This window comes from Balaenoptera acutorostrata, chromosome 10 (assembly GCF_949987535.1).
Source record: "Balaenoptera acutorostrata chromosome 10, mBalAcu1.1, whole genome shotgun sequence".
Classification (NCBI taxonomy): domain Eukaryota; kingdom Metazoa; phylum Chordata; class Mammalia; order Artiodactyla; family Balaenopteridae; genus Balaenoptera; species Balaenoptera acutorostrata.
Genome location: NC_080073.1, coordinates 94,886,238 through 94,958,326, shown reverse-complemented (window position 1 = coordinate 94,958,326; position 72,089 = coordinate 94,886,238). Strand labels below are relative to the sequence as shown.

Genomic DNA, 72,089 nt, shown 5'->3' with positions numbered 1-72,089 from the left:
GGTCTATGGACCCCACTTTGAGTAAATAGCAAGAGTGTCCAAACTGAATCATCAATTCCCAGCCTTGATTCCACATTGAAATCACAGGGGTAGCTTTAAAACACAGTGATGCCTGGATATCATTGTCTGTCAGAGATTGTGATTAATTGGACTGGGGTGTGGTCCAGGCGTTGGAAAGTTTAGAGACTCCCAAGACTGAGAGGCTCTGCCTTAAACAAAGACCTCGAGTGATTATAAATTTGATGTGTTAACTTGGCTGGATCACAGGATGCCCAGATATCTGGTTAAACATTATTTCTTAATGTGCCCATGGGGGTGTTTCAGAAGAGATTAGCATTTGAATTTGTAGAATGAGTAAAGCATGTTGACCACCCCCGCCTCTGCCCCAAGGTGAGTGGCCCTCATCCCAATCTGTTGGGGGCCTGCATAGAACAAAAAGGTGGAGGAAGGCAGGATCTGCTCTCCTTCTGCCTGACTGTGGAGCTGGAACATCAATTGTCTCCTGCCCACAGCGCTCCTGGTTCTCAGGCCTTTGAACTAAACCACCAGCCTCCCTGGGTCTCCAGCTTGCAGATGGTAGACCATGGGGCTTCTCAGCCTCCATAATCACATGAGTCAATATCTTATAATAAATCTCTTTCCAGATATAAATATGCACCTCCTGGTTCTGTTTCTGTGGAGAACCCTGACTAATACGCCTAGGCAACCTGCTGACGCTGACTGTTCCCCTGGGCTCTGGTGCTGGGGATCTGCTCAGACGGCAGCCTCCTGCCCCGCCTCATCCTCGTTCCCACTCTAAAGCCCCTGCAGGCTCAGCAGCTCCCTTATTGCTGTTTTCTCTGGCTCTTGCACCAGGTAATGTTTTCCTCCCACGTGGGGACCGTGGGACCTTTGAGATGAGCCGCAGCCCCATCCCTCATTTGGAAGACGCCAGCATCTTGGGATGGCCAGTAGCCACTCACCCCGTCCCTCACCGTCCTGCAGCCAAGGACTCTGGGGCTTCTCAGGGGACCTGTGGGGGAGGGGACTTTTCTACTCTCACATCCCCCAAACTTCACATGGGAGCATCTCCTGGAACCTTTTCCTATGCTCTCAGACTTCCTCCTGGCAGGACGTGGACACCCCTCTAAGCTTTCTTGATTTCTCCCCCAACACTCCCCTCCTCTTCAGCTGAGAGAGAGCTTCTTTATCTCTAGGAGCGGGTATAAGCAAGGAAAATCTTTTCTCCCTGTTCACATCTCCTTTGATGTCTGCTTTGTCTTACAGTATCAAGGTGCCTTTTAAACTTAAAAGCAAAGAAGTTGGTACCAAGACACAGAGAATGCGTGTAACTTAGCCAAGGACACCGAGGCAGCAGGTGAAGAGTCAGGAACCAGGCGGCTGACACTCATCACCAGCACATCCAGTGCTGTCACACCAGCCTGCCTGTCACCATGCCGTGTGTTTAAAGGAACATCTGGTACCTTTAAGCTACACAGAGATTCTCCGCATGTAGCTCAAAGGGCTTCTGAAAGCTGTAGCTGGAGAAGAAGATGAATTCAATGGCCAAAAGAAAAAAAACATTCTGTCTTCCTTCCTTTTCACCTCAAGCAACCCATGCATGTATGAGGAGCACAGAAGGCATTACTCCCCAGAATCTTCTAGCTGTGTATGCAGTGAACTAAAAAAAAGGAAAAAAAATTAACCATATTTTCAAAAGATTAATGAGTTAATCATGACCTAAAGACAAAAGCTCAGCTTTCAAAACAAAACCACTGTTAAAACCTCCATTCTGACAGTAAGTGTTCCTGATGCTATATTATATGTGAAAACTACAACATAAAATGTGGATGTATTAATAAAGATTAGAGGGGATAAAGTTTTGTGGTCACATTAAAAGTAACTAACATTACAGATTCTTATTCCTTTTTCAGTCATCTTAGATTGTCAGGCTCTAATCAACAATGATGTGAATTCAGCTGTGAGTCAAAGATACTTTTACAATTCATGTTCTTATATATATTCTGGTTTACTTAAGGCAAAGAATGATGTCGGATAATTCCAGCTGTGTCTACACGAGGCAGATGTTTCAGGCTGAACAATACGGTATGACTGGGAAAACTGTGTTTTTAAAAAATTTTTCATCTGCCACGAATCCTGAGTACATGGAAAGACGCAATATGAAAATATTTTGAAGCAGATAAAATTCACATCATTATGAAATCTCTCGGGAGTCAAAATTCAAGTCAGTAAAAACAGCACTTCTGGAACAAGTCTTTTCAGAACCAAAAATATTTGTTGCAGGAAGCTTTGTTATCCTTACTTCTTGCCCCAAAACTCTGGGAAGTTATGGCAGGTAGGGTGAGAAGCGATCTGATAATAAAGCTCTTGTCGGCTAGAGACTCACATATTGAGAGCAATCAAGGAATTAATGAAGTCCCCTGAGTTCATGAAGGGTTCACCTCATAACCAGAGAGATGGAGATTGTTTTCTATGTTTGCATGACATCGGAGAAATAATTTCGTCATAAGCCTTTCCTTATTACAATGCATAAAGTGTTTTTCAAAAAACATTCAATATGAGTATGTAATGTTCTCACTGTAATCACTGTATATGTATCCATGTGCCTAAGTCTATGTCTTTTCAGTAGTTTTGATATGTAGTATCTCTCATGTGTGCCATGATCAAGAATTATTAACAAGTGCTTGTGAAAAGTATTCTTTATGTTTATGAAGATTTTAGAAGTTCAAAGCATGTTTCTTCTATCTGCACACAGCCCCTTAAACATATACATATATTTCCTGCTTAAGACAATTTCTTAGCAGGAATTAAAGAACTTCAGAGTGAAATGATAATCTATGTGCCCATGAGACCATGAGAAGTGATAGGTATTTGGATTCTATTGCTGAATTTAGGACCAAAATGTGACTCGGGAGAGAGTGATGGGACAGCACAGGGGCAGAGGGACTGACTACGTATATTGGAGTCCAGTAGATTTTCCACTGGCCTCTGGCCTCCTCCCCCATCACAATAACTGGAGGGAAATGGGAATTGATTGGTGTTACAGTGGGTGAACCTTCCCTAGGCACTATTGAATCAATTTCTCCTCATCTGATACTTCTGATGCCCCAAATACCCAGCATCTCTCAATTTAAGGCCTATCTGCTCAGTCACAATAGTTCAACCAGAGCTGACATGCTCTTCCTGAACCCTCTGCTTACACTTATCGTGATGGATGGTAATTATCGAGTTACACTTTGGTCTATTCTGCTAGAATATGAGCTCAGGAATTCCTTGAGCTCAGGACTTGTGTCTAATTTGTTGTTGTATCCTTAATACTTAGAACTGAGCCAGGTACACAATAGATGCTCTGAAAATCTTTGCTGAATGAGTAGATTGCCATAACGGGAAGACGGGATGTGGGGAATCTATCCCTTAGGATGCTTTCAGCTAAGTAACAGGAAGCCTCACTCAAAGTAGCATCAGAGTTCCCAGCAGTTCTATGGTAACATCAAGGTCCCGAGTCCTTTCTATCTCTCCCTCTGCCCTCCGTAGTATTGGCTTTATGCTGGTTCTCTTCAAGTTTGCAGGGTGGCTTCCTGGAGGAAATAAGGCTGCACGATTCTCTGTTTGTGTTTGGAGCTAGAGAGTGCCGACAGCCCTTCCCTTTAGCCGGATTGGGCCTCATCAGGCCACATACCCAGCCCTTAACCACCAGCTGACACCTGGGGCCTGGGTTCCTGAATCAGTAAGTAGCCAGGGGAGTGGGATTACTGTAATTGATGTAAACTGATCACGGTCTTCTCTGAAACAGACATCAATTCTCCAAACCTCATTGCTCTTCTACAATGAATGAGGGCTGGGATGGAGTTGAGGAATGACCCACAATGTCCACCATAGGGGTGCAGGTGCCAGTAGAGATTTAGGTACACCATTAATTTCTAAGTAAAGTGATTGCTGTTGTCACATTTTCCCAATCAGTGCTAGTCTTTTTACAAACACCAAAAAGTCTGTGTCAGATGTCTATGCTGCATCTTTGCAATGCCACACAACAGATGAACAAGCCCAGGGTTTGAAGTTTGGTTACTATTGCTTTTGTGGCTGGGGATCCAGAAATTAAGTTCTACTTTATCAATAGATGTAGAAGAGCTCAGACCCAAGACAAGTCTCCTGGAGATTTGAAAGCACATTCAAGTATGAGAAGAACTTGCTTAGAAGGGATGGCACCTTGTCTGGGGTATTGAACTACTGGAGATCAGGAAGCAGGAGACCCAAGGGCAGAGTGTACTGCAAGGATAATGTGTGGGGAGACCTGGGGATTAGGGGATAACAAGATGCTTTTCCGGTAGTCAGTGATGGGAATTAGACAGTGTCACGGCCCAGACTGAGGTCTCATATAATAGCATCTACCTCTGTGTCCAGGACACTTCCATGATGTCTAGACTAATAAAGCATCCATGGGAGATAGCTCTTGACATATTTTTGTTGGTTCAAGGTTGGCCTGTTACTTACTCAGAGCTACTCCAGTTTTCACCTTTGCTCATGCAAAGTGTATTACCATGATTGGAAAAAGCCCTGGCAAACTGCCTGGTAAACTCCAGGCAACAGCTAAGGAGATTCTTACATTTTCTCTTTCATCTCTTATATGAAAGGAGAAGCAAGAGTATTTCCTTCCACAGAAGTGATAACAATTAAGACCTGACTTTACCGTTTCCCAAAGCAAGCGGAGTACGCTTATGTCTCTTTTCAAGAAAACAAAAGTTATCCCAGAGTGCAAAGTGTACAAAGCTTAATACTCAGCATAGAAATGAAGTCTTCCAAGAAAATTGGATTTTAATCATTGCCCTGTTGTAATGCTGGCAGAGCAATCTGTGGTCAGGGAGGGGCCACGGTGCACCAGAGAACCAAAGGCTACAGAGAGTTATCATTTCTGCTCAAATACCTTCTGTGAATTCACACAACAAATTATGTTTCATTTTTATGCTTCACAAAAACTTCCAGAAAAGACAGATTTCTAAAAAACCAAAATCTCCTCCTCCATAAAAAACTCTTTCACAAAAGCAAAGCTTTTATTTCAGCTTTTACAATGCTCTTTGCCATTTTGTGCTTTGTCCTGAAATCTTATAAAACCAAGATTTGGCTCTTTTATAATTCATGGCATGTTATGTTTTCAGCCCTTGAATTTTCTTTAGACAAGGAAAGTGATTATACAGTTCAGTTCTATTGCATGGGGCAGAGGGTCTTTATTTTTCTATGAAAGCTGAGGATTTAGACTTTTACTGATAAAGTCAGGTACCTATACGCTGCTGTCTCAGAGCAAAGTCTAGCAAAAAATATAATTGTGTCACATTTTTTAAAACTAATTGGATGAGAAAGCAAACTAAATCAATAAAAAGTTTGAGTTACAGAAATAAAATTTTATTTGCTTTCAAGCACAGATAAACTCGTCAGGTTAATCAAGTAGTGTCTGATAAAGGTCCTTTGAGGACTTGTTTTAGCAAATAAACAAGGATGAAGTATAATTATCACAATTCATTGACTGATTAGTTTCTTAAATACCACTGGTTTATGATTAGCTCACCAATACTCCTGGTTTATTTTTATTTTACTACCATCTTGCTTGTGTAGGTGCAAACTTCTCAAGTTTATTTACTTAAGTAATTAAAATAATCTCTATTTGATCTTTTTTGCAGTGTTAATTTGCTTAATAAAGCATGATTTCAACCATACCACTTTGTAGTCAAGGTTTAGAGGGAATGTAAGTGTTAGAGGGGTCTGCAGCTAAATGATCTTTAACTCTGATTTGTTGGTGCCCTTCAGTGAAGTGTGGTTTAGTGGAGGAAAAAATGAAAAGACCCGGGTTGGAGACAAATTATTAACCCTCTCTGATTTTATTTGTTCATCTGTTTGAGGTTGATCCATACCTCCAAAGATTGTATTAAGATGAAATAGCTTTTAAGTATGCTATAGCTTTTAAAATTGCTCTTTAAACAGGAAAGCACTATTCAAATGTTGGGTAGTATTACTATTTCAAAATCTGGATTGCTGAAGCTCAACCTAATGAGAGTTTTTTTTTTTTTTTTTTTGCATGTATGAAAAGAACTTGTTCACTCAGCTTTTTCCCAGGGTGAATCACTCCTTCTAAGTAAGGTAGCTTATTGGGAACTCATCTACCTTTCCCAGGAGTCCAGAGGGCTACCCTGTTTGCAAAGTGTTATCCAGGGGTTCAGAAAAACAAACTCACCTCTCCTGGAGCAGCCAGACTAAGGTCTGTCTTATCCAAAAAGCCTGCTGTGATGACTTCATCTCAGTTACCTCTCTGCCTCTTCTGTGATTAGATTAAATTCAACAATTACTGAAAACCCTCCAGGGAAAAGACCACTTTGCTGGGTGCTGAGGTAGGGGGTGAGAGGGTGGTAGGACCTGAGATGGAAAGAGGGCTCAAGGGCACAGCCAACAGTCCACTGGCCCAGTCCTCAGGAATTCGCGGTCTGCAGAAGGACACTTGTTGGACGTTCACACCCTATCAAGCAAGTAGGGGTAAGTGCAAAATAGAGATATAAAATGTGTATAGAAAGGGGAGATTAATTTGGACTGGGAATGTCTAGGAAGGCTTCTTAGAGGAGATGGGATTCTAGCCACATCTTGAAAAATGTATGGGATCTGGAGAAGACAACTGCCTTCTCACTGTGTCCTCACACGACCTTTCCTCAGTGCATGGACTTCGAGCAAGAGAGGTCTCCTGTTTCTTCCTTTTCTTATGAGGGCACTAATCCCAACACGAGGGTCTCACCCTCATGACCATATCTAAATCTAATCACCTCCCAAGGCCCCACTTCTGAATACCATCACATTAGGGGTTGGACTTCAACATATTAATTTTTGGAGGGGGTGGATATAAATGTTCAGTCCATATCAATAATGTGTGCAATAAACTCAGGTCCATGCAAATGGCAGGACTGCTGTTGGCTCTGTACCAGAAGGAAGAGTTAGGGCCCAGCTCCTTGTTTGAAACAGGGGTGGAAGACTGGAAATACAGAGAATAAAACTCAAGGCAATAATATCTCAGAAAAGAAAGCAGTCACGTATTTTATAGCTTTTCTCATATGGCTGTATTTTGCTTTATTTTGATCGATTTTTCAACCCCACCATATTGTATGTACCTTAAGGCCAATAAATAGGTTTTACATCTGTTTATCCTCTGTGGCACTTAGGCGAATTATATGATCAGGGAAAGCATACACACACACACACACACACTCACACACACACCCACCCCTCAAAGGACAGAAATAAACAAGGACTTCAAAGTCACAAGAGTTTCTTATTTTGTAAGCTGTTTCCTTTTAATGTTAGGTGATGGAGAAATTCATACTTATTATCACTGTAAAAGGTTTTAATTTGCTGAGTGACCTTCACACAGGAAACTTACCCAATAGAAAAGTTATCAGATACTGCAAAAAGACCATGGTCCCTTGAAGCCACATTTCTAAAGGTTGCAGTGGTTGGGAGACAGGGGGATTAGTAAATTGAATGTCTTTATTACCATTATAACCAAGCAAAGCTAAAGGATCCCCTTCTCTCTCACACAGGCACACACAGAAATATAGATACATACATAAGCTGACTAGAATCCTAAATAGAGGGTGTATGGGATTCCTACGGCTACTATAACGAAGTACCACAATCTTGGTGGCTTGTAAAAATAGAACTGTATTCTCTCATGCTTTTGGAGGCCAGAAGTCTGAAATTAGTATCATTGGGCTAAAATCAAGGGTCAACAGGGCTCTCTCCTTCCAGAGGCTGTAGGTTCTAAAATGCCTTCCTGGACTCTTTTAGGTTTTAGTGGCTCTGGCATTCCTTGGCTTGTGTCTGCCTCACTCCAATCCTCAAGGTCAACATCCTCAAATCTCTCTGCTCTGTCTTCACATCACCTTCTCCTCTGTGTGTTAAATCTCCTTCTGCCTCCCTCTTATAAGGATATGTGTGACTGCATTTAGGGCCTACCTGGATAATCCAGGATAATCTCCCCATCTAAAGATCCTTAATTTAATCACATCTGCAAAACATTTTTTTTCCTTATAAGGTAACATTCACAGGTCCCATTGATTAGGACATGGATATCTTGCAGGGGCCACTTTTCAGCCTACCATAGAGACATTCTTATGACCAACCCCAGGGACCCCATATTATAATTATTAATGGGATGATTATCCAGTGTGTAGGCTATTTGGGCTTTTGCTTTTCTTCTCCATTTCTCTTTTTTCTGCCCCATTACCCTAGGAGTTGGGAGACGAAACTCAAAGAAGTCAATTTAACAATTATCCACTCTGGTCAAAGGTTGATGAAGAGCTTCATTAGTTGACTAAAATGAAAATCATATTACCTGGGATTTATTTATTTCTTGCCTAATTGAGTTCAGCTAATCAAGAATCAATGATATATGTGCAGTAGAGAACGCAGAGGTAGGTCAAATAAATCCTTTATTTTCTTTCTGTATATTCTTTAGGCTTTTATATTGCTAGTTTAGCAAATTGCACATTAATGAACCATGGAGAAGTGGATTGTGAAATTCTGACCTAAGAGGCAGGTTCCGTTTCTATTTACTCTGCATTTACTCTGACCAGTCACTTCACTTCATTGTGGGAAGTTTGAAAAATGAAAAGAATGGTTATATTTATTTTCTGTATATTGTATTAGGATTCTTTAAAGATAGCAGGTGTAATGGATTCAGATTCATTTTGTACAAAAGCTTTAGAAAATAAAGCATTCTAAGTGTGCTTCTGTGTTTCTAATGAAATATTTAAAACTGTGGTTTTAAATTTTTGTAAATTCATTCATTCATTTATCTGTTTATTCAGCAGATATTTACCCAGTGCCAACAATGTGTCTGTCACTGTTCTGGGTGCTGGGTACTTTAAAAGCTTGAATGTGCCTTGTAGTACTCTAAAAGCATGGCTTAAATATTGAAAGAATCTAGTTTAATTAACATATGTTGGTTTGCACTCCTAAGAAGAAGGGTGTTAGAGAAATCTGAGTTATGGGCCTTCACTTGCTCCTTTGAGTTTCAGGCAGCACTAGCAATGGTGAGTGGAAGATAGAAGTACCTCTTTCTAATTCCTCCCAGCCTGGCTGCATCGGAAAATAGCCTTCAGCCAACTAGGATGGAGACTGGAAGGCATGCCTTTGGAGGGTTTAAATTTATGTTTCAGCAGTCCCATGTGAAATAAAGGTCTGGTCGATTAACCAGTTGATTGAATCAATGAAAAGAGCTAGTCAAAATAATCCTAACTCTGGAAAGGATTTTTTTAATCTAAATAACCCACTGTAAAAGCCTAATACATCAATCAACTGAATAGTGATCATTATCAAGATATTGGTTTAACAAAGCTTATATGATTTTAGTGCTACGTAGACACAAACTCAAATTTTGCATAGATGTAGCCTCCCTTTCTTCTGTACCTCCTTCATGACCTGACTTTGTATGCTTATAATTTTTATTATTAAATAAATATCTATTCTAACGATAAACTCATTTCTTTTTTTATTAAGACTATTTACAATTCAGTCTATATTAGGATGGTTGACTTTCTTAATTGCTTGGTATGCACTAAAACCAAGAAGCAAATGAATGTAACTTAAGGAAAAAATAGAGCTAGCAGTTGAGAGGAGGATTAGGAAGGACATTGCACCATCCTGGTACTGAGAGTGTGTCTGACCCAGAAAACAGACATTCTCTCCTGTTTGGAATGACTAGGCTATTGTTTGGCAGGGAAAACTGCCTACTAATTCATCGATTTCTTCTCCTCCTAGAATGTGAATATAACATTTACTTCAAGGATAATTTCTGAGTGTCAAAGACAAAAATACTAAGGTATCTGCTTGACATTTGCATACACCAAACATCCTATCTACTTTTTTACCAAGAATTTGATAGTATCAAAAGTGGGTGGCTGGGTTTTACCTATTTGCTCACGTGTGTTTTAAGAAAATCATTGAGTACGAATAAGTATTCACTGGGACTCAATAGTCAGTTCCCAGCCTTCCATTGTCTTGTCCTTCCCTACACCCCACAACTTCTTTTTCAGAATTATTGATCAGGTGATAGTTTTATTACTTAGCTTGAATGTATTGGATCTAGGCTGTCCAGATGACCTGGCATGGCTGGGAAGGATTATACCTTGCACTGATGTGACAGTAGGGGGACAGAGGGGAGGATGCCAAGGGCTCTAGGTGGAGCAGAAAGGAGCAGACTCTGGTTCTGCCCATTGCTAGCTACCTGATGAGGGCCAACAGATCTACCCTTTCTGAACTGCCAATTTCTCCACTATAAAATGTAGGCAGTGATAAGCCCAGTGATCGCTGAGTTGATGTACTGAGTCAAATGAGAGTGTTTATTTACCTAATGTGCACAGTAAGTGCTGACTTGATAGGGCTTATCTATATCCTGTTCCTTCAGTCCCAACCAGCCCTCCACACCTTGCCATGAGGAGAATTAAGTAGAAGAGAGCTTTTTGTTTGACAGGCACCCTTTCTCTATCAAGCCTATACTTTGTCTCTGGTGAGTGGGTTTAACTAGTGCAGGTTTTACCTTTCCCTCTTGACTGTGAATTCCTTAACGGTACAGATTTTGTCATACTCATCTTTGTATGGCCACCATCTTGCAATGTATAGCTGTTTGTTTCACACGTGTATGCTAAAATGAAATGAAAAATAGATGTAGAACCCACCAGAAGGTTGTTTCTCTTCAAATATGAGTATAGATGAATTTATGCATTCATGCGTGCATCAAATTGTATTGAGTACTTTTTATGTGAAAGATCCCCAAGCTCCTCTTATCAGCTGTAACACACTTCAAATATATAGAAACCCATGAAGGAAAAAAGTTGAACCCATGAAGGAAAATAAGCATAGCATTTTTAATGACTTATCTGAGGTAATTCAGCTATTTGAATGCCATTTCACTGCAAAACACTACTATCCATCTATGTATGTACCTTTTCTTACCAGGATCCTCTCATGTACTGAAGCCCCAGTCAGCTTCAGTTGAAATTTTCACTGTTTTGAAGAACTCATTCCTCATTTTCTTTGCCTTGAGGAACTCAGAACACTCCACATACCTTTACTGTCTTCTCTGCAATCTTGCCTGTTCTCTCTCAACAATCTGTTAACTCCAGACGGTCTTTGCATTGCGTCATCTGAGAGAGTAACTCACTTGCTAGTGAAACTGCCTTTGTCCCAAATGATAAATAGTACTAGTAATAATAACAATAACAAGAATATGGCTAATACTTGCACAACACTTACTCTGTACTAGGTGTTATTCTAACTGCTTTACACTTAACTCACATTCACCCTCTTAGGTAGGTATTACTATCCCCATTTTGCAGATGAGAAACCTGAAGTTAAGTAACTTGCTCAAAGCCCTATATCTGGGAAGCAGTGGAGCTGGAATTTGAACCCAGGCAGCCTATCAGAATCAGTGCCTATACCCACCAGGCTCTACTGTCATAGGGTTCAACGAACAACTGCAGGTCAGCTACATTCAGAGCTTAATCTATACACAGACAGGGGCTGCATTATGCAGGGGAATTTGTAGGGAAGGACCTTGGAATTTGACAGGGGCTGCATTATGTGGGGAAGTCCTTTGAACACTCCCAGGACTCTGGGAGTATCATCTAGTTAATCTGTAGACCTAGAGAGAGTCCATGTTTCTGCTGTATGGCCATCGTACCTAGCATGAGCACTGTATTCAGGTGCAGCCCAAGATAGGGCTGTAGTCTGTAGTAGATGCTCAGAAGGTACTAGCAAAATACAAAGCCATTATTAGATACAAAAGGGAGAGAGCGTCAACCTTCACGGCTGTAGCCAGTAGACCTCCCTCTTACGAGATAAGGAATTATAATGTCAATGTTGTTTTTCTGTATATCCTTGTACTCAGCATAATATGGTGATGTTCTCAAACTGAGTACAAGTGTTTGCTGCACCAAGCGTATTACTCATGGCCACTTTATTTACACTGGATTATTGTAATTTAAGTTGGCTGCCGTTATAGTTTGATGTTCAGCAGCTTGCAAACTTGTTTAGCCAATAGAAACGAAGAAGTTTGGAGTCAAAGAGGAGATTCTGGTTTCCAATATGTATGCAGTATAGTGATTTGGTGTAGGGGTGTCAATCTGATTACTTCAATATCTGTTACCTGAATAGCTCAAAAAGAAAGAGAGTCTGTTTCAGTCTTATCTTGTAGACTGTTATAAAACCAAATGAAATCATGTCTGTACACTGTCTTGAGCTTTTTGGTGGAAAATACATTATAACCAGTGTGTCTTCTTGTTATACATAATAACTTGTTGCTGGTAACGAGCTCAAAATTACTTTACATGGAATGTGATCTGGAAGTTAATGTCAGTCTCCTTTGCACTTATTTTTGGAAATGGCAAGTTTTCTAAAATAAGAAATGGAAATTTCCAGGGGCAAGTGTAGAAGATTATAATAAAGTTTTCCTTTATTTTAAAATTCTTCCCCAAAGTAAAGAAACAAAACCAACTCTGTGTGTTGGGGGAGGGGGTATAATTCTCATGAATAAACTGGGTGCATTGATTTCAGGAACTATTCAATCCCTATATGATTGGGGAAGGGGAGGGTTGCTGCTCTTCTCTTTGTGTGGTTTCTATTTCTGAACTACTTACTCTGCTATATTCTTATCATACACATTGATACATACCCTGAGGTTCTTTCTACATTTGCAAAATGGACTGAGGAGCAAGCCACTACTGAAGATGATCTGAGTGACAGTAATGTGACAAAGGTGTTACAACTTTGTGACCGTATCAGATCTTGGCACAGTGGGAATAGGCAGAGGCCAGTTCTGGGCCTCTGGCTCAGTCACTGGGATCCAAGGTCATCTGCGGCCATGGAGGCAATGTCATGAGCAGAAGCCTAATCGCCACGACTGATCAGGCAAGGCAGGCACGGGTAGCCCGACCAGAGCTCTTTGACAGGCCACAGTCCAGGTGTGAGGCTGGGATGGGAAATGGAAGAGTGACCAAGGACCTGGCATAGAGAGGCCTGTGTGGATTTAGCAGAACCTTCTGTGGCCATTTTAACTGACTTCTATGCCTACAGGCTCAGGCAGAGGCTTTCACTGTGAGGCAACTCACAAGCACCTGATGAACTCTGGCCAGATATTTTGGGCAAACAAAAGCAATCGTACAGATTTGTATAGGAATTGTTCACTTTTTATGGCTGAATAAAGCCTGGGACCAGAACTTTGTTCAATAGAAATAAGATATTCCTTCCAGGATTTTCTTAATTTGTGTCTCAATCAATTTCATTAAAACAGAGCAAAGTCACTCAACAGGACAGATATGAGAAGTAACTGATATGAATGGAAAATCACCCAGAGTGCTGTCTGATGGATGTTGATAACACCAATCCAAGGTAGGCCAAAGGTCTGTGTGTCCAGGCGAGGTGAGGTCAGGTGCTCAACACAAGGTCAGAGGAGTGCAGGGCTTAGGGGAGCCTGGCCAGCCGGAAGGATCATTACTGTCCATTTCACAATTCGACCTTGGATCTAAAGGGTCTGGTGTGGATGGCCCTGAAGAAGTTTGCATTTCCTCTGCTTTTGGCCAAAGGTGGACTCCCTCATTTGAATCCTGAGATTGGAAAGAAAAATAAAAGACCTTAACAATGCAGTTCAAAATATTTCACCTTGTAGAATAAATGAATTTGATTGAACCATGTGAAATTGTCATCTGTGACCTTAACAAATTCATATTGCTCAAACTAATATTACTGTTAAGTGTTCTTTAATCATATTGGCATTGTTGATTTATTTATTGCATCAATGAAAGAAACAGAAACTAGTAAATGTAAACACATCAGTTAGAGGATGTTTCTGACTCAAGGGATTTATTAGTAGAATGACCTTAGAAGTTGTCATTTCAAGTCAGACAAAGCTGTATAAAGAATCCAAAATTCAATCGAATATAATGTTAAGTATTTTAAAGTGCTGTATGGTCCTAAAACAGAAGAATGAGAGAATCCATCAAGTTACAACATTTTTAAAATGGCATTTCTTGTGATCCCATCAAGTTCAAGGTGTAGAGTTAGAAGGAGAACGACACTTATTTGTCTTAAGGATTTACCAACTTGAGTGAGAGCTGCGGGCTCCTAGTAGTTGACAGAAGAACAGTTCATATGCTTAACTTGAATCCAGGGGAGGGGCAGGTGATCACTCCCCTCTTGAATTTAAGGTACCCTTGACAAAACATCTGTAAATAGGTTAAGCACCCCCCCTTGGAGTCACAAGAGAATCCAAGCAGCTTCCCACCTAAATCTCTATAGTAGATATCATCAGTTGCAACAAAACTGGCCACTAGCAGCCTGAGGCCCTTCTGCGTATAATGACCAGATGAGGGCTACATTTCAGAGGACTCTGGAGCTCAGCAGGAGGTTTCCATTCTCTTTCAGCTACTGTCTTCCAACACCTGGAGGGCACTTGCTGTCATCGTCGGTGACCACTTCTCTTCCGTGACTTTTCTATGCAAAAGGCCAACAATGGACCCTCACCAACATAGCCATACCGGCCAGGAGACAAGGCTACAAAGATGATTCTGGAAAAAGTCTGCCTTGGCCCCAACGAACTGAACCCTGTGAAATTCTCTCGACCATCCTCAAAGACACAAGCATTTCACTGTGAGCTGGCCCTATGTCACTTCCAAAGACACTTGGATAACAAACCACAACCACATCCGATTTACCATTCAAACTACATGAGGCTAGTATCCCATAATATTCAAAAAACCAAACAATCTGGTCTTTGGTATAAATAGACTTATTTATTAGTCTTCAGCTGGGGAGGTAAACCCACCCACGTGCCACCATTAAGGGGCTGACAAACTCAATTAAAAATGTGATATATACTTAGAACATTTCTCAGTAATCTGTGAGGTCCATACCAAATGGATCTAGAGTGTCCTGCACTTCAGATATTGACATTGAAATAGATGAAAAATAACTTTGTTAAGGATTTTTTCATTGTTCCCATAAGAAAAAAAAAGAGGGCTTCCCTGGTGGCGCAGTGGTTGGGAGTCTGCCTGCTAATGCAGGGGACGCGGGTTCGAGCCCTGGCCTGGGAGGATCCCACATGCCGCGGAGCGGCTGGGCCCGTGGGCCACAACTGCTGAGCCTGCGCGTCTGGAGCCTGTGCTCCGCAACGAGAGAGGCCCGCGCATCGCGATGAAGGGTGGCCCCCGCTTGCCGCAACTGGAGAAAGCCCTCGCACAGAAACGAAGACCCAACACAGCCAAAATCAATCAATCAATCAATCAATCAAAACATACGCATCTGATTCAAGATCCTCATTAAAAAAAAAAAAAAAAAAGATGAGGCGGATTCGTGCAAATTTTGGAGACAATTTAAGACCTCAGAAAAGTCCTAGAGGACCTTCCACAGCCTTGTGGCAGCTTCAGACTAAGAGGTAAATGATTTAACCAAGACCACAACCAAGTTTTGAAGAACTGGATAAGGAGGCAGAAGACACAATCTCAGGGCTATTAGCATGAACCAGAAAATCACCAGGCTAATACCAATTGTAGGGTGCACAAGTTTTGCTTGCAGCTGTAGTTTGCTGTTCCCTGAGTAGAAGATCCTTCTTCCTTCTTCTCATCTTGACCATTTCCCTCAAGTGTCTCTTACACTGATTATGAATAATCATAATCCTTGGAAAGGTATGGTCATAGCTTCATGACTATACAGATTTAAGTGTGGATTCGTACACCCAGGAGCAGGTTGACAAGGGAGACCAGCCCCTCCATCATCAAAATAACTTGATAACACATATCATATATTCTAAATGTTTAAAACATAGCTAACAAAAACATTCCTGATTTTTCACTCCCTCAAGGTCATAGTCCTTTTGTTCTTCAATAAATACTGTGACTCCCTTTCTTTTAAAATGGATACCTGAATCTCTCTTCAGATATATACCACACTTTGTTTATTACCCTTGCTTTCAAAATGTACGCTTGGATCTGGTTTCAAAACATGGGCTATGGGACTTCCCTGGTGGCGCAGTGGTTGAGAATCCGCCTGCCAATGCAGGGGACACTGGTTTGAGCCCTGGTCCGGAAAGATCCCACATACTACAGAGCAACTAAGCCCGTGAGCCACAGCTACTGAGCCTGCGTGCCACAACTACTGAAGCCTGCGCGCCTAGAGCCCGAGCTCTGCAACAAGAGAAGCCACCACAATGAGAAGCCTGCGCACCGCAATGAAGAGTAGCCCCCGCTCGCAGCAACTAGAGAAAGCCCGCGTCCAGCAACGAAGACCCAATGCAGCCAAAAATAAATAAATAAATTTATTTTTAAAAAACCAAAAGCACAGGCTAGAGTTTATATTATATGTTTGGTAACTTGTGAGTACAAAGACCTAACTAACTTCCCTTGTGGACTGCAGAACAGTTTCCAGAAAGGTGGTGAGGAGGGAGGCTTAGGTTATAGTCAAAACAGAACATTTTTAAAAACAATGTGTTAAGAATTCAGATGAGGTCGTAACCTGACTCCTAACTGGTGGATGCTCCTTCATTTCTTCTTGCATGCAGATTTTTTTAGGCAAAAGCCTTTTTTAAAAAAAAATTCACTAGTAGAGGGAGCATTTGCTAACATAGATCTTTAAAAGACTTTAAAAGATTATTTAATGTGTTCATAAATTTGAAGCATGAAAGTGTGAACAAAAGTGTCATGGAGACCTGATTCCAGGTACTGTTATATTTTCATCTCTTGTGTTAACAATAGCCATCTGTGTTGTATTCATATTACAAATTGGAAGAAAGTTGGTATCAGACAGGCTGAAACAGTTTTTAAATAGCAAGAGTGAGGGCAAAGGGCAAAGCCACTTAATGAATCAAGTTATGTTTTACAGCACTCATTCACTCATGCACTCAGCATTTATAGATTGCCTTCTGTGGGCCAGACCCCATGCCCAGCACCATAGTTATAAAGCTTAGTAGGGTGAGATAAAGGATAAAAGTACTAAATGACAAGCAGAACAGTGGAAAGATTGACAAGTTATAAGAGTAGGGCAGAGAAACGAGTGCTTAATTCTACTTGGGAGAAATCTCTTAGAGAAGATCTCTGGGTACTTGAACTGATTTGAAAGAATGAGAAATTTTTTCCATTGGGTTTTAGAGGGAAGGAAGGAAGAGATTCTAGGAGAGACAAGCACATGTTCAAGTGCATGATTCAGCATGGCACGTGTATGAAATTTCAACTATTTAATATTATTGGAGCAAAGTATGCAAAGGACAGAGCAGCAGTAGATAAGGCTGAATTTTAGTTAATATCCAATCTTAAGTCACTACTGTTCTCTGTGTCCTCTTTATTCTTTTTCCCAATTCAACAACTAGTTTCCTTTATTAACTTTCCATTTTCTCTGCAATTCCCTAAAAAAGGGAGTCAAGGCAAATGTTTTTAAGGGTCATTGAATTAAATTCCAGATATGCAAGGAAAGTGTTGCCACCTGCTACACTCAGAAACCACCTCCTTGTGCGTCTGTGTGCCGTGCCCTCAAATATTCCAGTAGGATTGCTAAGGTGATGGCAGTCTTCTTCGGGGAAGCAGTCAGAGTCCCTATCCCAGCTTCTCCCTCTGTGAGCTCTGTGCCCTGAGTAAATTACTGTAGCTGAACCCCAGTTTCCTCTTCTGTGAGATCTGGGCAGCTTCACAGGGTTGCTGTCTTAAATACCATGCAAAGCCCTCAGACAGAGCCGGGCATGGAGCAAGCACTCTGAAAGGTGGCTGTAGCATTGGGGTGGGGATTCATGCCCACACAGGCTTCAGAGCCCAAGCCCCACTCTGCAATCTTTAAGCAGCAAAGCAACACTGCTGCTCCCGTGGGAGAGAAGGGAGAAAGCTGAACGTGGTCCCTCCCTTGTTGTTTGGCAGGGTGTATTCATTTCCTGTGGCCTCTGTAACAAAACCCCACAAACTGAGCGGCATAAAACAACAGAAATTTATTCTCTCGCCGTTCTGGAAGCTAGAAGTCTGAAATCGAGGTATTGCCAGGTTGGCTCCTACTAGAGGCTCTGAGAGAGAATCTGTTTCATGCTTCTCTCCTACCTTCTGGTGGCGGCTGACGTCCCTTGGTTTGTAGGTGCATCAATCCAATCTCTGTCTCCATCTTCACATGGCGTTCTCCCCTGTGTGTGCCTGTATCTGTTTTCTCTTCTTTTAAGGACACCAGTCATTGGATTAGGGCTCACCCCAATCCAGTATAAACTCAGTCTTTTTCCAAATAAGGTCACATTCACAGGTGCTGGGGATTAGGACTTCAATGTATCTTTTGGGGGACACCATTCAAACCATAATATAGGGTGGAAAAGAAACAACATTGTTTCTGTTTAGTGTTCCACTTCCTTCAGTGCCCTGGAATACCTTGTACCCTTTGTCTTGGCAAAGGGACAGCAGGGAGGAGAGAGCTTTTCCCACAGAAAACCTAAAATCATTCAATCTACACCAAACAACACTTGGACAAGTCCATGGGAAAGCAGAGCAGTGCCTGGCAGGATTTTGGATGAGAGCTTATTTCTCTTTCTCGTTGATAGTTTCAGAGAGGAGGACCTAGGGTTGTCCACTGACCATTTCTACATCTTCTTCCCTTGAGCCTCTGTCTTGACTGACAGCATGAAAATAAAACAGCATGTTGAAATCCCTCCTGAGCTGAAGGATAGTGCAATGGACCCATAGAAGATTGTCCCTGTGAAATATGCTATCTCCTTCCAACTCCACCCCATTCAGGTAAGAAGAGGTTCAAAGTGTTCATCATATGGTATCTTTATTAAAACCTTCTCAACTATCTGAGTTAACACTCTAGCTTTAGATCAGAATGGGTGAGACTTTTTGGTTATGCTTGTCAACACCCAAAGGTTGGTACAGGCATATCTTGTTTTATTGTACTTCACAGATACTGTGTTATTTATTTATTTATTTTTTTACGAAGTGAAGGTTTGTGTTAACCCCACATCCAGCAAGTCAATTGGCACCTTTTTTCCAACAGCATTTGCTCACTTCATGTCTCTGGGTCACATTTTAGTAATTCTCGAAATATTTCAAAATTTTTCATTACCATTATATTTTTTATGGTGATCGGTGATCTGTGATGTTTAATGTTACCATTGCAAAAAGATTACGACTCACTGAAGGCTTAGATGATGGTTAGCATTTTGTAGCAATAAAGTATTTTTGAATTAAGGTATGTACATTTTTTTTAGACATAATGCTATTGCACACTTAACAGACTACAGTATAGTATAAACATAACTTCTATATGCACTGGGAAACCAAAAACATTCATGTGACTCGCTTTATTGCAATATTCGCTTTATTTCAGTGGTCTGGAACCGAACCTGAAGTATCTCCGAGGCACGCCTGTAATTCATTACCACACCTCAATTATTTTATTTTCTTCTTGGTCTGTTAAACTTTTCTATGTCTGTCATGAGAAATAACATTTGGAAAGAAAGACATACAGGGCATTAAAAATATCAAATTATTTGCATGCATGATTAAAACTTTTAAAAAATCATTTAAGATAACAGAATTGCTTTGAAAAAAAGGTTTCAATCCTGAACTGTGAGTGCATTTCAAGATTTTGGGATGAAGACCAGGTGCCTGTAGCAGCTGTCTGAATTTTGTCATGATCAGCAATGACCCAAAATCCTGTAGTAGTAACCCTTGCTGACATGTCTTAAAATATATGACAGTTAAGGGGACTCCTCCCCAAATTCATCTTGGGCACTATTTTAATTATTGTTAAATTGATTTTACCTTACAGATAATCAAAAAAAGTAGACCATGGAGTCTGCATTATTGGCTTATTGAATATAATTGTTCAGCCTTTCTTTGTAGTTATAAAAGAAGAATGAAAGGCATACAGCACAGAATTCTTTGGAAGCAGCAGTGCACTTCTATTTCCCATGTGTATCTTATCGGGTCCTTTTAAATTGTTCCGAACCCTCAAGAGGGGCCACGTGCACATCAAATCACTTTGACCAAACGAAGGTGTAATTAATACTAATCTTTCAGCCCAGTTTGACAACAGTATCTGATCTAAAGTACAAGTGTGAAGTCAGCCTACAAAGGATTAAAGCTGCTACATGGTATAGTGGCAGGTCAATCTTGCTTCAAAGATGAGACAAAGTCCAACAAAAGACCAACAGGTGTTTAAAGCCTGGTAAGTTAAAGGTGTTACAGTAAATATAGTATTGAAAAAGTCATAGCCAAAGCTTTGGTTGAGACTTGTTCATTATGACAATAAGAGGAAAGAGTTGAGTTTTGATGTTGCTGTACTGTCTTAGCCTGTTCAGGGTGCTATAAGAAAAATACCATAGACTAGGTGGCTTATAAACTCAGAAATTTATTTCTCCCACTTCTGGAGGGTGGGAAGTCCAAGACCAAGGTGCTGGCAGATTCAGTGTCTGGTGAGGAGGGCCCACATCCTGATTCGTGGGCATCTTTTCACTGTATCCTCACGTGGCAGAAGGCACAGGGATATCTCTGGGGTCTCTTTTATAGACATTAATCCCATTCATGAGGGTTCCAACCTCATGACCTAAACAACTCCGAAAGGCCCCACCTCCTAATATCAACACATTGGGGGTTAAGATTTCAAAATATGAATTTTGAGGGCACACAAACATTCAGCCCATAACATGTCCCAGGCATATTCCAAGAATTCCCTTAACTTAGTTTTTTCTAATGCTCAGAGATCTTTAAGATGACATCAATATGGCTGACACATAAAAGTAGTTACCTATGTGGGTTAGATCAAGCAAGGGCATTTTTATATCAGGAAATATACAAAGTATAATAAACATATGAATATATATATAATATAACAAAGTATATGAAAATATAACAATTTGAGCTTTCCTTAGATCATTAGATATATTGCTATGAGTTATGCCAAAATGAAATGTCCAAAGGAAGAAAATCGAATCCGTGTTTTATTAGTTATACTGGAAACCATGCTGTTGTTGTGTTTTTGTATAATAAAATTTACCCAAAAAATGGAAGCATGACTTTGATATGAAAAAATAATACAACATCTAAAAGCACAGACTATCTTGCTTTTTAAAAATGTCATTCTAAACTAGGATCCTGGAACTGTCGTCTTAAAACTGAACTGCTTCCTCTTTTAGTCTAACATAGTACTGAAATGTACGGTTTTATCCTAAAGTAGAACTGACTAAAATGTAGCATGTAGAAAAAGTATAAAGATTTTTAAAATAAGCATGTAAAATCTAGGCACTGAGAAGTTTCTGAGTTAGATATTTTGTTATGGTTAGGTAAATAGTAGCTAATGAGAGGAAAACATTCCAAGGTGAGTTTTAGATGATATCTTAGTTCCTCACTGGCTTTAAGCAAACTTGTGATGTATAAGGACAAATTTTTTCCATTCATTTTTTCACCATGAAAATATTTTCCATTGTAGTTCAGGGAAGGGTGGAAGAATATCTTTTTTTGGCAGGCGTAAAATGCCAAATAGTATTGGCAGTCAAAACTTGTTGTGGTACAAGTATACAGATCACACAGACATACTGTGTGGTCCCTTCTATTTTTATTTTCTGTATTGTTTTTTTTTTTTTTTTTTTTTTTTTAAGATTTATTTTTTATTGATTAATTGATTGATTGATTGCTATGTTGGGTCTTCGTTCCTGTGCTAGGGCTTTCTCTAGTTGTGGCAAGCGGGGGCCACTCCTCATCACGGTGTTCTGTATTGTTAATGGAAAATAACCGACTAGATGATCATTTCTCTGGCCTCTACCCCCGCAGATGCTCTGCCAGATGTCTGAGAAACACATGGTAAATTTGTTACCTAGGGGATGGCATCTTTCTGATGTTCCGTATTTCCCTTTGCTTGTGGCCCTGGGTCTCTGAATCTGATGACATTGCAATCCTATTTCAACCAGCAGTTGCTGGGAATGTCCCAACTAGAGGTTTTGTGAATTGCCATACCAGATGGTGCATGTCTCAGTCTTCCCCAACAAGGACTGAGTTTATCGCTGGCAAATTGAAAACAGTGATTGATGCCATAATCGCTGACAAGGAGCTTTCCTCCTTACTCCAGCCACTGTTTATTCTAGCATCTGTAAACGTAAACTTCCTTAAGTAGATTGGTTATGGGTGGCAGCAGCAAAGAGAGAAGAACTTTGTTGAAACCTTTGGATCCTGGTAAGGAAATCCAATGAGAGAAAACTCTTATTGTGGCCTGAAAGTTGATTAGTGCTCACTCCTCCTGAAGAAGCGAAACTCTTCATTCTAATTTCTGTCTTACTGCTGCCCCTATAGGAACATCAAGTAAATGAAGTATTGGATTATAGCAATTATTTGTTGGAAAGGTACCAGCCTGGGCTAATATGGGTAGGAGGAGGGATGGGATTGATCCTAACCTGAAATCAGAGGTTTGTTCTGAAACACACTGTGCCTGTGTAATTAAAGACTCATTTTCTCGTTTTGAAGGTAGAGCCAGGAATAGGTTTACCTTCTGCTAAGCTGCTAAGGTTGTGCTCAGAACGTGGGCTTGTACTCACTGGGTACAAGGGAAACACAAGAAAATTTGGATGCCACCGGCCATTAGATCCCTAGCAAGAAGAGGACAAGAGATTCTCTTTCTCTCTACTCTGTAGGGGGCCCTGAGCATGCAAGGGGGTGGGAGAGGGAAATATCCTCAGAGTCTGCAGGCACATCTCAGGCAACACGCAGCGCACCTGCAACAGGTCTTGGCAGTGGCTCAGACTGGGTGACTGCTGTGTCACATCAGTCTGCCCCAGAGTGAGGGGACCACCATTTTCTCTCTCTTTATGGAGTCATCTGTCATGGAGAATCCCCAGGCACAAGCAATTAACCAGTTTTTAAGAATATATTGCAATATACCACTGATATTCTTTAGGTTCTAATATAGCAGTTGCAACTAAATTTAAGCTGCCATCCTAAATTCAAGTTGCCTGGGCCAGCTGTATGTGTTAGGGCCACCAGCTTCAGCTAACTCAGGAAAGTCGGCCAGCCAAAGGAAGGAAGTCTGTTACAAAGCGGTTATTTGTTTGAGAAAAATACAGGCCACCCCCAAAGTCCCAGGATTCTTCTGCCAAAAATGCAGCATTTACATCAAAGTCATCTGAGTTTCAGTAGACATTTGGAGAGTACCAGTTTCCATGGCAAGTCCAAGGAAGATATAGTTTCCCCAACTGTTGATCTTTGAGTACAACCTAAAAATGGCATCACATAGGAAAGCCTGACACACTTCAGTTTGAGGCATAAGATCACTTTCTGATTAAAGCTGTATTAATTCAGAACCTCCTATGCTATTGTATACATAGTAGATAATTAATGCCTGAATTCCTTTTCATGGAGACTGAAGGAAGCAGTAGAATATCCTGGAGAAAATTCTAGGAGTGGAAGCCAAGGGTTCTTCTGCTGGCCCCAAAATTTGTTGTGTGATCTTAGGCAAATGACTTTAAATCTCTGGACCTAGCCTCCCAGTCTGCACAGTGCAAAATTTTGTCTGGGTCTCTTAAGATCAGACTCAGCGCTAAAACTTTAGCAACGTCTAGCTGTGCTATAGCCTAGAAAAACTGTTCAGCATTCATTTTCAAGTCTTATATCTAGGAATATACTTTCCAAGTTTCCTTGACTTGTTCAATTAATATTCGCATAGGAGAACTTCCACAATAATATTTCAGAGATAGTTACTCTATGCAAAAATGCAAAACTCTTTAAGTGTTTCATCATGTTACATTTTTGTGTGCTTGCATTGTGTGTTTTTTGTTTGTTTGTTTGTTTATTTATGGCTGTGTGGGGTCTTCGTTTCTGTGCGAGGGCTTTCTCTGGCTGTGGCAAGTGGGGGCCACTCTTCATCGCGGTGCGCGGGCCTATCACTATCGCGGCCCCTCTTGTTGCGGAGCACAGGCTCCAGACGCGCAGGCTCAGCAGTTGCAGCTCATGGGCCCAGCTGCTTCGTGGCACGTGGGATCTTCCCAGACCAGGGCTCGAACCCGTGTCCCCTGCATTGGCAGGCAGATTCTCAACCACTGCGCCACCAGGGAAGCCCTGCACTGTGTTTTTTACAAGACTGTTTCTTCTTTTCACTCTTGAACATTAAAATATTGTTAATGATTATTAACACAACTGTGGATCAGGACTGAGTTTGCCTGCTTGAGAAAGGGTTAATGTTACCCTTCTAGAGTGTTTTACTCTCTCCTGTCATAAATTTTGGATTTTCTGACAAGATAGGAGTAAGTAAACATTTTTAACCAGTCATGGGAAGTTAAAACACACACACACATATGTATGTATGCACATAGGCATATAGGTCTATGTATATGTGAAAACCATGCTAATTTTCATCAGATGTTAAAAGCTAATTACCAGGCTCCACTTACATAGTGCTCTAGAAATATCTATCAGGCAAAACATATAATATTTATAAAAAGGAGCTTTATTGGGCAAAGGTCCTAAACCACAAGATATCATATTCAAATCAAGATTATAAGCACATTTAAACTTCTACCTGTCTTAAATCTCTACCTGTTTCATTTCAGATCCCAGTAAACCAGCCTTACTTTCACTGGTCTTTACAACTTGGAAAATGATTTGGCTTAAGTTTCTTAGGAGATTCTGTCCTAAGAAATCTCTCCACTGTCTCACCATTACTGTGAAAGTCTCACATTTAAGAAGGCTGCTGTAAGCAAGTCTAGATTTGGAGAACTAGAGATTCTCTTCCCCCAACCTTACACAACTCCAGACGGTTTTTTTTTTGTTGTTGTTGTTAGTTTCTGCTTTATAACAAAGTGAATCAGTTATACATATACATATGTTCCCATATCTCTTCCCTCTTGGTCTCCCTCCCTCCCACCCTCTCTATCCCACCCCTCTAGGTGGTCACAAACCACCTAGCTGATCTCCCTGTGCTATGCGGCTGCTTCCCACTAGCTATCTGTTTTACGTTTGGTAGTGTATATATGTCCATGCCACTCTCTCACTTTGTCACAGCTTACCCTTCCCCCTCCCCATATCCTCAAGTCCATTCTCTAGTAGGTCTGTGTCTTTATTCCCGTCTTACCCCTAGGTTCTTCATGACCTTTTTTTTTTTTTCTTAGATTCCATATATATGTGTTAGCATACGGTATTTGTTTTTCTCTTTCTGACTTACTTCACTCTGTATGACAGACTCTAGGTCCATCCACCTCACTACAAATAACTCAATTTCGTTTCTTTTTATGGCTGAGTAATATTCCACTGTATATATGTGCCACATCTTCTTTATCCATTCATCTGTTGATGGACACTAAGGTTGCTTCCATGTCCTGGCTATTGTAAATAGAGCTGCAATGAACATTTTGGTACACGACTCTTTTTGAATTATGGTTTTCTCAGGGTATATGCCCAGTAGTGGGATTGCTGGGTCGTATGGTAGTTCTATTTGTAGTTTTTTAAGGAACCTCCATACTGTTCTCCATAGTGGCTGTATCAATTTACATTCCCACCACCAGTGCAAGAGTGTTCCCTTTTCTCCACACCCTCTCCAGCATTTATTGTTTCCAGATTTTTTGATGGTGGCCATTCTGACTGGTGTGAGATGATATCTCATTGTAGTTTTGATTTGCATTTCTCTAATGATTAATGATGTTGAGCATTCTTTCCTGTGTTTGTTGGCAATCTGTATATCTTCTTTGGAGAAATGTCTATTTAGGTCTTCTGCCCATTTTTGGATTGGGTTGTTTGTTTTTTTGTTATTGAGCTGCATGAGCTGCTTGTAAATTTTGGAGATTAATCCTTTGTCAGTTGCTTCATTTGCAAATATTTTCTCCCATTCCAGACGGTTTTTAAGGGTGTGTGTGTGTGTGTGTGTGTGCACGCGCACGCGCACTTGTGTGTTTGTGTGTGCACACACGTTTCCCCCCTCTCCTTTTAGCTTGAGCAAACAAAAGCAATATATGCCAACTATTTATTTACAATTCCAACATACCTAAATAAGATTCAATAAAAAATCTTTTAACCTGTTTTATCACAGTAGCTGTAATAACCAGTCTTCAAGTTGTATTCAGCATCTGTCACAAATTATCTCAAATAGGAGTTGAATTTTACTTACACGCCCATAAAATAGAACCATTTTATTAAATATTTATAGTAGTATCATTTATGCACTGTACAAATATTTATGTAGCTCTTCATCTGTGCTAGGTACTTTGCTAAGCACTGAGTACTCAAAAAGCAAAAATGCAAGAAAATAAAGATATTATACTAAAGGCTATCACAAGACACCCTCTTATAGACACTCGCTTCATCTAGAGCTTGCTGCTTCTCACTTCCTTCAGAAACAAATCGTAAAATGCATAGAATCCAAGCAACACACAAGATTCTTACCATGTCTTCTTTCCATGCCAGGCTACTTTAAAAATATGCAAACTGTGTGGATGAGTATAAATAAGCTCACAATCTATTCAGTGGGATTCCAATGTGCAAAACAAGAAACTTTATTTTCTTTAATGGATCTTATCTTGCTCTTGAGCTCAAAAGTGCTCCATTTTTGGTCCATTAAAAAGTGACAGATTATTGTAACATACTGTGCAGAAAGAGTAAATGTGGCAGGCCTGAGACTGCTGTCTTTAGAAAGGCCAGCTTGCAAGGTTGGCCCTTGGCTGGCGTCTGGGAATTTGGATTTGGGAAGGGTTCTCACCAGTCCCAGAACTGATAAGAATGATTCATGGTTCCTGGGCTGTCTATGCAAACAACGTGGTTTATGCTGCACACCTGCTTTGCTTTGGGGAGTCTGAGATTTTGGCACCTGCCAGGCAGAGGGTGCTTGTGTGTGTGACCAACTTGCAATACAAACCCTGGGCCTCGAGTCTCTAATGAAATTTCCTGGTAGACAGCATTGTGTATGTCCTGTCACAACTCACTGCTGGTTGAATTAAGGGTGTCCTATGTGACTCCACTGGGAGAAGACCCTGGGAAGCTTGTGTATGGTTTCGCTGTACTTCATTCCCTGTGCCTTTTCTCCTGCTGAATGTGGCCTTTCTCTGTAAGCAGCCTTAGTTGTGAGCACGACTCTGTGATGACTGCTGCCAGTCCTTCTAGAAAATCACCAGACCTGGGAGTGGCCTTGGGGGCCCCCGACACACACATAATTATTACCTCCTATGTGCCAAGCACTTTTCTAGCACCTGAGGATATATATAGCAGTGAGCAAAACAAAATACCTGCTCCAGGGAGCTTACATTCTATTTGGAGGGGGTAGAGAGAAGACAGGGAGAGGAGGAAGGCGTCAAGCAATAAACTATAAACAAGCAAATTATGGACTGTGCCTGATGGTAAGAGGTGCTATGCCAAACAAGAAAGCAGGAAAGAAGGTATGGAATGTAGTCATGAAAGGCTCTGAGTTAAGAGTGGAAGGAGGTAAGGAAGTGGGTCGTGGAAATACCCAGGGACAGAGCTTTCTAAGCAGAGGGAACAACTGGTGCAGAGGCCCTGAGGCACAAGCATGTTCAATTCAGGAATAGCAAGGGGGCCAGTGTGGCTGCAGGGCAATGAGCAACCAGCAGGAGGGCTAGGAGGTGGGCTGGAGAATGAGGGGGACCAGATCACGTGGGCCATTACCAGTTTTCTGGCTTTTATTCTGAGTGAGACAAGAAGCCATTGGAGGGTTATGAGAAGAGGAGTGATTTGATTTTAAAGCATCACTGTGGCTATTTATGGAGGACACACTGTAGAGCGGCAAAAGCAGAAGTAGGGACATGAGTGTAATAGCCCAGGATTTGTGGATGGATTAGATGTAGGGTGTGTGTAAAAGAGAGGAGCCAAAGATTCTAGGGCTTTTCTCCTGAGCAGTTGGTGAGGTTGTCATTTATTGAGGTGGGGATACTGAGGAAGGAGCAGATTTGGCAGATGTGGAAGTAGGTTGGAATCAGAAATTTTGTTTTGGGGTGTGTTAAGTTTGAGATGCCTAATAGTCTAGCAAAGATGTACAATTATTTCCATTTTGTAGATGAGGAAACTGAAGCATAGAGAGCTTAAGTGACTTGCTCAAGGTCACACTTGCAATCATCAAAATTAAAGTGACTCTCCCATAGTGCAAGAATAAACACATTTTAATAATAAATACATAAACATTATTTAAATAATAGTATTATAATAAATACAATAAAAAACAAATATCATTGTCATTAATATGCTGCAGTATATCAGTGTACGGTTGGTGGCTAAGTGATCTACCAAAGCCCAATTTTCCCCAGATAATTGTCCATTGGGAACAGAAATTCCAGGATTGTGCATTGCCATTTGATACTGGTTTCCAGCCTAGGATCAATGAATGATAGTTTGGGGATTGTTGAAATGTTTCTTCAACATTATTGTCATAACGATTTAACATTTTGATTTGCGTGCAGTTTACTTTTAGAACTTTTTAACTTTAATATGGCAAAGAAAACACAGAAATAATCTTACTATGCATTCCAATGCAGTCACTGCACAGATATTTTAAGATAAGTAATAAATTGAATTATTCATTTAAAGGGGAGATGGCAATATCACTGAGATAAATATATAATCATTATTTGAATAAGTGGTATGCAATTGTTGTAATTAAAATTCAATACCTTTTATATGTCAAGTTCATGTTTGTAAATGTCTTACTTTACTATATCTGGAGGCTGCATTGATAGTTTTATTTTTTTTTAATTAGAGATAATTACATTAACCTGATATACATTCCCTTAACCAAGGGATCAAGGGCAGCGATAAATCATGTTGATATTTTCTACCCCGACAGGGTGCAACGGGAATGGCACTTACAACTCTGCATCAAACTCAAATTGAGGGACATTCTACAAAATACCCAAGCTGTACTTTTCAAAACTGTCAAGGTTGTGAAAAATGAAGGACGTTTGAAAAACTGTCACAGATCAGGGGAGACTAAGGATACATGACAACTAAATGTAATGTGGTATCTTGAAGAGGATCCTGGAAGAGAAAAAGAGCATTAGTCGAAAAACTGGTGAAATCCAAAAAATGTCTATAGGTTTATTTAATGGTATTGTACCGATGTCAGTTCTTAGTTTTGACAAATGTATCATAGCAAGATATTAACATTAGGGGAAACTAAGTGAAGGGTGTATGGAAACCCCCGGGGACTATCTTTGCAAATTATTCTAAAATAAAAAGTTTGTTTTAAAAATGACTCCCTTAATATATATCTACTCATAAGTTTGCTAAAATATAACTTGCTTTGAGAGCTGAACATTTATTAACTCAAAAACATTTCCATACCCCTACTATTTGTCAAATAGTTCAGAAAGGACTGGTTTAGCCTGCTGAATACATTATTAAGCAATGAGAACTCAGGTTATATTAGCCCAGATGACAACCCATTTTCTACTTTCAAGAGTAGAGGAGGAAAAGTTTTGAAAGCTTTGGTTGGAAGTGGAGGAAACCAGATAATGAAGCCACAGACATAAAATAACAATCTGTGCGGATTCTATTCAAACTAGGAGTTTTGAAGAATTTTAACTATTAATAAGTTGGATTGATGACCTGGAAAATAACTTCTGATTGAGGGGGAAAGGCCATGCTATTAGATTCTTTTTCATGAAGATAGAGGAAAGTAGATTTTTTTAACCACATATGAAGATCAAAAAGATAAAATGTTTCGCTTCCTCACACCTGTATAATTTTATATTGTATGTCAGCTCACCCTTTAGAAAACCGTATAATGTACAGTAAGTCATAACCAGGAAGGTAGAGACTAAAAAAGGAATGCCATTCTTTTACTGAAACAAAAGGACAAAATAGGAGAAGAAAATTCCAGGATCAGCACAATTTTAAAGAATTCTATAATTTTAAAGCTCTGCATTTAATCTTAAGATCAGTATTGCTAGTTCAAAGAAACCATTTGGAATAAACTGTTTTGCTAATAGGTCCTTTTGTTTGTTTATAAGTTAAAAGTCTAGCTAAGCCAAATAATAATGAAACTACCAGCATAACAGTTTAGTGATTTTTTTTTAGTTGTGAAACAAAAGGCCACATAGAAATAACCCTGACTTAGAACTATAGTCCACACTTGATCATCTACACTTACCTAGATTATGCTACAGTCTCTACAGATGATCTAGAAGTGCTTTTCTGCCGTTCAACTATCATACCACCTACTTGGATTATATTGGTAGCCAGGACTATGCTGACTGAATTGTGGTCACCACAGAGGACAGTGTTGATAGACCTGCTTTCCAAGAGCCCAAGGCAAAAGGCTATTTAGGACAATGCGCCCAGTTCAATAAAATGATGAATCAAGTTCAACAACAACAAAATGTAGCCCAAGTTAAATATTTTCTCACATATTCAATAAAAAATGAAAGAAAATCATATAAATTGGAAACCAGTAGAATTAAATGCAAAATGAAATATAACTGGTAATTAGAATTTTGATAATGAAGTTTCAGAATATATACTCAACAGAAGTGATTTTTAATCATTTACCAAGTAAGTTCCACTAAGGAAGAACATATAAGAGGCAGGTTCTTTTTAGGTAGCAGCAGGAAATTCTGAAAATGATTTTGACGTAATCTAATCAACCACCTTCTTTTCCAAATGAGGAAACCTATGGAGTTGTAATAATGGCCAATAATTATTGTAGGCTTATTGGGTGCCAAGGACCCTGCATAATTTCATTTAGTCCTCACCAAAATCAAACAGGCAAGTAAACTCGTCAGAGATTATGAAATTTAGGCTAAGCAAGATGAGTAATTTACACATGATCTCATAGAAAGTGGCAGACTTACAACGGAATGATCTTACAGTCAAGGAATAGGAAACATTGGAGGTTGGTAACAAATGACTTACCGTTTAACTTAGCTCATAAGCTTTTAGAGAAAGCATCGCTTTATTTCTCTCTGGAAGTATCTCAGACATTGTCATATTAAAATATATACTTGGTGTGTGTGTATATATATATATATATATATATATATATATATATATATATATATAGGTAAAGACATCCTTCCGTATGAAAATCTCTTTAGTATGATACCGCTTGTTCCTCCAGTTAAATTGGTTCCTTCCTTTATATCTGAAACTACATGTTGGTGTTACTGGAAGAACCGTCAAAAGGTTCTGCCTTAATATTTGTCCTGGGGCAATGAGATGATATTATTATAATTAACAAGGTTCAAAGGACTTTCAGGTAATTAGAATGTATGGTATTTTAGAAAATAAGAAACATGGGCTTAGTAGAATTTAAAGACTACCAGAACTACTACTTTTCCAGTAACCTACTTGTCCAAGTATAAATACCTGCTAAATATTATTTGGGGAAATAACCTGAATAGTTAATTAGTATCTTGAATTGACAGAGTGGGTAGAATAATATTAATATTTATCCTTTGAAGTGTAACTAATGGAGTTTCAGTCTATTCATAGTGGAACTCCATATCAAAGTTCTATTTCTTTGGTTAGTTTAAAATACCTCATTAATATTTCGAGTAATGCTAAGGAACTACAACAAGACTATTTTTAATACTATTTTTTTAGATAGCAAAAGCAATGGCGACTCATTTAAATTTCTAAAATAAAGAAAATTAGGTGGTTTTTTAAAAAATTTCTTTTTATAAATTCCTGTTAACCAAAATAATCACAGCCAACATTTTTGTGTATTTCCTTCCAGGTTATTTTCTTTCATAGATCTGGTGTGTATTTTACATTCTATTAATAGTTATATTACCCCACTGGTTCTTAAACTTTAATCAACAGTGAAGTAAGGAGGGAGGGGTGATCCTAAAGGCTCTGCCACCCTGGCAGATTCTGTCCGCTCTCTGTTCTTCTCTTCTATTATTTTTGCTGGGTATGGGGGATGCTGAGCCCCCAGGGGCTGGTCACCCTCAGAGACCTACAGGAGAATCTTCCTCTGGGGTGGAATATGCAGACAGAGGCTGAGAGTACCCTGAAGGTGAGCATCTAAGGGTTAGACAGGGCTGAGGTATCTGATAAACCAACCACACAGGACTTGCCTGCTATGTGCCACTTGACACTTGCATACTTTTCCTGCTCCTTAGGTGGATGTGACACTCATTTTCTTTTTTTTTTTTTTTTTTGGATTTTAAATTTATTTATTTATTTATTTTTGGCTGTGTTGGGTCTTCGTTTCTGTGCGAGGGCTTTCTCCAGTTGCGGAGAGCGGGGGCCACTCTTCATCGCGGTGCGCGGGCCTCTCAATATCACGGGCCCTCTTGTTGCGGAGCACAGGCTCCAGATGCGCAGGCTCAGTAGCTGTGGCGCACGGGCTTAGTTGCTCCGCGGCATGTGGGATCTTCCCAGATCAGGGCTCGAACCCGTGTCCGCTGCATTGGCAGGCGGATTCTTAACCACTGCGCCACCAGGGAAGCCCGACACTCATTTTCCATTGCCACAACAAAGGGAAGGAGAGCTGACAACAGGAGCACCAGCAGGAGAGCTGAGCTGCGAGGCAGTGAAGCAATATCATCAAGTGACCAGAGTCTCGTTATTAGGGAAGGTAGGAAGGTTACTGAAACTGGTAAGAAGGTCAAGGGAACTGAATAGTCCCAGCGATGAGGGAGGGACTGGTGAACAGTGAACCCTTTTCATAGTTTGATTTCTTTTGATGAAAGCATCCAGTGAGGGCTTTGTAGCTTTGAAAAACCTGCAAATAAATGAAGGTTAGTCCAGTGAGGAATGGCCAAGCCCTCACAAAGCTGACTGTCAACCCGTCTAATTGGAATTTGATCGCAGCAGTTAAGGGCAAGTGTCTTAGCCTTCTCTCCTTATGACCTCCAAATAAGATTTCAAGTTTGAAAGCCCCATCTATGACGACAATTGATTTCGGAAACTGCAAAAGTGTGTGAGGGACATTAAGGAGAAGGTCTGGCCTTTAATAAACCCTTTACATTTCTTTGGAATAGGTGTGTTACATTGTGTTATCTTTGCTTTTACTTTTAAAATGATTATTCTCAACCTGAGGCATATTCTACAAGATCTATACTCTTCAAAATATCAATGTCATAAAAGACAAAGAAAGACTGATGAAATGTTCCAGATCAAAGATGGATAAAGTGTGACAATTGAATGCAAAGCATAACCCAGAGTTTTTCTTTTGCTATAAAAGACACTAATGGAACAATTGGTGAGATATGAATAAGGTCTGGATATTAGATAATAGTATCACATCAAAGTTAATTTCCTGATTATGATAATTGCATGTGATTCTGTAAGATAATATCCTAATTTGGGGATATGTGGATATTCATTTCAATTAATACTTATCCTTGAAGTATTTAGGGTTAAAGGTAGCATCATGTCTGCAATTTACTCTCCAACAGTTCAGGAAAAGATTACATTCATAAAGAGAAAGAAGGATAAAGCTAGAGTGATCAATATTTGAGGATTCTGGTGTAAAACTGCATGGAAATTCTCTGTACTATTCTCTCCTGTAAGTTGAATATTATGTCAAGTAAAAAAAATTTAAATAATAAAAGATGGCTTTTAGACCTTAAAAAATGTTTAACATGGTCTTATTAATATTATGTAAATATTGCAAGGCACCACTGTAAATACTTAGGATAATTTTAATTATTGATAATGTGTTTTCCTTTTCATGACATATACTAAAATTAATGGCCAAACATGATTTTACATTTATAGTAAGGAATGATCTAACTGGTCTTACTATATATCACCAGAAGCAGCAAATCCCGCCAGTCATCCACCAGCAAGAATTGTCCCCTAGGAGAGCTGATTTACACAGCAGGACATCAAATGGATAATAAAGGCACAGAACACAGGTGAGCGATTTAAAGGAATACTACCATTTTACACTGTACATTTGAATATCACTTTTTCTTTTCTAAGTATTTTTGCCCATATTATCTCATTTTATACCCTGCATTCATGTACCATCTAAGACTTGCTGTTTTTAAAGCAGGCATTTTCACAGCTAGATGAGAGTTTTAAAAAATCTATATATATTTGAAGCTGGTTAGAAACAACTACAATCTGAGAAAGACCTCTTAATGACTGGAGCTAGAAAAGGAAGGGGAGGATTTCATTATTCTCAAAGCACCTGGAAAATGTGAATGTTGCTTATTCTTAATCTATCACAATGCTGAAATCCAACACCTGCCTTGGGCTGTTTGTCTATGATAAATCAAAATAGGTTTTAGTCATGAGAAGAACAATAATATCAAACCAAATAGAATCTTGTTTCCATGAGTATATATTTGCCCTACTCTATTAAAATGAAGCTAATTAGAACTTTGTATTACAAGTTTTTCCATCTAAATTCAACCCCAAGATAAAGAGATTTGCTGTTTGAACATTGTTTTCCTTGCATTTACCACTGGTGGCCAGATTCTGAGAAATGGATGAAAAAAAAAAGTTTAGTGTTGATGGAAAAGAAAAAAATAATAATGAATTTTAACTTTCAGTATTTTAAAGGAAAGGCAGGTTCAAATGTAAGGATTTTTAACAGAGATAATTTGTCAATTATTTACACATATAATTCTCTTGGACTTTATCTTCAAATATGAAGAAAATAAAATGCAGTCATTTTTAACAATGGATATAATTCAGATTCTGCTGTCACTCCTCTGCCTAATTTCCTCCTTACCTTCAAGCTCATACCCTGCCCCCAACTCCAAAGCTTTTCACTGGGGATTTCCTCTTCTGGGAAGGCTTTCCCCACAGATATTCATTCACAGGACTCCATCTATCCATGCCCTGCATCCTTTGGGTCTTGCTTCTGTAACTTTCTCCATGAGCCTTCCATGGCCAATTTATCCAAAACTGCAAATCATACCCCACCCCAACTCCCCATACTTCCTATCCCCCTTCCCTCAGTCATTTTTTGCTTAGCATTTACAGTTTACTTGCTTATCTTGTTTATGGTCTATTTACCTTCCTGGAATGTAAGTTTCATGAGGGAAGTTTTGTTATTTATTCCATCCCTAGTGTCTAACACTTTTTTAGCATATCTTTCATCTGTTGAATAAATGAATGAGTGAATGCTAAAGACCAAATAAATAATAGCAATAATAGCTTATCAATGAATAATAACAATAACAACAACAATAATAATAATAGCAGTGAGCGAATTTATGAACTGTGTACTGCCAAAACTATCAGTTATAAGCATTTTGTTTGCTGGTTTGTGTCCTTACTTTTTTTTTTAATTTTTAAATTACTTTTAGTGTGGATAAATAAAAGAATATGTTCAAATTTCACAGTAGTAAGCAAATTCCACAGCAGACCCTCAGCTCAGTAAACACTCATGTCTCCTGTAAGCATGTGCTAGAAAGAGTTTTACTTTGGCTAACAAGTTACTATGTTGCTCAGTGAAAATGTGAACCAAACCTCAGTTGATGAGCTATTAATAATTCCTTCCTCAGGTCAATATGAATAGATATATATTTGAACTTATTCATTATATAGAAAATGTATTAAGATGGGAAATGTGTGTGGGAGTACATGGAATTGGTGCATTCCTAAATGCTGTGGACTAAATTGTGTCCCTCTCCACCCCCAATTCGTACCTTGAAGCCCTAACCCTCGATATGATGGTATTTAGAGGTGGGACCTTTGGAGGCAATTAGGATTAAATGAGGTCATGAGGGTGGGGCCCTCCTGATGGAATTAGTGCCCTTATGAAAAGAGACACCAGAGAGCTTGCTTCTTCACTCTCTCTTTCCACCATGTGAGGATACGGGGAGAAGGCAGCTGTCTAAAAGCCAGGAAGAGAGCCCTCACCAGAAACTCACCATGCTGGCACCTTGATCTTGGGCTTTCCAGCCTCCAGAACTGCAAAAGAAGACATTTCTATTGCTTAAGCCACCCAATTTATGGTATTTTGTTACAGCAGCCTGAGCTAACTAAAACACTGAACAAAATTAAAAACTAGATCCTCCAAGGTGGAAAATAAGAAGTAAACATTCCATATATGTAGGCAGGTGGACTTCTCACCTTTCTCTAGAATTACTCCTTGTAATTACTATTATTGCCTCCATACTGTCCCAAGAGTGGTTCTGTATAATTTAAAACTCAGATGCAAGTGAGATCCTGAGGGCATTCCCACCATATTCTGTACAAAGCTAAGACAGGGCTGGGCTGTTTGGACAAGTTTTACAGGTGATTAAGGGATAACCAAGGGCAATTACATAAAAACTAAGGTCAGCACAAGACGTGGTTTGCTCTCTGGGCTTCACAGTGCCCATCTAGGCCTAACTCTTGGTGGGCACCATATTCACACCAACCACCGGGGCACACGTGCTCAGACTCTTCTTCTCCTGGAAGTCTGGGCCTTAGGAAGGGCAGCATCTTTTGTTTGAGCCAACCTGAGAAATTCCCACACCCCCCACCTAATGACAGCTGTGTCCCTGGGCTCTGGTAGCTAAAACGGCTCTGATGGAGGGCTAGGGTCTGAGGTTCAGATCCATCAAAGCACATAGGGAGATACAAGGTTGCTTTCCCTCATCCTTGGATGCAGATGGCTTCTTGTCCAACCTCTCCCAGGAATTCTGAACCAGGGGAGAGAAGAGGGAGGGAAAAGCAATGGACAGAGGATGCTGGGTACTTACAGCTACTGAGAGATTGCCAGGGAGAAAGCACACTATTGTTTTCAAGTCATTTTCAAATCATCACAATCTCTAAAAGCACAGCAAGGACAAAATATTGAATAACTGAAGCAGGGGTAAGATTTGCATATCAAGTGCTATAATGTATGCAGATATCAGGCACAGTAAGTGAGCTGGGAAGTGGTGGTGTGATTAAAGCTTAGTGAGAAGTTGCTTCACCCCGAAGCACTCAGTTTTCATTATCTTGTTTAATAAGAGCTTGTGGTTCTTCCAAAGTATGTAACTGATTTCATGTCCTTTCGCTATTTCTATAGCATTTCTAACAGTTGTCGTTTTATCCCTGGAAAGTTGGTACTACCTCATGAGCCACTGATTTTGGGAATGGCCACCCCCACTAAGTTCTGTGTCACAACCCCCCACACAATATATCATGCTGACCCCTTTTTTACAGAAAGGTATGCTCAGACATGGTGTGAGGGGCAGAGCAACTGGTTAGAACACCTACCAATTAGGACAGGTTTGTGAGTTTGAGCCTCGGGCACACTGGGTCTGTCCTCTGTTCCATGGATCCCAGCTGCATCCCTAGCATCTATCTACCCAACCTCATTCAAGATCAGAATGATTGTACACCTTGTTGTGGGTGGAATAGCATTTGCATATCACCAGACCTGAGAAGCAACTGCCTGAGCATTGATCATCTCCGTAAATAGAAGACAGGTATTAAAGTATTACACAAAATATTCTTGTTGTTACACAATACCTGCCAAATTGGAAATTATTTCCCAGATCTGAGCATCTCTCAACTAAATGATACATGCCAAAGAAGTAAACATGTCATAAAGTGTGACATAACAGGGCATACTAGGAGTAAGAAGGAAAACAAAGAGAAAACGGTAATATTTCAGAAAATTAAAAAAAAAAAGAAGAAAGCTGAGAAACAGTAATAGTTGGAATTTTTTCATGGAGGTTGTTCTTTCTGTTTATAATTGTTTATAATTTTCCTAATATTCCTAACACTAGGTTTAGATTTGGAACTCCCACAGCAAGTGTTTCTTGCTCTCTTGATATTTCTCCAGAAGTTCATATGCAGTATTTGATTATATCACAATCAAAATTTAGAGCACATTGCATGCAAAGTACAAAAGTAAAACATCAATACTAACTGGAAATGCCTGATAAAATACACGTACTTTGTTTTTCCCTTGTACTTTTCAATCTTTTCTAAGTAGATTACCATAACTCTCCCAACTAGGAAAAAAACCATTTAAACTGCCTGCTATTTAAGACAATGCCATTTAATATGTTCCAGAGTTTGTAACACGGGCATTGCCTATTCTCTCTCCATTCCTTCTTTGACTCTTCAGACAGCCAGTTTTGGAAATGAGATGCTCTGCTTTGATGGTAGGCCAACATCAAATTAAACTACTCCTGAATTTCACAAGTCTAACATTTCAAATGAGAGATTTCAGCTCACTCCACGCAGTTTAACACACTTGTGCCCGACAAAGCATTGCTGATAGAATAATTAGCTTGAACAATGTGTGAAAGCCCAGGGACAGTTTTTTAGGCAGTTGCTAACTGTTCTTCCCTCTATGCTCTTACAAATGAACGTTCAAGAGGTAAAGAGGGAGAAGGGCCTTTCCTTTGACCCAGCACAGGATTTCTGCAGTGGCGTGTGCCGTGTTTAGAGAGGAATGCACGTGGAGAGGTATGCAGCCAGCCAGATCAGACTTCGTTTACAGCCAGATGACCATCACATCTTATCCTACAAATATTATCTGGTGCTCAGTCTTGAGCCCTCATATATGAGAGAGAAAAAGTGTGGAGTCTGGGTGTATTTGAACAGCCACTTAAGCTATGGTTTCTATTTTTAAAATCTACCTTCATGCAACTGATCCTTTTACTTTGCTGGTTAATTTTAATGCTATCTTTAAAAGGTGATAGCTAATCAAGAGCATAAGATAGCAGACACAAGTAACATGTAGCACCTCTCTGGCTAATCCGGAGCTGCCAGTCACAGCTCATTCCAATATAGTTACCACCCCCAGGCCTGGGTGTGCAGGCTTATTTTGGAGTTAGACCCAGCTGAGGCTTGAAACTGGCTCCAGGCGTTTCCTAGCATTACCAGACGGTGGGATCCTCTAGGAAGCAATTCTACTGTGGGCTTTCTATTCCTGAACCAGGTCTTTGAACATAATCTGCTTTCTCACCCAGTAACCAGCATACTCAGCCTTCTTATTCCTAACTAACCTGTCTCTCCATCTCTCTACTCAAGGAAGAAATTAGGAAAGAAAGAGAAAGACAAGGAAGAGAGAGGTAGATTAGGGTCTCCCATTTCCTGTATATGCTAAGAGAAGCCAGTATTCCTTTTCTTCTTGGTCATCATGATTTCTATCCCCTCCCCAAGTGCCGTTTTTTCCTATTTTTAGCATTGTTTTGTTTTAAGAAATCCTTCTCCACTTCAGTCTTATCTGGTGATTCAATTTCAAAAACAACTGGAATCTTTACCAACCATCCCATAGCCAAAGCATAATCTGGGTTTGTATTAAGAAATATCCCTGGTAAAATCCCAAATATTTGGTGTTTGGTTGTTTTGTTTTTGGTTTTTGATTTTTGTTCTTGGCCAATCAATATGTCTCCCTTTCCATTCATTTTCATGCCTAGTCCCTGCTGATTCTGTGAGCTCGCCAAATTTGTGCACTAAATTCCCTTTTGCTTAAATTAGCCAACTTTTGGTTAGTCGGCGTTGGTTTAGCCAGCTTAGTCGCTCAATAAACAAAAATGTTACCCAATACACTTGGCCTCCGTCTTGCCTCTCACCTCTTCTCCCGGATCAAAAATTTCTAGAGATTAAGCATAGATTAGATAACAATTATCCAAATGTTATCTCCCAGATGAATTTCCTGGATCAGTAAACTGAAATTAAGTGAATGAGGAACAAGAGCTGATACAAGACGGGACTGTTTTCAGCAGCGCAATATCGTGAGGTGTATTCTTAAAAGACACAAAGAAAGATGTGAGTGCGCATGCCCGTCTGCAACACCGGTGGTCAGGACTTGCTTTCGTTTTAGCCAGAGTCGGCTTTAGTGAAAGACTATTAGAGGATCCTAACCAGTAGTCTTCTGCTCTGATATCCTTCTTACTTCTTCAGAAATGAAGGCCACCAGGACAGAGATAATTGGAACTTCGGGAAAGGGATAAGGACAGAAGTCATAGGCAGGCAGTGACAGAGCTGACGTTATAGGTTTCCTTATATATATCGTGTACCGGGTCATTCAAGTGCTTTTATGACCATTATCTCTGCTGCTCTTCACAGCAATGCTGGGGAACGGCGGGGCAGAGATTGTGGTCTCCATCTGACTGCTGAAACACTGAGCTGCAGAGAGATGAAGTCAGTTTTCAACGGTCCAAAGCTGAAACCCACATCTCTGGCTTCTCCTATAAAGAAACCAGAGGTAGGCTGAGTAACGCGTTGACTAAGAGAAACAAGTGGTAAATGAGGGAAGACTTGTAGACCTTCAATTATTAATACCTTCTATTGAGATTCCGAGATAAGTCCGATACTCTGAGGGTGGGGATAACACCTGGTTGCCTGAGAGAAGGGACTGGCATTGGAGCAGGTGCTCCATTAATGTTTAATGACAAATGAGCTAAGACGTGAGATAGGATGGACAACCTGAGAGAGGGCCTTAGTGCCCGTACGGTGTTTTGATTCAGCACAACGGGTAAATAGAAGCCTTTGGAGAGGTTTCATAGAGAAAGCACTAGATCAAGCTCCCTGGCTTATTGAACGACAGCAAAAACTTTTATACTCATATTTTGTTTTCTCAATGACGAGGTCTAAAATAAAGAACAAAAATTCCGCCTTCCTACAGCCCACTGAGGCAAACCCCAGGGAAATCATTTTCTTTTCAGGCTTCGGGGTTGCTCCCTTTGCTATCTGCTTTCACCACGACGACCACCACCCCGCCCTCCAAACGCGCTATTGGAGCGACCCAAGGCTTCTGAAGAACAGCGGTAGCTTGGAGGCGTTTAACCACTGTAAATTCAAGCCCGACAGAAAGGCGACCCCACGTGGGAGCCCCGAGCGGTCGCTGGCTCGGAGCAGCGTCTCCCAGCGAGCAGAGGTAGCAAGCGCGTCCGAGGCCTCCCTCCTTGCGCAGCGCTCAGCTCCCGCAAGCTACCACCTCCCCGGCGGCCGGGGGAACTCAGCCGGCTCTGGGAGGTCGGGCGGCGGCCGAGCGGCCGCTGCTATTGGCTGGTCGGGCGGCGGCGGAGGGGCGGGGCCTCCGTGATTGGCGGGGGCCCCAGCCGAAGGGGGCGGGGCCGCTATATCAGAGAAGTCCCCGCTGCGGCGCAGGCAGTCGGGTTGCTGGAGTGCGGTGCCGCCGCGGGAGCCGGAGAGCCAGCTGGCGGGCGGGCTGGAGAGGGGGTGGCGGGGAGGGCGAGGCGGCTGCGGGGCGCAGGGCAGTGGTCTGCAGGGCTTCAGCCTCCCGAGGGCCAGCCTCGCCGAGCCCGGAGCTGGGTCTGAACCCCGCGCACACCAAAGACGAGGCGGCTGTGGCGGCAGCGGCGGCCCCAGCCATGCTGTGCTATGTGACGAGGCCGGACGCGGTGCTGATGGAGGTGGAGGTGGAGGCGAAAGCCAACGGCGAGGACTGCCTCAACCAGGTGAGGACCAGGGGCCAGGCGCGGGGTCCAGGCCGGTTCCCCGAGGCCGAGGGGCCTCGCTGTGGCGCCGGGACGCGCCGCTTGCCGGGGGCCGGAGGCGCAGCGGCGGCGGCGGGGTTAGTGCGCCCCAGGCGCCCGGCCTGCGCCCCCTCCTCCACGAGGCCGTGGGGCGCGCGGCCCCTTCGTGGCGCGCCGGGGGCGCGTGGTGGGGTGGGGGTGGAGGGCGCGGGGGACGCGCTGCGGGCCTGCCCCCCTGCCCTCCAGCCCGGGACTTTCCCGGAAGCAGGCGGCCCAGCACACCTGCCTCAGGTGTGTGAATGATGCCTCCTGTCGGGTCCCCGCGGGGCCTGGCAGCGCCACCTGCGTCCCGGGATGAGGTGGCTGGAGGCGGTCGCAGGTCCCTCGGGTTGCTCGGCAGACAAGCAGTGCCCTTACCTCTTGATGCTTCTCAAATGGAGAAGCATTTCCTATGCACCTCCTTGCATCTCCCGATTCGCGGGGGACGAGAGGACGGTAGGTTTGGGTCATGGACTCCTCGGTTGTCTTTAAGCACGCGTTTCCTTAGGAGTGAGGAGGAACGGTTCCAAACAGTGCATAGTGGTGTGACAGAAAATTTGATCTCAAGTGAAACGCTGTGCCCTCCAACCCCCTCGACCTGAGATGTTTGGAAAACCTCCTGCAAAGCTTAGCTGACACTTGTGGCGTGTTTCCTCAGTGTGTTTGCTTTTTTGGAGTCCAGATGGTTAAAATTGTCCAGATCATAAGCTGCCAAATCAGCTGTGCAGATTGTGCTAGTGGAGGGAATTCCAGTGATTGGAATAAGAAGGAAAATACCCCGTGGATTCCCGTCCTCAGCCTTTCTGGAAGGCTACATTTTGAGAACTCCTTTTGTGCCTCTATACTACATCTAGTGGTTTCGCATCACTGGAGCCTTAGAACTCTGTTGTTTTAGCTGACAACAGGAATTGTAACACCGTTGTTGAGCTTTGTTTTTTTTAAAAAAAAAAAACAATAGGCAGGAATCTTAGACTCAGATGGAGTGTTTGGGTTTGCCTTGACCACATGGACCACTTGCTCATCCACGCTGCATTCATTTTTGTTTTAGGTGTGCAGGCGATTGGGAATTATAGAAGTTGATTATTTTGGACTGCAGTTTACGGGTAGCAAAGGTGAAAGTTTATGGCTAAATCTGAGAAATCGGATCTCCCAGCAGATGGATGGGCTGGCCCCTTACCGGCTTAAACTGAGAGTCAAGTTCTTCGTGGAGCCTCATCTCATCTTACAGGAGCAGACTAGGTAAAGTGACGCTAAAATAAACCAATGTCAAATAGACCTTTGATTCCATTTAGGAAGGGCCACTGTCCCTTCCCAGAGATGTTCACAGGCAAGTTTGTTTTGATACAGAGTGAGTTGGTTATAACTTCGAAGTTTTCCATAGCACAGTTCTTTTGTTGAGGTGAAAAGAGAGCTGCATAGTTGGCCTGGGGTACATTTTCCAACTCTTCTGGTGTTTTTCTTATTTTTATAGACAATGGGAGAGCAAGGTTGAATTCTTACAAACACTTGAGATCAGTGCCACAACGCAAAAAAATTAAAAAAGAATTTAAAAAAGAAAGAAAGAAAGAAAAAAAGACCTAACTGACTTCCTGATAGCGGCATCTACTGCCCGATAGTAACCTCTGTCTCAGCAGTGTTACTACAGGTCATTGCAGTCTGCTCTAACAGAAAGCAGGAAACAGTTCCTCTTGGGTTACTTAAACTTGGTCAACTTCTTCAGCCTAGTGTCAAGTTACAGTGTGTAGCAAAGAGCTCTGTCCGAATTTTAAAAGTTTTTCAGTTTCTTGAAAACTTAGTCAGAAAAGTCTTTTAAGGCCAGCAGTAATCCATCGCTACCCCACAGATAGGTTATACATGATTGTTGAGTTCAGATTGTTAAATTTCTCTCTTCTAGAAAACCACCAGTAGTGGTAGACAATTGGAGCATGTGGTTTCCTTTTTCAAACAGAGGATGGATTCTCCCCTGGACTGGCTGTAATACTTTTCTCAAGGATGAGCCAGGCTAGGAAACTGGTGTTTAATATTTACTGCTGAAATGCAGGAGACGTAAATCTTAGAGTGGCATGTAAAAAAAAAAAGAAAAAGGAAAATGACTACTTTTAAACACGGTAAACTTTGGATCTTAGTTCTAATGTTTTTCATAATCCTTTGGATTGGAAATTTGCCATGCACATAAAAAATGTGAGTGTGAGAATTATGAGAAATGATGAGTGAGCCATATCCTTTAAGAGTTTTTTAACATGTCATTTTTTTGGTTGTTTACCAAAGGACGTATAGACACATATTTTGAAATACTATTTATTTGAATTTGAAATCTCTCCTTTGCCTTTTTATGGGGCTTTAAATGGTGAGAGAAGTGTTCAATTGTGTATCTGAGGGAAGCTAGTATATTGAATTCTTAGTGCTTCTGAAAATGTGTTGCAAAGTATTCAAGTGATTCCATGTTTAAGGATGTTTTAGCTGTCTATATGAATCAGGATAGGTTGGGTTTTTTATTTTTTTTAACTTAAAGAGGATTTGTGAATGCTTCCACTTTGCACTTCAGTGTGATAACTTGCAGTTGAGTAAAAGAAAATAGTACATATATATATAAAACACAACATCTTGGAATTTTCATTGTGTAGCTTTATCATTATTTTGCAATTATTTCAGGGCCTCCAGATTCAAATCTATTTTGATGACACGGATTTATTTTTTAAATCTGCAGAAGTTTGGAGGACCAAATACATCATTTAAACAATGACTAGGGGACTCCTCTGGCGGTCCAGTGGTTAAGACTTCGCCTTCCAATGCAGGGGGTGTGGGTTTGATCCCTGGTCGGGGAGCTAAGATCCCACATGCCTCGCGGCCAAAAAACCAAAACATAAAACAGAAGCAATATTGTAAAAACTTCAATAAAGACTTTTAAAAAATGGTCCATATCAAAAAAATCTTTAAAAAAACCCAATGGCTGCGGTCATAATATAATATGTACATCTGTATTATAAATGCTTACAGATTTTACAGTTTGCTACTAGTCTTTACCTGTGCTTTCTTGTAATAGAGTTAATAACTATTATCAACTCCATTCTATTCATGCAAGAAATAGAGACATTTTATGAATTAGAATTGGAATTAAATTTCCTACTTTATTGACTCAATTGACTTTGACTCGAGATTCATGTCTAATAGCACTCAAAGATTGCACATACCTAGTTAGACTAGGTAATTTTAATTGATTTTCATTCCTTTTGAAATCATACTGAAAAATTCATGTGATTTTGACTTTTAAAATATTGGTGTATTTTACTTGTTTTTGTGGGGTTGTCTGAAATAAATACAGAATTTTAAGAAAATGCCACCTAAAGTTTATATAGCATTCTGCTTTAATAACTAGATAAAGTGAGTTGTAATTAGCATTGTAGTAGTTGTGCTGATCCTAATTAGCATTGTGTTTATGTGCATGATACTACAGAACAGAAATACTTATTTTCCCTAATATTATGTTATCAAGATAAAGCTGGTTGATAAACATTTTTGATATTTAATCATTTGTTATAAAATATTTATAGACAATGCCATGAAAATAAAATAGATCTGTTTACATAATGAGTAAGCTCAGCTTTGCCAGTCCAGTTATGAGAGGTGATATTTTACCATCTCTTGGTCAAGTCATGAGGTCAAGTCATAAGTCATTTCCATTTAATATACAGAAAGTGTCTGGACAGTTTATTAAATGGTGCTGAAATATCCTAGCCAAGTTGTCTCTGTGGACAATTAAAGCTCACAGTAGAGCTGGCCTGACTGGGGGCAGTTAATATATTAGTTTGCATCAGATTAGGGAAGCTGCTGTGAGAATGACAGGCAGGAAGGCCCCTCTGTAAGAGGAGAGTTCTAGGGGCAAGGCAGAAGCCCCTGCGTTCTAGGTCCAGCTCAGCAGTCTACCACCAGCATGTACAGCCTTCCAAGACTTGAGCCCAACTGAAAACCCTGAAAGAGATTCTTTAAAATCCCTTCTAGCAGTAGATTTTTTTTTTCTTGGCTTCTGCTTCCTCTCCATATTATTTTCCTAATGCTTTTTCTAAATACATTTCTCTGAAGAGAGAAAAAATATATCCAATGTCTGCTTAGATTGGTAGATAGAGTTAGTCTGACCTCTGATGTGGCCTAATTTTAGATTTGATTCTTTACCTGGATTATTGTGTTTGCTCTGGAATGGGGGATTCTGGAAAGTAACCAGAGAGTTTTGTTTAGACTCAGCTGGCACCTTTCAGAGATTGGCGACAGCAGGTGTTTTCAGCAGATGTTTGCCATGCTATGGATTAAAACGAAAAGTGAAATTAATATATTCCGGAAGTAGATCTGAAATCATAATCATCTTTGAAATTATTACCTTTCAAAGGCTTTCGGTTATTCACAGCCATTCAGACCAGATTTTGTCAACATTTTCAAAACCAGAGATTAGAGAATTATATGCTTCATCTTCAGGGATGGTAATTATACCATCCATTCTCAATAAAATCTTTCTGTTTCTCCTGACTGCCACATTTTAGCAGAGCTCTGTGTTCTTTGCTAGAGGCACCCTGCTTGGTTAAGACTCACCAACACCTGAATCCTCTATCCCAGAAACCAATCCCAATACAGGGGCTCCGTGAGTGCTGAACTACATGTTCACGGAAATGCTATAATCCTGAACGTTGCATCTCATTAGGATCTTAAAAGTTGCGAGCAGTGATGCGTTTGACTTCAGACCCCAGTTCACTCACCAGTTCACTCATCACTCCCCGGGGAAGCCTTCTCCAGGCGTGCTCAGGAGACTAAACTCTCCCAAGACATCGTGTAGCTTTCCTTTATAGCATTTAATGAGTGTGTAACACTCCATTTACTTATGTGACAATTTGCTTATTGTCAGCCGCTCTAATAATCTAAATTCCATTAAGCAAGGAGCTGATCAACCTTGTATACCCAGAATCTAGCAAGTGCTTGGTGTGTAAATATTTGTTGAATCAATGAATTAAGAACTTGGAAATAAAAAAAAAAATGGGGTTAACTGATACTGTGATAATATAAATTTTCTTATAGGTATTGAAATGTTTGCCAGCTTGCTTCTATAACCTGAAAAGTTTGAGAATGTCTAAAAGAAATCTCACCACTAAACAATGTTTTGTAGTGATTTTTCTCAGTTAAGAATTTGCTCAGTGCTTGGCATTCTTTTGTTTGCTTGCTTCCTTCCTTCGCCCCCTCTACCTCATTCCAAGCCGTTTGTTCATTGTGGTTGTTCTTATCTCGAGTGAACTACCACGCTCCTGGACCTTTTATGAAGTTCAGATAGTTTTCAAGCCGCAGGCTCACTTTATCTAATTTCAACCAATTTGTAGGTCCTGGCTACTTACTAAACTCAATTTTTTCCTGTCTCTCAACAAATATTACTTAGACAAGTGAAAATCGAAGGAAGATGGCATCACTGAAACCCACAAAGCAAATGCCACATGCAAACTATAGGCAGGTGGAGGTGACAATCTCAAATCAGTACACAGCTGAATCACATTGACCCTAGCCAGTGCCTGTAATCACATTCAAAGTCTTATAAAACATCACGCAATGAGAAGCCCACGCATCGCAGTGAAGAGTAGCCCCCTCTCACCGCAACTAGAGAAAAGCCGGTGCGCAGCAACGAAGACCCAACGCAGCCAAAAATAAAATAAATAAATTTAAAACAAAAAACATTGTCACGATGGTAAAGGTTGATTACAGAATTTACCTTTGTGTGATTCAGGATGGATAAATTCCATAGGATGCATTGCAGGAGTATTATGTTCTTCATATCAACTACATGCCTAAGAGTGGGATGACACATTCTCTCTTTTTTTTTTTTGGTATGCCCAAATACAACATAGGCCCCAGGAAAGTAAAAAATGGTAAAGACAGACGTGTATATTATTTCCAAAGAAAGTATTAATTACATTTCTGAATTCTTATTTATCTTTTAAGTTTTTTTTCTGTTCAGAGTACGGGATGTTTGTGGTGTTATATATGGTTACTTTAGCCACAGACCGCCCACCTGGGCCCCTTCAGTCTCTTTTTGAATTTCTGATACTTATATATGTGTATGAAATATCAGAGAACATTGAGAAATTGATTTTTATGTAACCAAAATGAACTGTGCATTTTGAATGTCATTATAAATAAAATTTAAATATTTAGATGGCACAAAGGGCAGATTCAGGGTGACCAGTGGGGTCAGGTTCCAGGTTTATTTATTCTCTGAGTCGTGTACCCCTAAAGCCCGATCCCAGACCTCTTCTGGACCTGATAGCCCTCCACACTAATCTAAATTGTTGAGAAAGAGATTGTAGTTAATGCTCTTAAACTACAAGATTGCCCGGACTGTTGTTTGCCTAGGGACAGCTATCTACTGCGAGTAATCGTATTTTTTAGAAGTCCAGATTTTATGCTTCGAAGTGTTTTTCTGCTGTGAGTTGTAACCACTTTTGAAATTAGGAATTTCCCTCACCTGTACCCTCCTTATCTTTTAACTGCTTTGGAGCCTGAGGAGAAAGCAAATTTATCAGTGATTCCCATTTTGCATTTTGGGCTTTGAGAAGGATTTCCTTACACCTGAGTAGAGACCTGACTTGGTAATTATTGGCTGTGACAGGTTTCTCAACTGTAAGCCTTCCATGAAGTGCGGTAGATGTGATGGTTCATTTTAGGTGTGGCTCTTCATTTGAATTCTGAACCTTGACCCTAGGGATTTTTACTGGTGTTATTTTCTCAACCTCTTACTATGAAAAATTTCAAATGTACGGATAAGTTGAAAATTTTTACAGTGACCACCCAATACCTAGATTCTACTATTAACAGTTTAATATACTTGCTTTATCACATATTTATCCATTCATTGATCCCTCTATCCATCCATCAGTCTATTTTTTTTTTTTTTTTTTAATTTATTTTTGGCTGTGTTGGGTCTTCGTTCGAGGGCTTTCTCTAGTTGCGGCAAGCGGGGGCCACTCTTCATCGCGGTGCGCAGGCCTCTCACTGTCGCGGCCTCTCTTGTTGCGGAGCACAGGCTCCAGACGTGCAGGCTCAGTAATTGTGGCTCACGGGCCCAGTTGCTCCGCGGCATGTGGGATCTTCCCAGACCAGGGCTCGAACCCGTGTCCCCTGCATTGGCAGGCAGATTCTCAACCACTGCGCCACCAGGGAAGCCCCCATCAGTCTATTTTTTGATGCTTTTCAAAATAAGTTGTGTGTGAGTACACATCTCCCTAAATACTTCAGTATGCGTATCACTAACTAGAACTCAGTATTTGCCTACAGTTCTTTTTTTTTCTTTTGATACAGAATTTATATATGATGAAATGCCTAAATCCTAATATACCACTTAATGAGTTTTGGCAAATGGATGTACCTGTTTAAACAAAACCCTTAATAAGTATTACCATCACTCCAGAAAGTTCTGTCATGCCTCTCTGCAGTCGTTCCCGCCCCCCCCTTCCCTACCGCCACCCCACAACCAGGTTGTATGTTTTTCCAGCATAGTTTAGTGATGCCTGTTCTACTGCATGTCAGTGGAATCGCACAGTATGTACTCTTTTGTGTCTGGCTCCTTTCGTTCATCATAAATTTTTCGAGACCCATCATCTTGTTGTATACATCAGTGGCTTGTTCCTGTTTATTGCTGGATAGTATTCCACTGTAGGAACGTACTGCTGTTTGTTTATGCATGCTCCTATTGATGAACACCTGTTTTCCAGCTATCGTGAATAAAACTGCTATGAACATTCAAGCACAAGTCTTTTTTGTAGACATGTGTTTTCATTTCTCTTGAGTAAATAAGAATGGAAGAGCTGGGTCATGGAGGTAATTGTTTAGCTTATAAGTAACTGCCAGACCTTTTCCCGAAGCAATTGTACCATTCTGTACTCCTGTCGACAATGTACAGGGGACCAGTTCGTCCACATCCCTGCCAGGTTTCAGGTGGGTTTATAGTGGTAGCACATTGTGGTTTTAGTTTGTGGCTTTACATCTCTGTTGATTAATAACACTTTTCATGTGCTTATTGGCCTTTTGTACACCTTTTGCGAAGTATCTTTTCAAGTCACTGGCCCTTTTTTATTGAGCAGTTGTCTTTATTTTTGAGCTACACAAATTCTTTATATATACTAGTCCTTTGTCAGATATATGTTTTATAAGTGTATTTTTTTTTCCTGTGGTTTGCCTGTGTTTTTGATGCCTTTTGATGAGTAGAAGTTTTTAACCTTGGTGAAGTCTCATTTATCCACTTTTTTCTTTTACGGTTTTTGCTGACTGCATCCTGAGGAACCTACCTCCAAGTCATGAAGATACTCTCCTATGTTTTGTTCTAAAAGGGTTACAGTTTTAGGTTTTATATTTAGGCCTGTGATCTATCTTGAACTGATTTTTGTTTCACTGGAATTTAAGATACAAAACAAACCTATAGCAATTCTGTTGTGACTTGATAATTTTTAAATATAACTTGGCAGTTAGAGCTTGTGGTTTAATGACTCATTGGACTGAGGCATTGGAGAGAAATTCACTTCAGTTACTACGACTGGAGACTTTTTAAAAATAGCTACTTAGCCATATTCGAGATGTTTTAGGTTAGTTACTTAATTTTGAGTTTAATAGTAAATGTGGAGATAGTTGTTTTATATTTGTGTCATGAAAAGCTCTTCAAAATCATGTAACTGGGAAGATAACTGGAGGGCAGTCATTGAGAGTAACTGCGGTGAGCGGATCGACAACTCCCGATCGGGTCGCAGAGAGTTCTGCTTTGATTATTAGATGATTTCTTTTTTTTTTTTTTTAAGATAATGCCTATGCACTCTTTTTTTTTTTAATGGCTGTGTTGGGTCTTCGTTTCTGTGCAAGGGCTTTCTCTAGTTGTGGCAAGTGAGGGCCACTCTTCATCGCGGTGCGCGGGCCTCACTATCGCGGCCTCTCGTTGCGGAGCACAGGCTCCAGACGCGCAGGCTCAGTAATTGTGGCTCACGGGCCTACTTGCTCCGCGGCATGTGGGATCTTCCCAGACCAGGGCTCGAACCCGTGTCCCCTGCATTAGCAGGCAGATTCTCAACCACTGCGCCACCAGGGAAGCCCCTAGATGATTTCTTTATGAGACAAGACAGGGTTTAGAGGAGAGAGCTCTGATTACAGTTCTCAAAAGATAAATGACCTGACTTTATTCCATAAAGCTATGGAAAGGAATTCATTTTAAACATAGAGGAAATCTGAAGTACATACTCTGAAACAAAAATATGTTAAGGATATGTGACTCTTTTTTTAAATTAAAATATGACATATCCTTATATTTATCCCCCCGCCCTTTTTTTTTAAGTCTTCCCTAATGCTGCAGCAAGTGTGAATTCATTAAATGCAAAGACAGGAGTTAGCTAGAATGTTTCACTTTGGGGTTCCAAACCCCATCCATATATTGAAAGTATCTGTTTTCTTAGTAACTGGGTAAAGCTTGAAGAATCATGAATTTCAAGGTGCAACCAAAAGAATGTTTAGAAAATGAGCTTATGTCTGTTAGGACATATTCATAGACATTTGCTTAAGACAAAGAAATCATTTTTTCCAAAGGCTTTCTTTCTGTTTATGATTCTAGCTTGTAGCCTAAATTGAATTCGATAAGCCAACCACTTTTTTTTTTAAATCTGTATTTTAATCGCTACTCTTTTTTGTTGTTGTTGTTAATTAATTAATTAATTTATTTATTTATTTTTGGCTGTGTTGGGTCTTCGTTTCTGTGCGAGAGCTTTCTCTAGTTGTGGCGAGCGGGGGCCATTCTTCATCGCGGTGCGCAGGCCTCTCACTATCGCGGCCTCTCTTGTTGCGGAGCACAGGCTCCAGACGTGCAGGCTCAGTAATTGTGGCTCACGGGCCTAGTTGCTCCGCGGCATGTGGGATCTTCCCAGACGAGGGATCGAGCCCGTGTCCCCTGCATTGGCAGGCGGATTCTCAACCGCTGCGCCACCAGGGAAGCCCCAAGCCAACCACTTTTGATCTTTACTTAAAAAAAAAAAAAAATTCACTGCAGGCCTGACTTCTTTGACCACATCTGCTTATTTTGATATTATTGGTAACTTTTAACCACTTTACAAAAAGGGAGGTGGGGGGGGGAATCCATGAGCCAGACAGTTACAGGCCAGATGGTTGGAGAGAAAATAACAGGAAAAAATACTTGACTGAAAACCACCCCTAATTATTGAGCCATCACTGGATTCCTTGTGGAAGTGTTTCTGCATGCCCTGCCATTCTCCCTCTTCGAAAGAGCACATGAAATAGGGTCTGCTGATGGCCTGCCGCCGCTGTGACCTTTGCTGTCACTGCTGCATGTGCTCTTCTCCTGGAGAGCATAAACTTATCACCCAAGAGCCAGTTTGTAGCCAGAGTTATTTTGATAGGATACATTCCTTCACACCAAGAGGCTGTACCTTCCATCGAAACAGGAGCCATCAGATATATTCACCCTGGGACCCTGGCATAGGGCTTGGCACAGTGGCCATGCATGGCAAATTTGTTGACTTGAAATGAAAAGGTTGCTTTATAGCCATGAAACGGTAAAATGCAGGAAGGGCCCTACCAGAAAGTTTCTGTAAATGATAAGGAGGAGGAGTTTTGTACTTACAGCGTATCGACTGCAATGCAGCCTAGAATGTGGAGTATGTTGAAAAGGCTATTGTCCCCCAGCTCCTTTTTAAAAATTCTGACTCACACATGGAGAAAGGATCACATTACTCTCAGGCTGCTGACCACCTGTTAATATTTTGTTACTGCTTCTTCTTTGCCTTTGATTTTGGCAGCTGTCTGTCCAGAAGTCGTGGTGGATAGTTTGGAAAAGGAAATTGGATCAATTTTGAAACTCTTCTTTTGCAGGCTAAACTAGTCTCTAACTTAATACTTAGGAAATAAGTTAAAAGACACTTTCATATAAGCAGTAATTAAATTGAGAAGACTTAGTTTGGGTGAAAACCTTAAAATCTTTCAGCACATACTTTCTTCTTTAATGGAAGTATATATTTAGGTTTTTGGGTGATACCCTTAAAATCTTTCAGCACATGCTTTCTTCTTTAATGGAAGTATATATTTAGGTTTTTGGGTGATACCCTTAAAATCTTTCAGCACATGCTTTCTTCTTTAATGGAAGTATATATTTAGGTTTTTGTTCCCTACTAACATGTCCACTGATGAATGCAGAGACAGAGGTACATTAACCAAGATGACGTTTACCGAACAGTCCTCTAAAAAGCCTTCTGAGGGCTGAAGCAGTGTTGTAACATCAAGATTTTAAGGGAGGGCTAGACCTCAGTCCTCAGATAGCTATTTTAAAACAAGTTATTTTTGTAGTTATTTCTTTGCCCCAGTAAGGACCCCCTTCTCAGTTTAGCAGTATGTCAGAAATACTTTAAAGACAAGCAGATGTTTGGGTTAATAAAAACCATGCTTATCTTCTTCCAGTGCTATTATGCATTCTTACTGTGATTTCTTCATAGGGGGCTTTGAATAAAGAAAAAACTGCAGTGTTTGGCAGAGTCTGATAATTTTAAACATTTCTTTATCATTATAGAAGGCACAAAACGTTGAATTTAAACATTTCTTAAAGGAGGATTAATGGCTCTTGTCAGCCTGAAGTTTTGAGACTCTCAACAGAGCCCCTCCTTTTATTTCTACCCTCAAGTTCCCTTGCCTCCTTTTTTTGCATTGGTCACGTTATCCCTTCTACCTGGATGTCAGACACAAGGTTAGCATATAAATAAAAGCATCTCGAGGACTGGAATAAGGGTATCCAGCTGAAGGGGGGAGCTGAATTTAGGAACCCTGTTCAGAGCTTTACAATGATGATCATAATTCATTTGTTAACAGAAGGAATAGCATGGCATTTCAGCATGATTGAGAGGCTGTATTGAGTCATCAAAGGAAGGTTATACATTTGCCAGAGACAAATTTCATAATCCAGGCCAGTCTGCCTATGACAGTTTAGATACTCTGTTCGGAATCTTAGGCAACGCGGATTGGCAGGCAACGATATCTGAAGTTTTCCAGGACTTCTAATTCTCACATACCTTTTGGTAAATGTAGAATACAGTGTTGTATATAATTAGGACAGGCTCATATGGAATGAAACTAGGATGGGGATATAAGCTAGTTGCAGACAGCGTGTAGTTTTATGCACATTTATAGAACTCTCTGATGTTAGAGGCACTTATGAAGTCAGCTTAGGCGCAGCTAAATGTACTAGAAGTTAGAACCTGTCAAATATTATAATAGAGGAAGAAATAGTTTGCATGTGATATAGACAAAAGGGTATCCAAATGAGGGGACAGGAGGAGTGGCCTTCAGGACAGAGGGAACAGCAACACCGAGACGTGGGGACGTGAATGTGCTTGGTTTTTCCAGAAGGAGGAATTGTCCCTTTCCTGGGGCATGGTGGCTGGAGGGAATGACAGGAGATGTAGCTGGAAATCTGGGGCTAGATGTGGAGAACCCTGGGCTCATGCTGACGTGTGCTTCCTTGGCAAACAATGGGGATCCCTTGAAGGATTCTGAGCAGAGAAATGGCAAGTTTATATCAGAAGCAAGCAGCTTGGAAGATGGATTCACGGAGTCTAGAAGAGAGATCAGCTTAGAGGATATTGTAAATTCTCTTGACAGTTGAGAGCTGCAAGTAGGATAGAGGAGGTAAAAATGGGAAAAACGGAACTGGATTTAAAGAGTTTTCAGAGACAGAAGGAAGATGAAGAGTCAAAAGTGAGTCTGTGGTAAAAATAACAAATCAGTCTCTGGTTTCCAATGGGAGAAGAAGTGGGTTTGGGGAGGAAGTTTGGCTTTGAAGAAGGTGAAATTGGGTACTGAAGACCATTCAGTGGAGAAGTCTGTTAGCACTTGGATATTTGAATATGATCCTTAGGAGAGAAGTTGGGGTTAAAACTAGAGATTTGAGGGTCATTTGAATAAAGGTGAGGATTTTAAGATAACAATTACACATCAAGATAAAGTTTTTCTGATTAAGATAATTTCTTTTAAATAGTATAATGCAGAAACATGTATATAATTATTTTGTAACTTGAATGTTACTGAACTTGTCATAGTTAGACTTGTTTTGTTCGGGTTAGACTTTTTGTTTCAGAGAAACTTAATCCTTAGACTTATTTTGTCTTACTACTCATGATAAAAAAAAAAGGTCTGTAACAGTAAGCATTTTTAAGGCAGCTTTCTTCCTTGCTCTCTTTTCCTTACTTAAATGGGATTATGAAATTGCTAAGCAGTTGGGTCCGATACCAAGTTAGTCCCCCAGCATAACCTCACTCTCACATTGCTTTGCAGGCATATCTTTTTCTTGCATATCAAGGAGGCCCTCCTGGCAGGCCACCTCCAGTGTTCACCAGAGCAAGCGGTGGAACTCAGTGCCCTCCTGGCGCAGACCAAGTTTGGGGACTACAGCCAGAACACAGCCAAGTACAGCTCTGAGGGGCTGTGTGCCAAGGAGCTCTCCAGTGCCGCCTTGAGCAGGTGAGGCTGCAGTGCAGGCTCGTGTTTACTGTCCCACATCTAGCAAATTTATAAGAGTTTCCAGAAGGAAATCAAACTATGATAGATAACAGGTAATTTGTGAGGTTGAGACTAGACCATTGCCCAACATAACCCACTATTTTCAAAAGATTCTTAGCCTTTTCTTTGAGAAACTTAAAAACACAAAATATAATCCACACAAATAAATGCCCTTATACAAAATACTATATAACAGGAATTGTAAAATCTCTGACCTTTTAAGAATGCATATCTCTTAAAAAGTCTGTCATGTTTATCGGCATTTTCTTCGTCCCAGCAGGGATTAAACCAAGAGACCTAACAAAGATGTCTCAATTATCTCTTCCTGGGTAACAGGGTTGCCCCTCTAAACTTAGTGGCTTAAAACAACAAAATCATCTCACAGTTCTCTGGGTCAGGAATCTGGCCGTGGCCCGGTTGGGTTCTCTGGCTCCAGATCTCTCAGGAGGCTGCAGTCAAGCTGCTGGTGGGGTTCAGTTTCATCTGAAGGCTCAGCTGAGGGAGGGATCTGCTTCCAGTTTGGCTCAGGTGGCTTGTTGGCTGGCCTGTGCCTTCACCACGGCGGCCTCTTCGGGGGGCTGTTTGATAACGTGGTGACTGTCTTCCCCAAGGACAAGCAATTGAGTCAGAGCAAGAACAAACACCCAAGACGGATTCAAAGTCTCTTTATAACTTAATCTCAGAAGTGAGTGACAGCACATCCCTTTGGCCGTATTCTGTTCATTAGAAGCAAGTCATTACTGCAGCGTACACTCAAGTGAAGGAAGTTACACGAGGGCATGGATACCAGGAGGTGGGGACCTTTAAGGACGGTATTGGAGGCTGTCCGCCCCAATAGATAAAATAGATCCTGCATTTTTCAGTTGCAAATGACCTAATCAATCCCATTTAATGCTATATTATAATGAAACTTAGAAAGCAAATCTAGACAAATGCATGAGACATTGCTATGTATAAATTTCTTATGTATGTTTTTTTCTGTTTGTTTGTTTTAATTTTATTATTTATTTATTTAATTTATGGCTGTGTTGGGTCTTCGTTTCTGTGCAAGGGCTCTCTCTAGTTGTGGCAAGCGGGGGCCACTCTTCATCACGGTGCGCGGGCCTCTCACTATCGCGGCCTCTCTTGTTGCGGAGCACAGGCTCCAGATGCACAGGCTCAGTAGTTGTGGCTCACGGGCCCAGTTGCTCTGCGGCATGTGGGATCTTCCCAGACCAGGGCTCGAACCTGTGTCCCCTGCATTGGCAGGCAGACCCTCAACCACTGCGCCACCAGGGAAGCCCCTCTTATGTATGTTTTTAGAGATTTTCCATAGTTCTTTTAATTCATCCCTGTCTGGCATCCCCAATAGTTTTTTCTCCTAATTATTTAATAGTTGAGATCTTGAACAGTGTCTTAAAAGTATTTTACAATAAGTTTGCTAAATAAATGAAACATCAATAGTATATAGCTTTGAGTTTTTGTGATTCGTAAATGACAGTGTCAGTATAATTCACTAGTGAAAATGATATTTCAGATTTATCTCTGAAGACTGCATCAGTTAATCTCTCTGTATGCTTCTCTGCCCTTTTGGTGTCTTGCAGCATTGTGGCAAAGCATAAGGAGTTGGAAGGGACCAGCCAGGCTTCGGCTGAATACCAAGTTTTGCAGATTGTGTCGGCAATGGAAAACTACGGCACAGAATGGCATTCTGTGAGGGACAGCGAAGGGCAGAAACTCCTCATTGGGGTTGGACCTGAAGGAATCTCAATTTGTAAAGATGACTTCAGCCCAATTAATAGGTAACCCAAGTCTTAAATTTTTGTTTAGACCTAAGTGTGTACGTACTTTTGTAGCTCTGATGGTGAAAATAGGAAATGGAGAGGGATTTACTAGACAGTCATCCTTTAGGAACAATGTGTTTCATTTTGGGTAGGTACATTCATTTTATTCAGGCCTTGATAACCATTCCAATATTTTTTTAAAATTTAGGCTCAAGTGTACTGATGTGACCGAGTTAATATTTTTCAAATGTCATCCACAGCTATAAAAATCTCATTTCACCTACACCTACACACACACACACACACACACACACACACACACACACACACACACACACACACACACACACACACACACACACACACACACACACACACACACCCCCCCCCCCCCCCCCCCCCCCCCCCCCTCCAAAACTTGCTCCAGTACGCCTCTCCACTTACCCCCAACTGCTTTTCAAAGAGCCTTTCTACCTAGGGAGCAGAGTGCTTATCTGTTGGTCCCAGGCTGAGCGTCCAGCTTTATGGCTGGGCCCTGAGCACATGGGAACCCTGCAGGAGCACACACACGGTGACCCATCTCCCCTGGGCTTGCTCACTTTTCTCTTCCCACCTTTCAGGATCGCTTACCCTGTCGTGCAGATGGCTACCCAGTCAGGGAAGAACGTGTACCTCACCGTCACCAAGGAGTCTGGGAACAGCATCGTGCTCCTGTTCAAGATGATCAGCACCAGGGCAGCCAGCGGGCTCTACCGAGCCATCACCGAGACGCATGCTTTTTACAGGCACGTACCCCTGTGCACCGCGTAACCCCAGCGTCTGCCGCAGTGCTGAGGTTTCCAGGTGACAGCAAGGCTCCTGTGGGTCCTGGCATCACTGTGTCAGTGAACCTTGTACAGAGCTTAAGAAATCGGCTGTTTTCGAACCCTTCATTTCTGCCGTAGCAGTGGGGTCCTTCTCAACATCATCCTGCTTTTCCCTCAGGATGTGTTTGCGTGTGTGTGTGTGTGTGTGTGTGAGAGTGTGAGCTGCATGGATTCGCTCTACTGCTTATCTCTTAGCCCGTTTCGTCATAGCTCCCCCACCCCGAGGTGACTGAGCGGTGGGGCCTGTTCAGCCGCTGCTTTTGCCCTCTTCCCGCAGGATGACCCAAGTCGTCTTTCCTTCCTGGGAGAGCTGCTAACCTGAATCCTCAGTGTGTAGTGAGGATGTCTCGATAACTGTATTTGATAGCCTTATTTCCAAGGGTGCTTTAAAGTAGACTTGCGATTTGACTCAAATATTTGGAAAGTTTATTAAAAGCTAAGAAGTTTAATTGGCAGGCAACCAACCCTTTTTTTATGTTAAAGTAGACACACTCATTGTGGAGCAGAATGGAAAATTTGTAGAAATTTTTAACATAAAGCCAAGACTGCAAAGAAAAATGTCCTTTTTCTTGCCATAAGCTGCTTTGGACTGTAGTTCTGTCCCTGGAGGTGGAGGTGCCCTCTGGTTTACAGCTGCCTGATCAGGGGTCCTTCCTTTGGAGACACTTGAGAAGCATAGAGGTAGAATCATTGAAATACCTAACACCTGTGAAACTGGAAGAATTCATTTTCAAGCACACAAACAAGAATATTTAATGTCTGCTCCCATGAGCATCCTTCTTCACAGCAGTGTTTAAGGTCTGGCTTGTGGGGACGCCCAGGCCTGTCCGTACTGAGGTGGGTGTTCCATCTCTGTCCGTAGGTGCGACACGGTGACCAGTGCCGTCATGATGCAGTACAGCCGAGACCTGAAGGGCCACTTGGCTTCTCTGTTTCTGAACGAAAACATCAACCTGGGCAAGAAGTATGTCTTCGATATTAAAAGAACCTCCAAGGAGGCGTATGACCACGCCAGGAGGGCTCTGTACAACGCAGGTGTGGTGGATCTCGTGCCGAGAAGCGACCCCAGCCCCCCAAACTCTCCCCTGAAGTCCTCGGAGAGCAGCATGAGCTGCGGCAGCTGCGAGGGCCTTGGCTGCCAGCAGACCCGGGCCCTCCAGGAGAAGCTGCGCAAGCTCAAGGAGGCCATGCTGTGCGTGCTGTGCTGCGAGGGTGAGATCAACTCAGCCTTCTGCCCCTGCGGCCACACTGTGTGCTGCGAGGGCTGCGCCACCCAGCTCCAGGTGAGGGGGCGTTTCCAGCTCCAGGTGAGGGTCCTCCTGGCTCCAGGTGAGGGTCCTTCCGCCTCCAGATGAGGGGATGTTTCCAGCTCCAGGTGAGGGGGCATTTCCAGTTCCAGGTGAGGGTCCTCCTGGCTCCAGGTGAGGGGGAGTTTCCAGTTCCAGGTGAGGGTCCTCCCAGCCCCAGGTGCGGGTCCTCCCGGCTCTAGGTGAGGGATCAGCCGGCTGGCATGGGCCAGGCGCTGACTTGTGGAGGCACAGATGGCGAATGTCCATCTCCATCCAGAGGGTCTTTGTATCTGTGACTTGGAAGATGTTGCCCTTTGGAAACAGTTTGGATTAGCACACTCTTTCCAACAATGTAATTACTAAATCATAGGCTTCTTTCAAGTCCTGGATATGAGGTTCAGATTCACAAGGTACCACATCTAGTTAGTGGCTGAGCCGGGCACTGGAATCCAGGCCTCCTGGGGGCTGGTCACCTCCTTCTCTTCCTTTTCATGTTGTTTCTGCTTCTTGACACTTCGGAGGATGGTCTTTTTTACTTACTTGTATTATTTGGGAAAGAATTCTTAGAGTTTTGAGTGATAGTTAACTCTCAGTTATCCATGGGTGGGTTGTTGCCTAATTTTTTGTGATTCATTTCCTTTTAGTACTGCCTATGCCTCCTAGGTCCCCTTGGATTAGCTCTCACTTAGCAAGTCAAACTAATTTTAATATTAGTAAAAAAAATAAAAGCACCTCTTATGTAGTATCTTTTTCTTTCTTGCACCTTGCATTTCCTTTTACAATAATATTTTCAATTTATTTTCATTTCCCAGAAGCGTTGGCTAACTGTCACTGTGATTTTATGTAAAATCAGCCCTAAATAACATCTAGTCCCTCAGAAGCTGCTAATTTCAGAACTATTTTTAGGGCTACATATGAGCCAAGAGGATGCCCAAGGATTTACTTGGTCCTTCCTTAGAGTAGGTCACGCTCCTAAGACAAGTTATTTCCCCAGAAGTGGTCATGGATTTGCCTCTTTCATCCACATAGTCTGATTGTCATGCCTAAGGCTCCCCATGTGGCTGAGGAAGGGACATGCTTGCTGAGAGGCCAGCCAGGGGTGTGGAGCTGTGACCTGTGACTAGGGGCAGCCATGCTCACTGGCCACGTGGCATCCACCCAGTGATGCACCCTGAGCCAGCTGAGCCAAGGACACAGTCTCCGGAAGGGTCTCCTGCATCCCCGCCTGAGACTTCGTAATCAGCCCATGTAGGGACCACAGCCTCATTGCACGGCAAGAAGTCTTCAGTAATCACTTTACTCACGGTGCCTTGTTTAGAGTTTGACTGAAAACCTGATTAATTTCATTCATTTATACTTTTTCATAGTATTTATTTTTAATCATTTGTCAAGTATAAAATGTCAGACTTGTTAGAAAGCAAAGATCTCTCTCAGTGGAAAGCTAGAAATAATTGTGACCACAACGTATTTAGAAAAAGCACTGTAATAGGTACCACGGGTGAACACTGAAGACACAGATCCTTGCAAGTGTCCTAACCCATACTGTCGGCTTCTCTTTTCCAGTCCTGTCCTGTCTGCAGGTCACGGGTGGACCACGTCCAGCATGTCTACCTGCCGACCCACACCAGTCTTCTCAACCTGACTGTGATCTGATCTGCTGTGCACTTACCAGACATGCCATGTCTCCATGAACTGCACTAGTATAAACTATAAACATGATAGATTGTGGAGAGAATAAATACTCCAACGCCCATCTGCCATGCAACGTTTAGGGGAAAAAAAAAAAAAGAAGAATAGAAACAGTATGACTACTCCTCACCACCAAAATGTACCATGCGTAGAATCAGCACCTCCGGGTTGGTGACCAGGAAGAGCTCTGGGACCCAGACACATTCCTTGGACTTTTCTTCTTTTTATGATCAAGTAAAGAAATCAGGAAGATCTTTGACGTCAGTTAAGTGGCAGCATAGCCCAAAAGTGAGTACCTTTTAGAAAATGATGTTTAAGTCTCCCTAACGTATCCCAAGGTAAGTTTCCTACTTGCAGCCAATTTTGTAAGAATTCATTTTAAGGATTTACTTGGTTCTTTTTGTACGGGTCACAGAGCTCTGGACATTTTTAATAGGAAAATTTTTCTTAAAGAGATAGTTGTCGTTTTAATGTCATTTCTGTTTTTCTAACTTGTTCAAGAAAGATTGGGGGGCAAACATATTTAAAAATCGATTCGGGGACTTTATTTTAGAGTGGACACAAAGTTGTCAGATTTAAACCAGTCTGACCAGTGGAAAACAGATCACTCCACCTGGATGGTTTCCTATTCTTTCCCCCTCCCCCTCTCCTTACCCTGTCCCCAAGCCTTTCAATTATAAAATGCTACCAGTCTGGTTAGACGATTTCTGTGGAGTAGTCAGCACTCCTTGGGCTTCTTGAGTTGGTGGAATATTTTAAGATTGAAAAGGGAGCACATGTTCCTTGGAAGGAAGAGCATTGCTCGCTGAGATGAAGCTTCGCCGTGTACAAAGTAGGGGTGGTTCGTGAGTTCTCCGACGCACCCTGCTCCAGCTTCAACCGGTGGGGTTGCTTTTGCTTGAGCCATCAAGCCTTTTACAGCCTTATCGTAGATATCCTAGATATTGTAAGCTTTTTTTTTGGTAGTAAATGCTTAAGTGTATTAACTTTTTGTTGTCCCCCTATATGTTTTAGAGGGGTTTCGGGGGTTTTTTGTTTCTGTATTCTTAATCATGTTTTCCACTCCCACTTGGGCATTTTGGAACCTGGTCAGCTTGTTGGTTTTCTAGGATGTCTGGAACCTGGATGACCTTATCGGGTGCAATACTAGCTAAGTTAAAGCTAGAAACCTACACTGTCACTTTACTGAGATTTCTGAGTATACTTTTCATATTGCCTTAATGTAGCAGTAATGTGTTTATGCATTTGTTTCTTTGCACAGACATTTTGTCAGATGTTAAAACTCTACTTTTTTATGGCACAGATTAGCATATAAGCCTTTATTCCAAGAGGTATTTATTTTTTCACTTGTAAAAAAGTAATGTTTCACATATAAAGAACTCTGTTATATCTTAAAGGATTTCTGTCTTTTATATTCAGGATAAATAAAGATGTTAAAGCAAACACGGGTGTTTGTATCTTCACAGTTATTGTCATTTAAGCCAGTTTTTATTCATTTAATAGAGCATGGATGACGTCATGGTTGGTATCTAATGTGGTCCTTCGTGGAAAGTTTGAACATGTTTAAGGTATTGGCTCTAATCGAGGAGACTGTTTACCCAGTTACTCATTCATCTATGTTTTCTGGTTTATAGGATTGGAATGTAGGTGAAAATAGGGTAATATACGCAAGCAGACGAAAAGTAAAAATTGGGAAAAGGACTGTAAAGTATTGGAGAAGGAGGGGAATGGCGAAGTTGGAAGTTAAAACTGTAAACCCAGATGATGCCGCTAGTGCGTTGCCTGGTCAGGACAGGTGAGTGCCAGGCTGGGTCCCAGCAGAGATGGCCTCAGCCTACAGACCCTAGGGCTGCATTCTATAGGACGGCTAGCCTGCTGCTGCTGGGACCTCGCTGCCCTGAGTGTGCCAGTGTGTGCTCAAAGGAAATACTTTGTGGAGTAGAGAACAGTGCACATAATATATGTAACTCAGAACTATCTGTAGCAGTCAAGTAATTTCAGCTGCTACAGAGGTTCAGTTCAGTACAAGTGCAATGATTTCAAGCAAACAACTTTTTAAAAATTGAGAAAAGCAAGATTTGTTTTCCACTATTCCTATACCTAAGTCAACCTCCCATCAGTTTCTAGGAATTAACTTACTTGTTCAATCAACACATTTATTGAGCACCTGCTAAGTTACTATTGAGCACTGGAAATTTAATAATGATCAAGACACGAATGATACAGGATGCCCATGTCATGTACTGAAACCTGTAATTTACACTATTTTCTCTCTCTATAGAAATTAAATAATATTCAAAATGATAGAATATTAACACTGGAGAGGATCTTAAATGTGGTAGTCTCAAAATGCTGACCAGAATAATGGATGGATGGATGACAGGCCAACAAATGGATAAGATATTGTTCACCCCACTACACCATGGACTCCTCAAGCTCAGTGACTAACATGAAAACTACTGTATTACAAGGTGACTTAAGAGAGCTAAAAGAAAAGCGCTGCGTAGGCACGGAAGGTGATGGTTAATTCTCCTTAAGAGCCAAGGGTAAGGGTGCTTCACAAAGACCCTTTGAGCTGAGCCTTAACATTCTAGTTGAATTTTATCAGGTGGAGAAGAAAGTATATGGTGCACACAGGGTTAGAATGCAGTTTGGGAGGCTGGCCCATCCCCCTGTGGTCAATGAAGTGGTAAGAAATGAAGTTCTGAAGGGAACGTGGTTAGAGTTACCGTGGTGAGTGACCTTGAATTCCAGGCTTCATTTGGACTTGGTTCTCCACTGCCTTCAGAACCAGGAACTTTTGGGATGGGAGAGTGGCAATCAGATCTGGTTTCTTGCACAGGGAACACAAGGAACCACAGAGGAAAGCATACTCAAGAGCAGGAAGAGAGCAGAGGCAAGAACTCAGTTTTGATCATCTATCGACATGAAAATGAAACAGATCAAGAGCTTTCGGAAGTATGAGCAGTATTTAGTGAGGCAGAGAAGTCATACACCAATTCTGCTTATATCTTGGAACAAATAGTCGTTAACAGAGGGACAAACAGAGGGGAGCAAGCCATGGGGGTAGGAATGGAATCGAATCTGGTTTTGAACATGATGCATTTGAGATGCTTGATGACTGGCAAACCTGGGGTCTGTTGAAAACTTGGGCTGGAACCTACAGAGTATGGAAAAGGTAAAGAGAAGCATTTAGTAGCCATTACATTTAATTGATATTTGAAGACATGACAATGTAAGAAGTCATCATAGGGAGAGCATTAAGGGGGGAAATGAATAAAGCTGAAGCTGGAACCCTGAAATGACCTAGACCTAAGGTGGACGGTGAGACTAGGAAGGAGTCTGAGAAAGACAAAGGGACGAGGAAAAATCAAGGGACTGAAAGCCAAGCCCAGAGACAACTTCAAACGGGCGTGTCCACTACGTCCAAACAGGCAGGCCAGCAGAGTCAAGGAGCTGGAGGGCCAGAAAAGGCCGTACGAATGTGGCAATATCAGGTGGTCCCAAGTTCCAAGAAAGAGTGGGTGTATTTTGAGATTGAGGGCATACTCCAAGGTTGCCAGATTGTAGTGAGCTGAGTATGAAAGTGAGACAGGGACATGGAAGTGATAAAGGGGGGCTGACATGCATTGGTGACAAGGTGGAGTTAAGTCAAGATGGTACCGTAGGAGGAGGCGGGCTCAAGAGAAGCGTTTGCGTTTTGCATTTTAAATGGGAGGACTCAGTAGGCATAGAGGAGGGGGCCATGGAGAGGGTGAGCCAAAAGGTACAGCAGAGAGGAATCAGCGTTGGAACTCTGGAGAAACAGAAGGCTTAAGAGGCTGTTCTGCCAAAAGTCACGATCTATGAGATGTGAACAAAAGCATTCTTTCATCCTTTTATTAAGGGTTACAAAAATTAGCAGTGAAGCTAGAGACATTTTCCCCACCCTATATGTCTACTCTACGTTGATCCTGTTGCAGATGTGGAGCTCAAATGCAATGTGGGTACATTCTGGGGTTGTCGCCTTAACCCTGCCATTGAACACTGAGGATCAGAAGCCCCACGGGTGACTACTCTCGGGCAAAGCATGAACTCTTCCAAGAAAAATGTGAGAAAGAAATGCCCTATAGCCCAGAAGTTTGAGCAGATTTCCAAACACAAGCCTTGGGAGAGTGCATGTGTGAGTCACTGCAAGTAAGCCTGAAGCAGGATGGTGCAACGGATGCTTTGGCTCTGAGAGAGCTCAGAATAAACCAGGAAGCCAATGTTTTTAAGATAGTTTTACCAAGCAGTGGAAAAAGAAGCCTACGTGGAGTTTGAGCACAGTCAGAATTTAAGACCAAATGCAGCCATTTTTGCCTTTCTCATTGCTTATCATATTTAGTGCCTTCTCACAGAAATCCTATAACATTGCAAATTACTTTTATTCATATTTGCAGAATCTCCTTGAAATGAGTTTGTTTAAAAACTGCAAGATGTTAAAGAGCCCTATGCCTTTTAAAAACAAAACTATGTCAAGACCACACCAATTACACAGATTTAACATACCTGCCAGATGCTTATGGAAAAAAATACATTTCAAGCAAAAGCTAAACATCTGTTGTTCATAAGTTTTTGTGCTAATGCTAAGGGGAAGAAAAATCTCAAAAGCATAAGCAAGCAAGCCTTCTATCAAGGAGCGATTCTTCTGGTTGAGAAGAAAACTCCTATACACTTGAGTGAAACAAAAAGATGATAACAGTTCTAAGACCAATAGTATTGCACATACATGTATGTATATATGTATATATGCAAATATATATGCTTATAATTTTTCATAAATGTTTAAAGAATGTGAAGAAGTCCCTGTGGATTGGGTGCATTTGCGGAAGGCTTTTTGAAGTAGATAAGTTGTTCTTCGCCTTGCATTTAGTACAGAATTTGGATTGGTGGGAAGGAAAACAAAGCATGAGGATGTGGAAGAGCCTGCAGGTGAGGGACAAAGGGTGATAAAATAGGAAGAAAGTAGAACCAAGTCATAAAGAGACTTCTGGAATAAAGATCCTAAGTTTGGTGAGTGTGTGAAAGATACAGTAAGATCTTTCTTCATCTGTGGTTCATTCAGTTTGTATTCATTAACTTGGACATTGATTTATTAACTCAGCAAATATATATTAAGCACCTGGTATATATCAGGCTCTCTGTTAGGGCTAGAGCAGCTGTAGTTCTCATCCGGGCTGATTTTCTCCCCAGGAGGCACTGGGCAGTGTCTGAAGATGGTCCTTTATCATCACACCGAGGATGGTGTGCTACTGGCATTGAGTGGGTAGAGACCAGAGATGATGCTAAACGTCCTACTGTGCACAGGACAGCCCTCACACCAAGACATTTTCTGGCCCAAAATGTCAATATTGCTGCTGTTGAGAAACACTGGGCTGGAGGGTTCAGATATCCCAGGTGAAGTCCTCGCCCTTCAGGATCACAGGGGGGGACTGACACTGTAAACGAAGAATTCCGGTGCACCGTGCTCCATAACGAAGCAGGTACCGGGTACTATGGAAGAGCAGAATAAGATGCCACTAACTTTGCTTGGGGTTGAAAAGATTTCTGAAGAAAGTCACATTGCAGATGACTCTTAAAAGATGAGTTGAAACTTGCCCAGGTAGGAGATGTGGGCGGAAGGAGAGTGTTCAAACATGCAGCATATTTGGGACCAGTGGGCAGTTTGGCGTAACTGGAATATAGGGTATGTGGCTGGAGGGGATGGTGAGAGATGCGGCTGGGAAGTTAGGTTGGGACTACATCCAGGAGGGTGCTGTGGCCCCTATTCATCTCTATCCCAGCCACACTCGAGAAGAAGGACAATGTCCACCAAGGCAACCTCGAAGTAGCTGGGTTCTGCTGTTGTGTTCATGGCACTCTTGTCTGTAGATTTCATTTCCTCATCTGGGCTCCGGGAAGCATGTGTCCTCTGTGTTTTGAGTAAAGGTAATAGCGAAATAAAACCCTTGCTGATAATTTGTCCTAAAGATAGAAGCTGTCAGATAATCATTCAGAATTTAAAAGCTCATGTCAGTATCCCTTCAGATGAAGAAAACGGTAGGATAAAAATATAGCAGGGCTTATTAGTAACATCTTACCCATTTTTTCCCTAAATGGTTAGAACATACTGCCTTTCTCTGCTCTTTACATCAACGTTTCTGTTATTAAAGCTGTCTATTTTTCAGTTCTAAATCCTGGGAGGATTTTCCCCATGAATTTAACATGACTGAGGAAACTTGCTCCAGGGTAGAACTTTGCTGCAAATTATCTAACTGAAACTAGGCTGCTTAATAAAGAGACTAAAAATGAATCACAGCCTTTTTGTAGCTTCAAAGGGGAAGTTGCCTTTCTCCTTCACCCCCAATTTCATGATTATTCATAACAGAAAGAGGCCAGCTTTATACAATGATTTCATGGAACAAATGTCCTTCGTGTTCAAAACTGGAGGCTGCCGCTGATATGGGCCAGGAGAGTGTATGTGGAGAGAGTTAGGGGGTACTACCTAGTACTCCTAGTTAGGGGAGCTACCATTTCTAAGCTTCTTCAAAGGCCACCTCTGCCCGTGCCACACGATGCTTGTCACTGGGGGGCGTGCATGACACTCCTAGGGTCAGGCAGTGCCTTCTAAATGGCACTCAGGTTATCTGTTCAAGCCCAAGTCTCTGCATGTGTATAACCATGACTTTACTGGGTTTTAGATATTATGTAAGTTCTACCAAGAGCAAGTGTATACAAATAACCCGTTATACTGGAAGAGGAAACTTAAAGCAGAATTACAAATCTTTCTCAGTGCCCCCTCTTCTGCTTTCTGACTCTTTGCAGGGGAGAGTGTAAGGGGTACCCTACACTCTAGTCTGTGGGAGCCATGAGCCCCGCCCTCATTTCAATAATTGATTCTGGAAAGCTTTTCCTCCTTCATAGCATCCTGATGTTTGAAAGTTCTTTTTCCTTTGGAGAAGCCACCAAGCTTCCCCTCTCCCCTCTGGTATTTTACCTAAATTTATGCACAGTACTACTTAATACTCTTTGGTAGGGTCCCTTAGCATGGATGTTAACAGAGGTCCAGCACCAGAGGCTAGACCATTCTAACGACTTTACAGGAATCAACTCGTTTCATCCTCACAATGTGCCTGTGATGTAGGTACTCTTTTTGGCCTCATTTATAGATGAAAACTTGAGGCACAGAAAGATGAAGTGACTTCTAAAGGTCACGGAGCTAGAAAGACGGAGAGCCATCAGTCAAGTTGTGATGTGATTCATAATAAAAATATATATTTGGTCTTTGTCACCATTTCTGGCACAGAACTCCTAAAACCCTTGGCATTTCCTTAGTGATGAGAGCAATAAATATGTCTTTGGTTATGTTAATGAGGTAACTTTTGGACCTCACCTTGCCAGGGTCCCCAACCATGAGATTAGAGGGTCAGAACTCTGAGTCCCATTCCCCCAGCCTCTGGGAAGGGGAGAGAGTCTGGAGCTTGAATCAATCACCAATAGCCAGTGAATTAATCAATCATGCTTATGTAATGAAGCCGCCATAAAACCCAAAAGGAGAGGGTTCAGAGAGCTTCTGGTTGGTGAACATGTGGAGACTTGGGGCGCCTAGAGAGGGCATGGAAGCTCGGTGCCCTTTCCCACACACCTTGCCCTAAGCATCTCTTCTATCTGGCTGCTCCTGGGATATATATATATTTTTATAATGAACCGGTGATCTAGTAAGTGAATTGTCTCTCAGAGTTCTGTGAGCCGCTCTAGCAAATTAATCAAACCTGAGGAGGGGGCTGTGGGAGCCTCTGGTTTATAGCCAATCAGAAGCACAGGTGACAACCTGGGCTTTCGATTTACCTCAGAAGTTGGGGAGAGCAGTCTTGCGGGACTGAACCCTTACCCCGTGGAATCTGATGCTGTCTCCGCTTAGATGGTGTTAGAACTGAGTTGAATTCTCGACACCCTGCTGATATCTGAGAATTGCTTGGTGTAGTGTAGGACGCCCCCATCCCTGACACCCACACTGGGATTAATTCACAGATGCAGGCCAGTGGGGTTCTGAAGCCCCATCCAACATGGCGGCAAAGTCACACAGGGCCTCAGAGGGTCTCACCCAGAATGTCTGAAGGGACTTAATGGCAAATAAATGGTTTTGCTTCTTTGTTTTTTGTTTGTTTTAATGAGCATGACAGCCCAAATTTTCTCCACCCCCTTGAGATTGAGGGTAAGCTGTTGATTGCAAGAATCCTCACTATTTGTGGTTCTTATACTTCTGCTTTGAAACAGCCCAGTTCCACTGCATGAAGCAATTTTTTAAATCATCATGTGTTTTCTAAGGGGGAAAAAAAAAAACCTTAAACAAACAGAAGGTATACAGGTAGATTAGGGGATGGGATTAGCAGTCTGGGATGTCCAGCGCTGTGTTTTTGACCGACTGAAAGGATTGTTGAAAACAGCTGAAGGACTTACATCTTGGCTAGCTTGTGCACTTTCAAAGTATCATTGTTAATACCCATTTCTTCACCAGCCCAACTCAGCTGGCTTCATGTTACCACCAGTAATCCCTGAGGAAAGAACAAGAGCCTGGGCTGGTTAGGCCTTCGAGTTGGAGGGGAGAATGTGTGTGCACTGCATTCTCTTTCTGTAACCAGCACGGTGGACGCTTGGAGGGCAGCCCCCGTTCCAGGCCCACACCCACCAGGAAAAAGGCCAGCATATTAGAGCCAACTCCACAAAGCATTCTTGAGAAATGGATACTTCGCTCAAGACATTGAGGAAAGATGGGAAAGGACTCACATTATATACACAGTGTGGCAAAAATGTCTAAAACCCCCCATGCAAGCATCTCTGTTCTTCCTTTCCAGACACTGTAAGCAGCGACAAAGAGAGGAAACAAGAAAATGAGCCTAATAAATATAAGGAAGGAAAACACGGAGGAAGAAAGAACAAAGGAATGGAAAATATTTTTCTTTAAACTCAGGTGAACCAAATATCTTTGTTGGCTGAGTTAGCAAAGGAGAGTCAGCTGGGGGGGGGGGTGATAGTGAAATAAACTCATGAAATGAAAGCATTTGTTCCTTCTCTTTAGGGCTGTTTATTACTTATGAACCATGAGGGTAAAGTGCAATGTCAGGAGAGTGAAGATGGTAGAATTCATTCCTTACTGTATGTCTCTGACCATCAACAGTTATCCCTCAGTATCCACAGGATTTGGCTCCAGGACCCTTCACAGATTCCAAAATCTGCAGATGCTCACGTTCCTTATATAAAATGGTGTGGTATTTGCATATAACCTAAGCGTGTCCTCCCATATACTTTAAATCATCTCTAGATTACTTGTAATACCTAATACAGTGTAGCTGCCATGTAAATAGTTGTCAACATGCAACAAATTTCAGTTTTGCTTTTTGGAGCTTTTTGGAATTTTGTTTTTTCAAATATTTTTGATTCACGGTTGAATATTAGAATATGGAACCCACAGATTCAGAGAGCTGACTGTATATGCAGTTTGTCAAGAGACGATGCAAGCCACATCTGTTAATGGAAGCCTTTACTGAGGCTTGGTGCAAGAAATCGTTGGGTTATCAGTAGATCTCTGCTTTTCAGCTCACAAGTTGCTCAACTATACTGTAAAAGGAAGAAACTGAATCTGTCAGGGCCTCAGTTTACTGCCCTTGAACTTGAATATCAGTGGTTTAGGAATGAAGGAAAGATCATATTTGAATGTAAATGTCTAGCTTGTTATCCTGAATCATCTGAGTCATAAGATAATGCCCCTGTTTTTTAAGGAAAACCAAAGACTGCTTATCTCAATGCTACTGGATGTCAGCGACCAGGGCCCGCACCACCTCGGGTATCTCCTGCACCTGGACAAGGCATCCAGCTGACATATTGCTGTTTGACACATTGCTGCCTATAAACACATCTGCTCAGGGCACTTGCCACTGCCAGCAGAGCTCAACCCATACTCCTTGAAAGTCAAAACCCTTCATCACTTAGCCTCTACATACCTTTCTAGACTGGGTTCTTGTTCCACCTGTTACCCCACCAGTGCCGAGACTGGAGTAAACTATTCAGCTCTTCTGAATGTGGTTTGCATCCTCTCTCTTCGCACTCCTGGACCTTTGCTGAAATGTTTCCTAATGCCTGGAGAGCTTTTTTTTCTTGCCTATTTGCATCATGGCTGTACTCATCTGACCTAAACTTTCTTCAGGCTCCAGCTTAAATCTCCTCACTTGCACAAGTTCTTCCACAAATCTTCCCTCCTCTGTCAAAATGAATTTTCTTCCATTATAACTGAGAGCACTGTGCACCAACACATAGCATCAGAGGGTTTTTGTTTGCATTTTAATGCATATGCCTGGATTACAATAGTTCCTCCTTTGTACTTACCGTTATCTAGCATACTATATATTTACTTATTTATTTCTTTATTGTCTGTCTGCATAAAGTACAGGGACTTTGTCTACTTTGTTTATTGCTGTATCCCCATCGCCTGAACAGTGCTTAACAGATAGTAGGTACTCAATAAACATTTTTTAAATTAATAAGTGAGTGACTCATGGGAGCCTAGAAATCCCAGATTGCCCTCATCTTTCCATCACCTCAGAGTGCCTGGCAAAGTGCTTTGCACATGATTCTCGAATCCAACTGGATTCAAGAGCCAGCCACCGGGATCTGGCTATGTATATCTCCTCTGCTTTGAAGAGGAGATGTGGATTTAACTGCAATTATACAGCTATAGTGCTGTGAGGCAGGCAGGCATGATGGAGGATGAGACTCTTACAGGAAAATTCTAGGTTAATGGGCAACCCTAATTGCTAAATCTAATTAGGAAATCAGTTAAATTAAGAATCCTTCATGTAAGAGAACCCAGTAAAAAGCCGTTGGGCAAAATTTTTCATTTCTCATTCACTTCAATCAGCTTCCTTAGAGAAGGCAGCAAGACAGCAGGACTTCAGCAAGAGTATTTTATTGGCCCAAAAGCTAAGCTCTCATGACTACAGAAACCAAGAGGAAAGGACAACCTGGTGTTTGGCTACTAGATTCTTCTTTGGCATGTGCTCGGGAGGAAGCTGCCATGTCTTCTAAGATTGAAAGGATTATCACTGCGAAAGCTCAGGCTCTCATGCTTGAGTCTTTGCCAGCATGCTTCCAATTTGGAGAGCTAATCCCCCTAATTGGGTACAATCAGACCCATCTCCACTGAAGCCAGCAACACAGAAGCCCCATGCAATTCACCTCTATTGCTGAAACAGTTACTTGTCTTCAGTTATTTGCTCTGAAAAGATAAATCTTTTTTCCCCTTAATATTTGCAAGTTTAAAGTGTTTCCATCCTCATCTTCTGCAGCACCTTAAGAATCACAGGGTCCATTCCTTTTTTCTGAGAAATCCAACAAAATATATTAAAAATGAAGAGATACAATAATATGAATATAAGAATTACCAACATCAATTCCAACAGAATTATTTTATGTAAATACATGTAGTCAGAGCTTGTACTCAGAAGCAGAGTGGTAACCTTAGTATCAGCTCCATCAAGATTCTAGCTAAGCTCTGTCACGAACAGTGCGAATTAGAGCAAGCAATAAC

General features: G+C 41.4%; 1 protein-coding gene across 4 annotated transcripts; it reads left to right on the top strand.

The window, feature by feature from the left end:
• Positions 1–40,993: 40,993 nt before the first annotated feature.
• On the top strand, positions 40,994–70,997 carry MYLIP (myosin regulatory light chain interacting protein). Of its 4 annotated transcripts, XR_009009578.1 has the most exons (11): positions 40,994–41,281; positions 42,387–42,577; positions 54,674–54,859; positions 56,482–56,679; positions 57,282–57,446; positions 58,390–58,810; positions 60,380–60,793; positions 62,140–62,300; positions 62,787–62,976; positions 69,361–69,476; positions 70,285–70,997. XR_009009578.1 is itself a non-coding variant. In XM_057555417.1 (7 exons), exons 1-7 carry the CDS (start codon positions 41,195–41,197, stop codon positions 60,467–60,469), a joined length of 1,338 nt encoding a protein of 445 aa, XP_057411400.1. In that variant the 5' UTR covers positions 40,994–41,194; the 3' UTR covers positions 60,470–61,943. The 4 variants fall into 4 exon arrangements, 2 of the variants coding, with proteins under 2 accessions (XP_057411400.1, XP_057411401.1); XR_009009579.1 differs by lacking the exons at positions 62,140–62,300; positions 62,787–62,976 and having other exon boundaries at positions 70,285–70,993; XM_057555417.1 differs by lacking the exons at positions 62,140–62,300; positions 62,787–62,976; positions 69,361–69,476; positions 70,285–70,997 and having other exon boundaries at positions 60,380–61,943.
• The last annotated feature ends 1,092 nt before the right edge of the window (positions 70,998–72,089 follow it).

Excerpts from the sequence above, each read along its gene's own strand:
- MYLIP (XM_057555417.1), top strand. The coding sequence starts at position 41,195 with ATGCTGTGCTATGTGACGAGGCCGGACGCGGTGCTGATGGAGGTGGAG. Across the intron at positions 41,282-42,386 it reads GCGAGGACTGCCTCAACCAG|GTGTGCAGGCGATTGGGAAT; the intron begins GTGAGGACCAGG and ends TTTTTGTTTTAG. Across the intron at positions 42,578-54,673 it reads ATCTTACAGGAGCAGACTAG|GCATATCTTTTTCTTGCATA; the intron begins GTAAAGTGACGC and ends ATTGCTTTGCAG.